This window comes from Capra hircus, chromosome 8 (genome assembly GCF_001704415.2).
Source record: "Capra hircus breed San Clemente chromosome 8, ASM170441v1, whole genome shotgun sequence".
In the NCBI taxonomy this organism is placed as follows: Eukaryota; Metazoa; Chordata; class Mammalia; order Artiodactyla; family Bovidae; genus Capra; species Capra hircus.
The window spans coordinates 45648183-45720271 of record NC_030815.1 but is presented as its reverse complement, the minus strand read 5'-3'; the positions used below and the strand labels follow the sequence as shown (position 1 = coordinate 45720271).

The following is a 72089-nucleotide window of genomic DNA, read 5'->3' as shown; positions in this document are numbered from 1 at the left end:
TTGTCTGAGTATTATACTTTGGCCTTTCTTTCCTTTCTAACTCGTGTCACCTGTTAATGTAGTAATGCACCAGAGGTTTCCTAAGAAAAGTTTACTTGTCTTACACACATTTCACTACAATGCATCCAAAGGATCAATGATACACAGAATCTGGAGGATGTAATTTAGCCTCTTCAGGATAGATCAAGGGCTTTGGGGGGAAAGCACAGTAACAGAAAAAGGCATGGAGGGTGGAACAATGAAGAAAATGAAAATCAGTCCTTAGATGTTTATCTAAGAAAGCCTCTAAATAGGATGAAAGGTGACTCAGTGGGAAAGGCAAATCAATATTTTGTACCACCTTCTGGATACAGTGTTCAGCCTAAATATTACCCCTGAATGCCAGATTTACATATGTGACAACCTATTTTGAGATTTAGGTATTTCTCTCATCACCACTACACCAACATATAACAACATACATCACACCAACATAAAGCCAATTAGAAAAAATGCTTCATTCTTCCTCCAAAATATATCTTTACCTGGTCTAATTTTCTCCAAATTATTGTTTCTTATGGCCACCTCTCATCTGACCATAGATTCTTAATTGTTCTCCCTGATTCTACAATCCATTCTGTACATAGCAGTCAGGGAATGATAGTCAAAATATGTCATCTCTCAGCTTAAAACAATTCAGTGGCATCCTCTGGCTCTTGAATGAAATTGCAACACCCTATGTGGCTTACAAGCCCTTACACACAAGTAGGATTCTGTCCAACTCTCTGATGCCGTTTGGTACTGCCTTCCCCCTCCATCATCTGTCACCAGCCACTCTGGCATCATTCTACTTCTATTGTTTGCTGTATTCTTTTCCACATTAGAACTGTTCGATTTGCTGTTCCATCTCCGTAGTCACTCTTCTCCTCGCTTTATGCATGGACAGATCTCACCCATCACGTCCCACCTCAGAAAAAGCCTCCCAGACTATCCTTCTGAGATTGTCTGCAATCACCAATACATTAATTCTCCATCATATAACCCTATTTTTCCTATTGTTAGAAAATCAAACAATCTTTATTTCCCTTCTAACTTGGTTGTTGTCTTATTCTCTAGAATGTAACCTCCATGAGTCCAGTGACTTACTTTTCATAAAACTACTGTTATCACCAGCAGCTACCTGAATGGCATACCATTGACACTCAAAAAGTTTGAGTGTATAAAATAAGAAAACAGAAGGTATATGCATGATCAACTAAAATCATATTTTCTTTGCAGTAATATATTTTCTTATATACATATAATCATTATAGCCATAACTAAGGAGTTACTTTATTTTTAAATAATTTTATTTTGATTGGTGAAAAGGAACATGGAACTGTTTGAACAGTCTAAACTCATTTAATCATTGTTCCTTATTTTTGCAAATTTAATTTTTATAATTTTTCACTATTATAAGCAATATTATATGTAAACTTGAAGCTAATATATACTTATTAAAATTTCCTACTAAAGTGGCTTTGCTGGATCAAAATCTTTTTATAGGTTTCATCAAATTTCCTTCTGAAAATATTAAAATATTAAACCAACTCTCTATTAGCAGTAAACTAAAGTTCTTATGGTCATTTGATATACTAGGTTGCATTCAGCTAAAAGGAAAAGAAAGCCCCAGTGAAAACTGGTTAATAAGGAAAAATATCTCAATTAAAAAGACCCAATGATAGAGCAGTTTTCAGTACTGCTTAATTAAATGGCTCAATAAAGTCAATCTTCTTCTCTCTACATCGCCCTCAAGCTGAGTCCCCTCAAGATTACAAGATAGCTGAAGCAGTTCTGGGCTGAACATCCCAGGAAAACCAGACCAGAGATAAAAATGGATCATATCTCCTTGTGTCTCCTTCCTAGGAAGAGGAAATACTTCCCAGGAACCAAACAGCAAACTTCCCTCAGGCTTCACTGGATGGAAGTGGGTGACATGCCCTCTTCTAAGCCCGTCACTGATAAGGAGAAGGGAACCACCAGAAAGACTTTACAGTTAACCCTTAAACATATCTGGAGTCTCTCCTAGAGTAAACATGAGGATTGTCAGGAAAAGAAAAAAAAAGTTGAGGTGGGGTGAATCTTGGGATAAAACCCTTAGTATATATATGACAATATGGAGTATTAATATTTTAAAAATCTTTGAAAATTTGTTTGATGAAGAGTTATTATTTGAAATTGCATTTGACCACTAGTTTGCATTAACATTTTCTCATGTTCTGCTCTCTATTCTCATTTTAAACTGCTTTAGGGGGGCACAGCCATTCTTGGTGGCATACAAAAAGAAGAGAAAAAGGAAAGGAATCCAATTTGCAAGCTGATATCAATACTAAACTCTCAAGTAGTTTACAAAAGCCACCATGTCAGAAGTCTCTTTATAGTTGCCAAATCCATGAATTTCACCCAAGCACTGATGGCTGCTCAGTAGAACAGGTGAGACAATACGAATCCAGAAAAGATTATGCGCACTAACCACATTTTCATTGGCAGGAGAGTCAACAGGGCTACAGCTCTCAAGAAGTTTCCTAAGTTTTGCTGACAGTTCACTATTACCCCTTGTAATTTCATATTATAATGTATATTATTTCTCTCCCAAACTTGTCCCCAGAGTTTTCCTTAAGATAGAACAAGTTAGATAACGCATAGCTTCAACTCCAGTTACCCTTTGGTTTATTTTCTTATGGGTTTTCTATTACAATATCATTAACTTAGGGAATACCTGGTGCCACTGATAGTGGAACCCATACAACATATTCTAATGAGACTATCAGCTCCATTAATTTGAACTCCCTTGCAACAATAAATGCTCTGCAATGTCTCCTCCTTATCTTAACCTATTTTCTGCAAACATTTCCATGTTAATTACTAATTAAATATTTTAATTATAACTAATTTATTTACATTAGTAAATTAATAATTTAGTAATTTAATAATTTACATTTCCCTCTTTTTAAAAGATTTCCCTTTGAACAATAATAACATGTCCATTGGATAGTTACTAGATTATCATCTCCAATTTTTATATAGGCTATTTATCTATTAAGGATGTCGATTATCTGTCATTTTAAATTTTGTCTTTGTCTTTCAAATTTGATTAATGTGATACATATGTATATCATCTGTCAATCTTGTTTTTTGTTTTCTGCCTTGCATAACATGTAAAAGAAGACTTTTTACTCTGAGATCATGTATATCCATTCGTTCTTTTTAAAGGTCTTAAGCCTTTAGATTTTGCAGTAAATGTCAGACTTCATGTATGTGTGTAATTATATATTTAGCTATGAAAATCTTTCAAATACCAACAAGAAAATTATTTGGTGTGATACATTTAAATTGACATAATAAATGAGATCTTCCATGCACAGCATTATCCTGTTGACACTATTTGCTCCTACAAGTACTATATCCACACCAAAATGACCACTGAAATTCAGATTTCCAGGTCAACATATAAAGGAATTCCCCTAGCTCATGAAAAGTAGGAGAACATTAGGGTCAGAAGGAAAGAATTGAGACTCATAGGCAAAAGGATTGAAAAAAAGGTGAATGTTGTCAACATTCAGAAGCAAAGGGTCAGCTCTATCTCATTAATCTTCTATTTGCTCTGGCCAAGGTCAAAGTGATTCCAGCTAATCTGCCATGGCAAGAAAAAAAAAAAGGATACTATTTAGAATCAAAAAATAAAGAATTGTGGAGAGGCTGAAGAAGGTAAGTATTATTCATGACTTTTTCTTATCATGTACATTGATGGGGAAACCATTAAGACTCTCATAATAAATACAGAATACACAATTCCTTGGGCTTCCCTGGTGGCTCAGATAGTAAAGAATCTGCCTATAATGCAGGAGACCCAGGTTTGATCCCTGGGTCAGGAATAACCCCTGGAGGAAAAGGAAATGGCTCCCCACTCCAGTATTGTTGCCTTGAGAATTCCATGGACAGAGGAGGCTGGAAGGCTACAGTCCATGGGGTCCCATAGAGTTGGACAAGACTGAATGACTAAAACTTTCACTTTTTCACACACCTGCTTAACTGTTATAATTACAATTCATGAACTGAAAGGAAGGAAAAAGGTGTTCATGAGCCTTTTCCCTCCAAGTATATGCCTTAAATATTGATTTTCAACATAAAGTGATTGGTACACTGCTACTATTTAAAAAAATATTTTCTATTCTAACTTAAAACTGCCATATCAAAAACAGATCAGTTAGGCTTAGCTTCCCAGAGTGAATCAATGAAATTCTGAAAACGTTCTTACATGGTACTCCAAGGGTTTTCTTAGAAATTAATTTAAAAGTGATAGAATTCAGGATACAAAAGTTTAAGGTTGATTTGTTTTTACTGAGTTATGGACTAAGCTGATTGGATTAATATTCCATGTGTTGTGAGGGAGGTGCAGGGGAAACAGTTCTTGACAATTTAAACTTAATAAAACAGACACCTCAAAAAATTTCAAAAGGCTGGACTAAAGATACCTAGCTAGAGAGGGGCAGAATCAGGACTGAAAATCAGGTTTTCAGATTCTAATTTTAGTGTTTTTTTCTATTCTATGCTACTTTTACTATACAATAAAATCCTTATTTTCTAGAAATTTACACAAAGGCAATAATAATTGTATTTTCAACAGTTCTAATGGGTTAGTAATATTGGAACACTAAGGCTAAGAGGAGCAACCCTACGTCCAAGGAGTGACGGCTACATGGGCACAGGAGGGCCGAGAGGAGCTACTCCACGTTCAAGGTCTGGAGGGGCGACCCTGAAGAGATACCCCTTGTCCAAGGTAAGGAGCAGTGGCTGCGCTTTGCTAGAGTAGCCATAAAGAGATATGCCATGACCAAGGTAAGAGAAACCCAAGTAAGATGGTAGGTGTTGCAAGAGGGCATCAGAGGGCAGACACACTGAAACCATAATAACAGAAAACTAGCTAATCTGATCACATGGACCAAAGCCTTATCTAACTCAATGAAACTAAGCCATGCTGTGTGGGGCCACCCAAGACGGACGGGCCATGGTGGAGAGAGTTCTGACAGAATGTGGCCCACTGGAGAAGGGAATGGCAAACCACTTCAGTTGTTTGAGAACCCCATGAACAGTATGAAAAGGCAAAACAATAGGATACTGAAAGTGGAACACCCCAGGTCGGTAAGTGCCCAATATGCTACTGGAGATCATTGGAGAAATAACTCCAGAAAGAATGAAGAAATGGAGCCAAAGCAAAAACAATACCCAGTTGTGGATGTGACTGGTGATAGAAGCAAGATTCAATGCTGTAAAGAGCAATATTGCATAGGAACCTGGAATGTTAGGTCCATGAATCAAGGCAAATTGGAAGTGGTCAAACAGGAGATGGCAAGAGTGAACATCAACATTCTAGGAATCAGAGAACTAAAATGGACTGGAATGGGTGAATTTAACTCAGATGATCATTATATCTACTACTGTGGGCAGGAATCCCCTAGAAGAAATGGAATAGCCATCATGGTCAACAAGAGGCCAAAATGCAGTACGTGGATGCAGTCTCAAAAATGACAGAATGATCTCTGTTCGTTTCCAAAGCAAACCATTCAATATCACAGTAATCCAAGCCTGTGTCCCAACCAGTAACGCTGAAGGAGCTGAAGTTGAACGGTTCTATGAAGACCTACAAGACCTTTTAGAACTAACACCCAAAAAAGAGGTCCTTTTTATTATAGGGAACTGGACTGCAAAAGTAGGAAGTCAAGAAACACTTGGAGTAACAGGCAAATTTGGCCTTGGAGTATGCAATGAAGCAGGGCAAAGTCTAATAGAGTTTTGCCATGAGAATGCACTGGTCATACAAACACCCTCTTCCAACAACACAAGAGAAGACTCTACACATGGACATCACCAGATGGTCAACACCAAAATCAGATTGATTGTACTCTTTGCAGCCAAGATGAAGAAGCTCTATGCAGTTAGCAAAAACAAGACTGGGAACTGACTCTGGCCCAGATCATGAACTCCTTATTGCCAAATTCAGACTTAAATTGAAGAAAGTAGAGAAAACTACTAGACCATTTAGTTATGACCTAAATCAAATCCCTTATGATTATACAGTACAAGTGAGAAATAGACTTAAGGGACCCGATCTGATAGAGTGCCTGATGAACTATGGATGGAGGTTTGTGACATTGTACAGGACACAGGGATCAAGACCATCCCCATGGAAAAGAAATGCAAAAAACCAAAATGGCTGTCCGAGGAGGCCTTACAAATAGCTGTGAAAAGAAGACAAGTGAAAAGCAAAGGAGAAAAGGAAAGATATAAGCATCTGAATGCAGAGCTCCAAAGAATAGCAAGGAGAGGTAAGAAAGCCTTCCTCGGTGATCAATGCAAAGAAATAGAGGAAAATAACAGAATGGGAAAGACTAGAGATCTCTTCAAGAAAATTAGAGATACCAAGAGAACATTTCATGCAAAGATGGGCTCGATAAAGGACAGAAATGGTATGGACCTAACAGAAGCAGAAGATATAAAGAAGTGGCAAGAATACACAGAAGAACGATACAAAAAAGATCTTCACGACCAAGATAATCATGATGGTGTGATCACTCACTTTGAGCATCCTGGAATGTGAAGTCAAGTGGGCCTTAGAAAGCATCACTATGAACAAAGCTAGTGGAGGTGATGGAATCACAGTTGAGCTATTTCAAATCCTGAAAGATGATGCTGTGAAAGTGCTGCACTCAATATGCCAGCAAATTTGGAAAATTCAGCAGTGGCCACAGGACTGAAAAAGGTCAGTTTTCATTCCAATCCCTAAGAAAGGCAATGCCAAAGAATGCTCAAACTACCGCACAATTGCACTCATCTCACACGCTAGTAAAGTAATGCTCAAAATTCAACAAGCCAGGCTTCAGCAATACGTGAACTGTGAACTTCTAGATGTTCAAGCTGGTTTTAGAAAAGGCAGAGGAACCAGAGATCAAATTGCCAACATTCACTGGCTCATGGAAAAAGCAAGAGAGTTCCAGAAAACATCTATTTCTGCTTTATTGACTATGCCAAGGCTTTTGACTGTGTGGACCACAATAAACTGTGGAAAATTCTGAAAGAGATGGGAATACCAGACCACCTGACCTGCCTCTTGAGAAACCTATATGCAGGTCAGGAAGCAACAGTTAGAACTGGACATGGAACAACAGACTGGTTTCAAATAGGAAAAGAAGTACATTAACGCTGTATACTGTCACCCTGCTTATTTAACATATATGCAGAGTACATCATGAGAAACGCTGGGCTGGAAGAAGCACAAGCTGGGATCAAGATTGCTGGGAGAAGTATCAATAACCTCAGATATGCAGATGACACCACCCTTATGGCAGAAAGTGAAGAGGAACTAAAAAGCCTCTTGATGAAAGTGAAAGAGGAGAGTGAAAAAGTTGGCTTAAAGCTCAACATTCAGAAAATGAAGATCGTGGCATCTGGTCCCATCACTTCATGGGAAATAGATGGGAAACAGTGGAAACAGTGTCAGACTTTATTTTGGGGGGCTCCAAAATCACTGCAGATGGTGATTGCAGCCATGAAATTAAAAGACGCTTACTCCTTGGAAGGAAAGTTATGACCAACCTAGATAGCATATTCAAAAGCAGAGATATTACTTTGCCAACAAAGGTCCGCCTAGTCAAGGCTATGGTTTTTCCAGTTGTCATGTATGGATGTGAGAGTTGGACTGTGAAGAAAGCTGAGTGCTGAAGAATTGATGCTTTTGAACTGTGGTATTAGAGAAGACTCTTGAGAGTCCCTTGGACTGCAAGGAGATCTAACCAGTCCATTCTGAAGGAGATCAACCCTGGGTGTTCATTGGAAGGACTGATGCTAAAGCTGAACTCCAATACTTTGGCCACCTCATGCAAAGGGTTGACTCATTGGAAAAGACCCTGATGCTGGGAGGGATTTGGGGCAGGAGGAGAAGGGGACGACAGAGGATGAGATGGCTGGATGGCATCACTGACTCGATGGACATGAGTTTGAGTAAACTCTGGGCATTGGTGATGGACAGGGAGGCCTGGCGTGCTGTGATTCATGGGGGCGCAAATAGTTGGACATGACTGAGCAACTGAACTGAACTGAAGGTAAGTTTGGGGATATGAGAAGAATGAAAGAAGAAACAAGTTGTCATCAAACCCTTTCATTTAATCAGTATGGCTTTGAGCCAAAGAGAAAAGAGAAGGGATCCTGTGTGTAATTCAGAATTCTAGAGTTTGCTATCATCAACTTTATAAAGAAATAAAAAAAACCCACCAAATTTCTAATCATTCTCTAGAGGAAGGCATGCACTGGGTTGTGAGGCTCAACAGAAGAACATGGGCTCTGTCACAAAGCTGATCTGGTTCCAGATCCAGCTCGGCCACTAACTCATTATGTGCCTTTGGGTCAAGCCACTTTTCTAAGCCCTACTTTCCTCGTCTAGACAACGGAGGAAAACAAAGCAGTTACATTATAGGGTTGCTGATGATTAAAGGCAATACATGTAAGGCTACTTTAACACAGTGCCAGGCACAAAGTAAACACAGCGATGATCTCTTGGTTTAGTTTTGTCACAATGAAGAGAACAGATAGTTACATGAGGCTACTTCATGATGACTCAGGGAAGGCTCAGGTCCAGAAACTGTAATACAATTCCTTTTTACTTCCTTGGTCTTGGATCAGAGAGTAAACCTTGGTGTTTTATACATGATGACCATACAATTTGGAGACAGAGGGAAGTCAACTTAATTTGCTGTTTAATCTTGAATAGAGTAATTTCATCTCATTCCTTACTTCTGAGTTGAGGATACTGATAAGATTGTATTTTTGAGGACTACATAAAATAGAGGATTAAGAGACGGTATTTTTGCATAAAACATGGGTTATAATTACTCTACCTGCAGACATATGAGTGGTAATACTATCAGCAGAGCCTCCTCCTATTAGTTACTATACTTTTTCTAATACTATAATTTTTCAAGGCTCATTTTCCTGACACCCATCTTCTTTTCCCAGGGCAATTCCAGGCTTCCTTATTATGACGAATATATAGGCCTGTTTACTGGACATAATCACATGAGGATTCCTGCTTTATGCATTAACCAGGCCATTAAAGCTACTGAGTAGCAGCACCAGTTTACAATCTGTGAACTCTTAGAGGTTAAAGATTCACTTCTCATCTGTCTTTTCAATCCTATCACAGAGTCTAACATTGAGAATTAAGTCCAGAAATGGTAGATTGGGTCAGACTGTGGAAGCTTTTTGTATCATTAGCAAAAAATCTGGGTTTTTCTTTGGTGGTTGGTAAAGAGTATTAGAAAAATCACTGTGGGAGTTCTGTAGGGGTTACCAAGAGGCTTGGCCTGGAGATATGACCTGCACAATCAATACCATCAAGAGAAGAAGAAATAAGCTTAGAATTCTGCCTAATACAGAAGGCAAGTCTTGAAAATAATTTTAAAATATTTCATCGATATCCTTAACATATCAATTTAATTATGTTCAAGTATATAGAGTGGTGGCCAGTGGCATGAAACAGACTATTCTAAATGAGTGATCTTAAAATGCACACATACAGACACTCACTCACACACACAGAGCCAACAATGATGCCTCAAAATACAACTTTTGGAGCTTTATAGTTCCAGTCTACTTCATGCAGCAGAGTCAATCTATATGTTGGTAGAAAAGGAAGGTGAGGGGGTGGGGGGTGGGGGGGGGGGATTGGGGGGGTGGGGCGGGAATCTAGGAAAAAGTAAACCAGTTTTCCCCATTCAGATAATTCATGGATTTCCACATCATATCTACTAGCAAATAGCTATCAAAAATAATGTAAATTCTCCTCTGCTGCTGCTAAGTTGCTTCAGTCGTGTCCGACTCTGTGTGACCCCACAGATGGCAGCCTACCAGGCTCCCCCGTCCCTGGGATTCTCCAGGCAAGAATACTGGAGTGGGTTGCCATTTCCTTCTCCAATGCATGAAAGTGAAAAGTGAAAGTGGAGTCGCTTAGTCGTGTCCGACTCTTCGCGACCCCATGGACAGCAGCCTACCAGGCTCCTCCGTCCATGGGATTTTCCAGGCAAGAGTACTGGAGTGGGGTGCCATTGCCTTCTCCAAATTCTCCTTTCAGTTCAGTTCAGTTCAGTTGCTCAGTCGTGTCCGACTCTTTGCGACCCCATGAATCGCAGTACACCAGGCCTCTCTGTCCATCACCAACTCCCGGAGTTCACTCAGACTCGCGTCCATCGAATCAGTGATGCCATCCAGCCATCTCATCCTCTGTCATCCCCTTCTCCTCCTGCCCCCAATCCCTCCCAGCATCAGAGTCTTTTCCAATGAGTCAACTCTTCACATGAGGTGGCCAAAGTACTGGAGTTTCAGCTTTAGCATCATTCCTTCCAAAGAAATCCCAGGGCCGATCTCCTTCAGAATGGATTGGCTAAATCTCCTTGCAGTCCAAGGGACTCTCAAGAGTCTTCTCCAACACCACAGTTCAAAAGCATCAATTCTTCGATGCTCAGCCTTCTTCACAGTTCAACTCTCACATCCATACATGACCACTGGAAAAACCATAGCCTTGACTAGACGGACCTTAGTCGGTAAAGTTATGTCTCTGCTTTTGAATATGAATTCTCAAAAGCTTCAAAAATCCTAGGCTAGAAAATTACTTATCCTAGAGATGTAAATTCTAGTTTTAAAGCCAACATATTTATAGTAATGAACTGAGAGCTTGCTTGTAAAATCCTGTCCTAGAGTTTAAAAAGATAAACCTAGGTTTGTTAAAAGTCATCTTGGCTTTAAAATCTACACTTGATTGCTAATAATATATAATTAACTCCCTCTTAAAAACAAAGAAATTAAATTGTATGACATCGAGTTTCAATTCTGGTTTATAATTTAAAGTGAAAAAGTCTTATTTACATATTCAAAAAGGTATTAGGCAGCAGTTTAGATTTTTCCAAATATAAGTTTTGAAATAAAAGCCTGAATATATTTTGCTTAAATAAATTATATCTCCTTTATTAGAACCATAGCTTTTTTTTTTTTTAACTTTACAATACTGTATTGGTTTTGCCATACATCAACATGAATCCGCCATGGGTGTACCTAAGTTCCCACTTCTGAACCCCTCTCCCACCTCCCTCCCTATACCATCCCTCTGGGTCATCCCAGTGCACCAGCCCCAAGCATCCTGTATCCTGCATCGAACCTAGACTGGCGATTTGTTTCTTATATGATATTATACATGTTTCAATGCCATTCTCCCAAATCATCCCACCCTCTCCCTCTCCACAGAGTCAAAAAGTCTGTTCTGTACATCTGCATCTCTTTTGCTGTCTCGCATACAGGGTTATTTTTACCATCTTTCTAAATTCCATATATATGTGTTAGTATACTGTATTGGTGTTTTTCTTTCTGGCTTACTTCACTCTGTATAATTGGCTCCAGATTCATCCACCTCATTAGAACTGATTCAAATGTATTCTTTCTGATGACTGAGTAATACTCCATTATGTATATATACCACAGCTTTCTTATCCATTCATCTGCTGATGAACATCTAGGTTGCTTCCATGTCCTGGCCATTATAAACAGTGCTGCGATGAACATTGGGGTACACGTGTCTCTTTCAATTCTAGTTTCCTTGGTGTGTATGCCCAGCAGTGGGATTGCTGGGTCATAAAGCAGTTCTATTTCCAGTTTTTTAAGGAATCTCCACACTGTTCTCCATACTGTTTTGAGAGTTACTGATCTTTGAATCAGAAAGATCAGAACATCTAAAATTTGAATATTCAGAAGTTTTCATTTGCACTATTTCAAAAGGAAGTCTTGGTATGCAAAGTAGATTTGCATCTAAATAAGACTATAGGTCCCATCACTTCATGGGAAATAGATGGGGAAACAGTGGAAACAGTGTCAGACTTTATTTTTGGGGGCTCCAAAATCACTGCAGATGGTGATTGCAGCCATGAAATTAAAAGACGCTTACTCCTTGGAAGGAAAGTTATAACCAACCTAGACAGCATATTAAAAAGCAGAGATATTACTTTGCCAACAAAGGTCCACCTAGTCAAGGTTATGGTTTTTCCAGTAATCATGTTTGATGTGAAATTTGGACTACAAAGAAAGCTGAGCACCAAAGAATTGATGCTTTTGAACTGTGGTGTTGGAGAAGACTCTTGAGAGTCCCTTGGACTGCAAGGAGATCCAACTAGCCCATCCTAAAGGAGATCAGTCCTGGGTGTTCATTGTAAGGACTGATGCTGAAGCTGAAACTCCAAAACTTTGGCCACCTCATGCAAAGAGTTGACTCATTGGAAAAGACCCTGATGCTGGGAGGGATTGGGGCAGGAGGAGAAGGGGACAACAGAGGATGAGATGGCTGGATGGCATTACCAACTCGATGGACATGAGTTTGAGTGAACTCCAGGAGTTGGTAATGGACAGGGAGCCCTGGTGTGCTGTGATTCCTGGGGTCACAAAGAGTCGGACATGACTGAGCAACTGAACTGAAGACTATAGGTGAATAAAATCATCTGTTTTAGAGAAGCAAGGTCTAGTTTTGGTCATCAATGTCACCTTTGTGGACATGCCATACATATAGCAGACACCCAGCAAATGCTTGCTCAATTGGAATACTTCATTAAATAGAATATTTTCTGTGAAGATGGATGCTGCCAACCATTAACAAATCACCTCTTTTTATTGCATCAAGTTAGAAGTAATTACTTAATAGTTCTGCTGCTGCTAAGTCACTTCAGTCGTGTCCAACTCTGTGTGACCCCATAGATGGCAGCCCACCAGGCTCCCCCGTCCCTGGGATTCTCAAGGCAAGAACACTAGAGTGGGTTGCCATTTCCTTCTCCAATGCATGAAAGTGAAAAGTGAAAGTGAAGTTGCTCAGCTGTGTCCGACTCTTAGCGACCCCATGGACTGTAGCTCACCAGGCTCCTCCATCCATGGGGTTTTCCAGGCAAGGGTACTGGAGTGGGGTGCCATTGCCTTCTCTACTTAATAGTTCTAGCTATGAAAATTGCACTAAAGTTCTACAATTTATGTTTATCACTAGACCCTACTTAGATAATCATTTCTTTCAGTTTTAAAGAAGAGTATAAAATTAATTTCTAAAATGGCTTCACCCGTCTTCTTGAAAAAAATTAATGAAATAACACTTTTCTTATTGAAATTAAAGAGAACTGTCAGCTCTGTTAGAGCCAGTAATAAAGAGCCAACTGTTTCTTGATGCTGGTATTGAGTTGGCACTATTTCAGGGACTTACCTAAGGATTTTCAAAATGAAAACAAATGATTAAAAGAAAGCTTCTATTAAAGACGGTTCTATTATTATAGTATGGTCTGTTGGCTCAAATGTATGTCATCAATGACAATGAAAAACCTTACTCACTGAGACATAGAGATAAGCAGAGTGGACTTTTGGGGGCCCTGAGGAACAATATGGTTAGAACTGTTTTTGTTGTTGTTCACTCTCTAACTCATGTCTGATTCTTTGCAACCTCAAGGACTACAATGCACCAGAATCCTCTGTCTTGCACTCTCTCTCAGAGTTTGCTCAAATCAATGTCCATTTAGTATGGTGATGCTATCTATCTTATCCTCTGCCACCCCTGTCTCCTTTTGCCTTCAATCTTTACCAGCATCAGGGTCTTTTCCAATGAGTCAGCTCTTTGCCTCAGGTTGCCAAAGTATTCAAGCTTCAGCTTCAGCAACAGTCCTTCCAGTGAAAATTCAGGGTTGATTTCCTTTTGGATTGACCGGGTTGATTTCTTTGCAGTCCAAGGGACTCTCCAACACCTCAATTTCAAAGCATCAATTCTTTGGCATTCAGCCTTCCCTAAGGTCCAGCTTACACATCTGTACATGACTACTGTAAAAATCATAGCTTTGACGATATGGACCTTTGTCAGCAAAGTGATGTCTCTGCTTTTAAATACACTATCTAGATTTGTCAAAGCTTTCTTTCCAGGGAACAAGCATCTTTTTATTTCACGGTTGCAGATACCATCCACAGTGATTTTGGAGCCCAAGAAAAGAAAATATGTCACTGCTTCTAGTTTTCCCCTTCTATTTGCCATAAAGTCTTGGGGTCACATGGCATGATTTTAGATTTTGAATGTGAGTTTCAAGCCAGGTTTTTTCACTCTCCTCTTTCACCTTCATCAAGAGGGTCTTTAGATCCTCTTCACTTTCTGGCATTAGAGTGGTATCATCTACATATCTGAGGTTGCTGCTATTTCTCCCACCAATCTTGATTCTAGCCTGTGATTCATCTAGCCCAGCATTTTTTATGATGTACTCTCCATGTAAGTTAAACAAGCAGGGTGACAATATACTGCCTTGTTGTATTCCTTTCCCAATTTTGAACCAGTCAGTTGTTCCATGTCCAGTTCTAACTGTTGCTTCTTGACCTGCATAGAGGTTTCTCAGAAGACAAGCAAGGTGGTCTGGTATTCACATCTCTTGAAGAAGTTTCCACATTTTGTTGTGATTCACACAGTCAAAGGCTTTAGCATAGCCGATGATGCAGAAGTAGATGTTTTTCTGGAATTCCATTGCTTTCTCCATGAGCCAACGAATGTTGGCAATTTGATCTCTGGTTTCTCTGCCCTTTCTAAATCCAGCTTGTACATCTGGAAGTTCTCAGTTCATGTACTGCTGAAGCCTAGCTTGAAGGATTTTGAAACATGTTGAATGAGTGCAATTGTACAGTAGTTTAAACATTCTTTGGCATTGCCCTTTGGAATTTGGAATGAAAACTGACTTCTTCCAGTCCTTTGGAACTGTTGAGTTTCCCAAATTTGCTGACATACTGAGGGCAGCACTTTAATAGCATCACCTTTTAGGATTTGAAATAACTCAGCTGGAATTCCATCAATTTCACTAGCTTTGTTTGTAGTAATGCTTCCTAAGGCCCACTTAACTCACACTCCAGGATGTCTGGATCTAGGTGAGTGACAACACCATCATGGTTATCTAGGTCATTAAGATCTTTTTTGTATAGTTCTTCTGTGTATTCTTGCTACCTCTTCTTAATCTCTTTTGCTTCTGTTAGGTCCTTACCATTTCTGTTCTTTGTTATGCCCATCCTTGCATGAAATGTTCGCTTTACATCTCCAATTTTCTTGAGGACTCTCCATAGAAATTCAAGTGCCTAAAGCCAGAAGATGTTAATTGGGGAATAACTGTTTGGCATTCTTTCCTTACACTCAGACTGTCAGTTTCTATAAATACTATACTATTAATACAAGTTAAAGCATAATTCATCATTTAATAAAGAAATTTCATCATTTCCTATGGGTGATTTTGGCCTGTTGTTAATTTTGTTAAGTCTCACAAGTGGCTTAAAACATGGAAACAGGAAGAAACTGAGAAATAAAGTATATTTTTGATTATAAAATCTGAGTTGAAAAATTAGCTTAAGAAGTGAGATGGGGACTTCCCTGGTGGTCCAGTGGTTAAGAATCTGCCTGCCAATGCATGACACACAGCCAGAAAAAGGAAAAAAGATATCAAAAAAGAAGTGAGATGAAAGAAGAGGAAATAAAGCCCTGTTTTACTCTTAGGCAGTTACTGAAGAAGTCTCAGAGTAAACCTCTTCTGTAGTAAAAATAAAGCTTTTACTACTTTCCTAAATTTTCATTCATGATTTTTTAAACCTAAGTCTATGGTTTACATTATTGTCATATTTACACTGAAGAATAAGAAAAACATAAAGCAAAAAATAACTCCTTAAGAATGTACTCATATTTGGATACTTCTTTTCTTTAGTCATCCATTACATGGCATAAGAAATCCCTACAAAAATTTTGATATCTTCTGTACATGAGAAACACTGAATCCATCATGGAGACATACCATCTCCCTAGCTATTTCCATACGCAAGGCCTAGATTGGCTCTTTTTCTCTCCAGATATTTTCTCTTGTTCTTTTCTGAAGATTACATCATGGGCTTCCTGGGTCTCTAGGTAGGAAGAAGATAAAGAATAACATTTTGGAACTATTAAATATCAAGAAATATAAAACAGCACTTTACTCAGCAACAAAAACCACATTATGCACCTAGTATCTTCATTCCTCTATCATCATGGATTCTAATATGAGCATTAACTGATCGTTCAAAGTCATCAACATGATTAGTATCTTTATAACATTTACCTACTTTCTGATATGGTAAAAAAAAGTTCATATTTTAACTAGGAAACTAATTGTAATAGTGGTATAATTCTCTTTAGAGTATTAAACAATAGAGTTCTGTTTTGAAAATTAGTATTAGCTTTACTACTGTGTTTTAATACTGATGTGTCTACTCATAGAAATAAGCAATAATTTGTGTAGTGCTTCACATTAGATTTTTACTGTAGAAAGTTGCAACATCCAGAGTAATATGAAGAATCTATATTTATAGGTCCTAATCATCTATAGTAGTTCTATCATATGGAGGTAACCATTGCTAACATTTTAGTTTATAACATCCCAGTCTAATACATATAAATATGATATACAATTTGTTTCATATATGATGAAATAAAATTCATTTTTAAGGCAAGATGAGAAATACTTAAACATAAAATTTTTCTTTGCCTATTTGGGCTTCCTCCCTCTCCTTTAGCATGTGCTGTGAATTTGTGTTAGCCAGACCTCCTTAGGAGATGTTACTTATTAATAAATTTCACAGAGTCACAACTTCTTAAGAAATAATCTTCCTTCTTAATCTTGTGAGGGGCCATGATGACCCATGACTCATTACTCATTTTGTATGTGCAGAACTGGATTATGTAAACTGTCAATGATAAATCATTTAACATGTAATGTGTCTGTGTGTGTCTGTGTGTGTGTATGCTCAGTCATTCTAAAAAGCAGAACAATTCTCAGAGTTTTCTGAAGGTCCATTTCCTGGGTTATAATCCTCAGGTTGGCTTGAATAAAATTTTCCATTTCTTTCTTAGATCGACTATTGCATAATTTTTGTCTATAATTGTCTTGTATGCTGTATTGGTACTTGTAATTTATTTTATATATATATGTGTGTATGTGTGTATATATATACATACACATACACACCTTTCCCCATCATCAAATATTCTTCTAAAATACAAAAAGAATGATTTTGGTAGGGTATGGAAGGATTGTCAAGTACATTCATAGGATTGTCAAATAGTCTTCTAAACTATGAAAGGCATAATTAGGGGCAGTATGAGGGAGTTAAAAGAGTCATGGTCACTTAAAAATCAATCTCTAAGAAAATTAATAAGCAAAATAAGAGATTGTTGACTAACAAATAAATATATCCATGTTTTTATTAACATATACTTTGAAAAAATTTTTCTTTAATTACAAAAATTTTGTTTTGTTCTTTGTGTTACTTAGAAAGTAAAATTCTCCTTTAAATTTACCTTGCCTAAGAGTTTGGTACATATTGTCCTAGTTACAATGAGCTTTTAAATGACTAAACTATTTTATCACACAGATTTACTGTAATTTAATCAATCTCCAATATTGAGCATTTAAGCTATTTATAATATTTAATATTAATAAGTATATTTTACAGATTCTTAAACATAAATCTTTGACTCCTTCAGCAAAATCATGCTAAATTTATCATATCCTCATGTTCCCAGGTAGCACTAGTGGTAAAGAACCCATCTACCAATGCAGTTTCTTGTCCCTGGATTAGGAAGATCCCCTGGAGGAAGGCAAGGCAACCCACCCCAGTATTCATGCCTGGAGAATCCCACGAACTGAGAAGCCTGGTGGGCTATGGTCTACAGGATTGCAGAATCAGACACGACTGAAGTGACTTAACATGCACACACACACAGTCTTATAAACATATCATTATTGAAATCACATGAATTTCAATTCTTATTTGAACCTCAGCCTCCTTATCTGCAAAAAAAGGGGGGCTTGGACAGAGCTCTAGTATGTTCTAACTATAAAAAATTCAAGTTCTAAACATAGCATATCTTTAATAATTGGTTGAAACAACTCATGAACTCTTAGAAGAAACATGAGAGATACAATTCATACCTTTCAAATGAGTACAAATAGTGTGCGTATGTGCATGTGTTGTGCATGTGGGAAGGGGACACACAGAATAATTCAGAGGAATTGTCTTTTTGGAATATCAATTTCCCTTCAGAATTTAGGGACAAAGTTTGTTGGTTTTTCCTCTTAGATTAGAATGAAATACAAAAATCACACTAATTTTTAAGATAAAAATGAATTATTTTTTTAAAAGTCATATTTATGAGTGTGTTCCATTAAGCTCTGCCCCAGAAGTCAGGATTTATTTCCACTTTTATTAGGAAAGGATGCAGGGCTCTGATTAATTGAATATGAAGAAAACTTCCCAGTGAACTCAAACCATTTCAACATCTGTATTTCATTTTAAGGGTAATTAGGACATTTGAAGTTGTCTTTGGCCTTGGAATCTAAACACAAATTCACTTCACTGCCTCATTTGAGAACCTGTCAATAGGTTAAAGTTTGTTTGACTGTCCTAAATCAAACCTGTCCATCTTGCTTATCTACAATTTTATGAAATTTCTCTATCATTTCTTTTAAAACAAGAAGGCCAATGTCTATGGAGAAGGCAACGGCACCCCACTCCAGTACTCTTGCCTGGAAAATCCCATGGACGGAGGAGCCTGGTGGGCTGCAGTCCAAGGGGTCGCTGGGAGTCGAACAAGACTGAGCGACTTCACTTTCACTTTTCACGTTCATGCACTGGAGAAGGAAATGGCAACCCACTCCAGTGTTCTTGCCTAGAGAATCCCAGGGATGGGGGAGCCTGGTGGGCTGCCACCTATGGGGTCGGACACGACTGAAGCGACTTAGCAACAGCAGGGATACAAATCAATATGATTAATACCTATTTCTCATTCATTACTTTATTATTTTGCATCCAATGAACAGTTTTACTTTCCAAATAGTCAAACCTACTTCAAATGCTCTACATAACAGATTGTGAATTTGCTTTAAAAACAAAAGTTTCTAATAGGCAAGATTTCAAAGTTCAAGTAAAAATAACAACCAAAAGCAGCTGGATTTTTCCAACAAAAAGACTGAAAGAAAATCTGATATATGAAAATTTGAATTATATCATTTCAAAATCCAAATGGACTAAAAAGCCAGCCTTGTTAGTGGCAACACTGACTGAAAAATGCCCATCCTGGCCAGGGACCACAGTAACTATTTGCATGAGTTACAAGAAACATGGAACAAGGAACCACCAACTAGAAGAATTCGGGAAAGGTCAAAAGGAGACAAGAGTCCATATGTCCTACCAACATCTCAGAATCCTCCATGCTGGAATCCTTCTTGCCTGAGTGATGCCGGCGTCACCAGGAAGGATTTCGAGTGACAATGGTTGGCACAGACAACCCTGAAATTAATCCTATCACCATAAAATCCCAGACTGTGGCAGAGCAACCCTCCTGGATTCCCTTACACTGCTCTTCTCTACCTAGGGCGCCCCTTCCCAAGGAAGTCTCTTGCTTCCTCATCACGTGTGTGTCCTCTGACAATTCACTTCTGCATGTTAGACAGGAGCCCACTCTCAGGCCCTAGAAGAGGGTCCCCCTACCTGTAACAGTTTTTCTTATACAAACTATTTTTAGGAAGGCAATAGCTATTAACAGCAAACTTTGCCAGGGACTTTGTTTTTAAACTCCAAAATTAAAATGCAGTGTTCAAAGGACGCCAAAGGATGTGCAACACGAAGTACAAAGCAAAAAATCTAAAACAATAGCTCTGTACTTCAACTCCCTGTATGGAGAGAGCAAATAACTTTCCTTTACTTTTCTCCTTCTTCCTTTAATCCATTTATTTTTAAAATTAACTTTTTGAAAACGGCTGCTCAGTGGCCGCAATTGGCACGGAGTTACAAAAGGTCACCAATATAGTCCCACTAGGCGATGGCACCCCACTCCAGTACTTTTGCCTGGAAAATTCCATGGACAGAGGAGCCTGGTAGGCTGCGGTCCATGGGGTCGCGAAGAGTCGGACACGACTGAGAGACCTCCCTTTCACTTTTCACTTTCATGCACCGGAGAAGGAAATGGCAACCCACTCCAGTGTTCTTGCCTGGAGAATCCCAGGGACGGGGGAGCCTGGTGGGCTCCCGTCTACGGGGTCACACAGAGTCGGACACGACCGAAGTGACTTAGCAGCAGCAGGACTTATTTCACCAAGAGCGTCTCTGAACGGCCGCATCCCTCCAACTTATTCCGATAAAGGGAACGAACTCTCAGAACGTCAAGGGACTGTTTAAGAGAACCTTCACTCTCGGTTGAACTTTTCTCCATGAACATTTGAGCACCGGCTCCTTTCCTCAACGCCTGAGGAGGCTGAAGACTGGTGGTCTGGGCAGGGTGCTCAGGCCAGACTCCGGCTCTGGAAGTGACCTTAGGACCCCTCACTCCACAGCCCCGAGTCGACCAGAAATTATAATAAAATGTGTAAAACAGCGACCTGAGGTAACTTTGCAAATGAATCTGCAGCATAACCTCGGACGCTTTGAAACTCGCTGACTAGAGGAAGTCGGCGACCAAACACGCTACTCTAGCCCGGTTAACGACCACACCCTTAACGCCGGCGGCCTGACCCGGAAGTGCTCTGCGGCGGCCTCGGCAGTGGGGGCGGGGCGCGGCCAAACCGGCGTACACGCGCGTGCTCCCCGCGGAACTCCCGCGGGCTGCTCGGCGCTTTCCCGGAGGCGCGCCCGAGCCGCCGCGGCCGCCGCCAACATGGCCGAGACGAGTGAAGAGGTGGCGGTGCTGGTGCAGCGGGTGGTGAAGGACATCACCAATGCCTTCAGGAGAAACCCGCACATGTGAGTCGCGCGCCGACTGTGCCCCCGCCTCCGCCGCTTGCGGGGGTCGTCGGGGACGGGCGGGGGCGGGGTCAAGCCTGGAGCTGACCTCCGATGGCGGGTCCTGGCCCGCGCCCTCCTCACTAGAGCGGATGGAACCTGGTCGGTCCTGGACCGCTGTCGGCCGCCGCGGGGCCAGCTTTCCGCTACCGGAACGCGCTCGCGGGCTGATCCTTAGAAGTGACCCCGGAAAATCAAATCGTAGTGACTTTGTTTGGTTCTCCTCCCTCTCACCCCTTTCCCAGGAGTTCACGAAACTCGAAAGACTTCACCCGTGTGTCCACGTCCTACATCCGTTTCAGGCACTCGGTGTGGTCTGTTTTGTGCTTTGTTAACACAGCTCTTGAGGTTCATCCCGGACCTTGGTAAGAAGGGATTACCGATCATCTTCTTCTCTGTGGGGCAAAAACCCCTCAGTTTGCTAGCTCAGGGTAGTTTGAGGCTGCTTTTGACTTTGGCCTCACCTGTCCTAAGATTATAGAGGGATTTCGATGAAGCATTTTGTTTCGAAGGTGAACAGGGCATTCTCAAGAGTGTGGCTTCAGTAGGCGCAGGTGGTGTAAAGTAAATGAAAGAAACCTTGACACTTTTTAGCATTAGATTCATAGTTGCAGGGAGCATATTAATTCTTTTTTTTTTTTTAATTCAAAAGCTGCTACCCTCTTTAAGTAGGACACCACAGAAACTGGCACATGTATCTTTTCCGTTCTTCCTTTCCATTTTACTTAGAGTTCTCCGGGAAGATCCCAGAAGAGACTCTATTCGCTCTGATACTTCTGCTTTTATGTAACCAGTAAAAAGGAAAGTATTAAAGGAGAGATATATCTACACGTTATACAAAAGAATAAGGAAAAACCAAGAGTGTAGCTCTTTTCTTGTCCTTCCTGTCCTCTCCTCAAAAGAAATAAACAGGGAGTCCAGTTTTATTAATACATGATTTTCACTTTATCTAATTGCTTGTGGAGTGTTTTATATATATATATATATTTTGTTCTTTAAACTGGAACACATGAATTATTCTTTTTAAGCATTCTGACTCCTTTTTTCTGCTTAAAAGAGATGCCAAACCTTCATCTAAATGAAATGTTCTTTTCCTTCAAGGTGATGCTCTCAGATGTCTTGCTCCCTTGGGGCACACAATTGGAGACGTGCAGCTGTGCCTCATTAAAAACAGGACACTGCTGGCCTCAAAACACACCTGCCACCTCTGACAGCATCCACTTCCTTTCCCCTTGTGACTGGTGCCTTTTTCAGAATGAGAGTGTTTGGAATGATTTCCTGGCAGTAACCATAGTGGGTACTGGGCCTTCTAAAGAATGCTTTGATGCCTTGTTGTATATCAGTCTTTCAGTTCCTTTTTGAGAATGAGAGCTTTATTGCAAATAAGAGACATCCTCAAGAAAAAAAGTTGGACAAATGAAGGGCCTGTTTTCTTATCATTTGGGGTTATTTTTCTTAAATAATTAATTTCTTAAATAAATTAAGGAGGAGGTTAGAAGTCTGATGTACAGTATTCATCTTAGTTTGAAAAACCTGAGATTGAGTGTTCATTGGCCTGGCAGGTTGACACAGTGCAGTTTGGAACACATCCCAATTCTTCTGGATCATATTTATTGAAGCTTGTTCTAGTCACTAAGTTGTGTTCGACTCTTTGCGACCCCATGGACTGTAGCCTTGTTGTTGTTCTAGTAGCTAAGTTGTGTCCGACTCTTTGCAACCCCATGGACTGTAGCCTGCCAGGCTCCTCTGTTCATGGGATTTCCCAGGCAAGAATACTGGAGTGGGTTGCCATTTCCTTCTCCTGGGAATCTTCGCAACCCTGGAATTGAACCCAAGTCTCTTGTATTGGGAGGCAGGCATTCTTTAGCATTGAGCCACCTGGGAAGTGCTTTTATTAAAACTCATAGATGATTTTAATTGCCCCCTCCCCGTTGCATTTTTATGATGAGATCTCATCGATGTGCTGTCAGTGCATAACTTGAAATTGTTACTAAGCATTTGGGTCATACAATATTTTAAAGCTTGAAATAAGTTGGGCATTAGAAATAATATGAAGTAATTATGTAGAACTGAAAAATGTAAATAGCTTAATTTGTTATTTAATATTCAGCTATATTTTAGTGCATATTCCCCATAGTAACAATGTCTTCAGTAGTATTACAGTGTAACTTTAAAAATGTGTTTGGACATTTGGACTTTTCAGAATTGTTTGTACTTCTTCCCCTCATCTAACTAACCCTTTTACTTCCAAAACGTAAAGGGTCTATTTCTAGTTACAAGGAAAAGCACTAGTTAACATCAAAATTAGTACCTAATTATATTGTTCAGTATTATAAAAGAAAGTTTTTCATTTTTTTTGTTTTCCTTTTTCCTACAAATACAAGATAGATTGTAATTTTATTGGACATCATTTACTGTAGTAAACATATTGACTTTGTCTCTGAAAATTTCTAACCAGTAGGAGTTGAAGATGCAGTGGGTGAAATGTGGATTTTATTACTGGTGGGTATGGATAGGTTCGGAGAAGGCAATGGCACCCCACTCTAGTACTCTTGCCTGGAAAATCCCATGGATGGAGGAGTCTCGTAGGCTGCAGTCCATGGGGTCACTGAGGGTCGGACACGACTGAGTGACTTCACTTTCACTTTTCACTTTCATGCATTGGAGAAGGAGCTGGCAACCCACTCCAGTGTTCTTGCCTGGAGAATCCCAGGGATGGGGGAGCCTGCTAGGCTGCTGTCTATGGAGTCGCACAGAGTCAGACATGACTGAAGTGACTTAGCAGCAGCAGCGTGGATAGGTTACCCCTTCTCAGCCTGAAAACATAGGAAAATTACCTTACACAGTGTCTTGCCCTTAGTTGCCACTACAGACTTAACTACTATAAATATTAGACTTAACCTGAATCCCTGTGTTTCTTAGAAAATATATTGGCCAACTGAATGATGAATGTGAAACACTTTATAAACTGAAAAATACCATGCAAATGTTTGTATGGTTGACTCCTAGAGAATACTTTGGAAAAACAACAGACAGCTTGACCCAGAGAACAGGTATTAGCTTATTGTGCAGACGTTGGCTACCTGATGCAGAGAACCAACTCATTGGAAAAGACCCTGATGCTGGGAAAGATTGAAGGTGGGAGAAGGGAACGACAGAGGATGAGATGGTTGGATGGCATCACCGACGCGACGGATATGAATTTAAGTAGGCTCCGGGAGTTGGTGATGGACAGGGAAGCCTGATGTGCTGAAGTCCATTGGGTTGCAAAGAGTTGGACGTGATTGAGCGACAGAACTGACAGACACTGTGCTAATGTGAAGGACAGCTTTTTACAGTGCAGTTAGAGTCATGTCAAAGTTCTCTTGTCCAGAAAGTTACTAATTTTTATTACTGTAATATTGATTGAACTCTTATTATTTATGAGCTACCATCTTTTCTGCCGATGCATGAGACAGGGTGCTCAGGACTGGTGCACTGGGATGACCCTGAGGGATGGGATGGGGAGGCAGGTGGGGGGTGGTTCAGGATGGGGAACACATGTAAACCCATGGCTGATTCATATCAATGTATGGCAAAAACCACTACAATATTGTAAAGTAATTAGCCTCCAACTAAAATAAATAAATTTTAAAAAAAGAAATAGGAAGTATAAAATACAGTTCTTATACTTAAGGCACTTACAGAAATATCTCTAATGGTGGAAATGTTCTTAATCTGACCTGTCCAATTTGTAGCCACTAGCCGTATACAGCTGTTGAGTGCTTGAAATGTGGCTAGTGTGAAAGAAGAACTAAAATTTACATTTTATTTCATTTTGATTGATTCATACATAATGGGCACATATGCCTGGTGACTACTGTATTGCACAGCGCAGGTCTAGATGGAGACCTAAGACTTACCTTGTTCCTCATGTTTAGACAGCTTCTCTTATCTCTACTTTTCAGAAACATGACTTAAGCTGGAATAGGTCCAATTATTTATAAAAGTAGTATTTACCAGCTTCCTATTGGGGAGGGAAGGATAGTCCCCAAATAGTAAAACTGAACCATATAATGTAGGGTGACTAAGATTTTGAATTAAGCCACAAGCACGGTGACCTTGGTTAATCACCTAACCTTAGTGGATCTGTTTCCTCATCTGACAAAATGAGAGATGGAGGAATGAAGGAATGAAGTCCCTTCCAATTTCAGAATGATTCTGGAATTCTAAAGTGTCTGAAAAAAAGTGGGACCAGGCATAGGCGAAGTCTGAAGTCAAACACACTGTTATTTGAAATCTTACTGACCTACCTGCCTTTATAAAGCATATGTTATATTTTTAGGAAGCAGCATAGCACTGTATCTTAGGGTCAAATAACTTGACAAAGGCTTATTAGCTTTCTTTGCTTTAGCTTCCTATTATCTGCTAACCAATGAACTTTTCTGGTTGACTTCAGGCTCTTAGCTGAATTAATGATAATATGCTTCATCTTTGCCTGATACTTTGTAGCTTACCACATCCTTTACGTTGTATTACTTGCTTTCCTAAGTGGCAGGGAAAGGGTTGTCATTCCTGTGTTTCAGATGACAATACTGATGGCAAGTGCCTAGTCAGGTCCACATTGATCAGTGGTAGAATGGAGACTAACTAGAATCCTGGACCTTAGAAGATTGAGTGCTTTTGTCTATGCATCCTGCTACCTCTCTTTTAATGTTTTTATCCCTGTCCCTCAACCCCTGGCCTAGTGCTTTGTATTCCCTGATATGACCATTTTCGTTCTCTTTACATGGGAATAGTTTTTGGGTTTCTAGGTTATAAAATTTGAAAGCTGGATGAAACCTAGCAGCCCGTTTTCCTTATTTAGAAATATAATGTAATACTTCCATTTTACAAGTGAAACAAAATGGAGGTCTGCTGGGGCCAAATGATAGGAGATAGAGATAATGATATATAGAGAGATGTATTTATATCATATTGACAGAACTAGGATTTGGACCTGCATTAGAAGGAAGTCAGAGGTACTGTTCTTTTGGAGAGTCAAGAAGCAATAGTCTTTGAAAACCGTTTATTTGAATGTAACACTGAAGTGCACTGATAATCAGCATTTCAGTGACAGTTATTGGCCATCTGCTATATCCAAGGCATATACTTGTTTTGTAAAATTATTTCTTGGAAGAATAGTAGACAAACTAAAGAAGTGTGATTTTTATTTGTGCAAATGGTTCTGTCCTTTCATTTAGGTACCAGATTATTAGTTGGGCATTTTATATTCGGTGTCGTGAACAAGGCAGTTTTTTACATTGTGCATTTAAGTAAAAAATATTCCCCCAAAATGGACTGTACCCAGGAGCTAGAGTTCTTTTATTCTTGTTACTCTAACATTCATATTGACTTTTGCAGCTTTTTAAGTGTTTTAAGTGGTTGTTAGATCTCAGAAAACAGACTTTCCTGAAATAATTACACTGAGTTTATTATTTTCTTTACTATAATTCTATTTATTTTTTAAAAAGGATTTCACATAGTAACACCTGAACCCCAGAAAATATCGGCAATTCATACATGTATTTAGTCAGTTATAGATCATGTGGCTAGTTGTCCCAATAGTGAGTTAGATTAGATTTCATATCAGCAAATACAAAAATATATTTAGAAATACTGGACGTTGGCCTTAGATGCCTTCAGCATTATTGGCCGATTCTTCCTAAGAACCTTATGTATATTATTGGAATGGCAAAGTGTGTTAACGTTTTATTACAGATATTGACACAACTCCCCAGCAAAACCATCAGCTTTGTATAGTCTGGGACCACCTTATTTTATTCATTTTTTGCATTTTCAGAACCTAATGCAGTATCTAATTCATTGTAGTATTCAGAAGATCTTTAGGTAATATTGGCATGATGTACCCAAACACCCTGAATTAGCTGAGTCAGTTGTCAGGACAAAAAGCCTTAGGTCCCAAAGTCTTCTTGGGAGTTAGATCAGCTTGAAAGAATAGTAACTTGCAACCCCTAGCACACCCTCTTTTATTGATACATCCCTGTGTCACTAAAGAAGTGATCAGTAGAAAGTAGGTTACTTCTGAGCTATGCAGTTAAGAGTTTCCAGGACGGATTTTATTTTAGTTCCACAGCCTCCCACCAGCTTGTGATGGTGACCTAACCAAAAAAAAAAGGAGTCTTTTCTTATAATCTGTAATCGAACAAGTTTCCTCTTTGCATCTATCACCCAACACACTTCTGGCAGAGGAAGCCAAGAGCATGATAGATAATGTCACACACAAGCTCTGAAAACCAGTTCTTTATTCCGTTTCTGCTTAAACACTCTAAAAGTGTTTATGTCAACTGCTCTTGTTAAAAGGCATCTTGTTAGTTATTCATTAATTAAGGGAAGAAATACTGTTTGAGAAAGGATGTTTATAGATGAGAACTGTAAATTCTATGTAGTTGAAAGGCATGTGTACAAGTTTTACAAAAACATTTTGGTGTTTGTTGGTTCATTTACTGTGTAAGTCAACTGCCCTATGTATTGGTTTTTTTTCCCCCACTTTTATCAAATTTTTAAAAATTTATTCATTTTTTAGCTGAAGGATAATTGCTTTATTGTTGTTTTCTGCCAAACATCAACATGAATCAGCCAGAGGTATACATATATCCCCTCCCTCTTGTTTGTTAAATCTCTGCTTATAATGTAAATTTTCAGTGTAAGTTGAGGTTAATCAAGGGATTTAGAGGCCACCATAGATGAAAATGATCAAATCTTGAAATATTTGTGGTTTAACAACATTTATTAGCATATTTTTTATTTTAGAAATGTGTAAAGGATTATGCAGAAGATAAATGGCTCACAGTCTCACTGATAATATAATTTTATTAGTAATTTGGTCTACATATATTTGTTAGCAGGCAAGCATACATACATTTTGACATTTTTAAAAAAACAAGCCTAATATGTACAAATAATTAGAAATTTTAAACTATATAAAAATAAAACCCTCTCCCCCAAAGATTCTTGGTATCCTTCCAAGAAAAATTTTAATGCAACTCTGTATCTTTTTAAAAGATTATACAAAGGAAATTTTTAATGCAACTCAGTATCTTTTTAAAAGGGCTTTGTGCTATACACTGAGTTTGGCATTTTGCTTTTTTTGTTTCATATATCTTTGCACCCTTTCCATACCAGCATATGCAGATTTACCTCATTTTTTTTTTTTAACAGCTGTATCCCATGGATGGCCCATGTTTATTTTACCAGTCTTATATTGTTTGATACACATTTAGAGTATTAACAAGTTTTATTGCAATGTTGGTATGAATATCCAATGAATTCCTATATCTTGGCATAGGATAATTTCTGACCAGTAGAATTGCTTGTCAAAGTGTATATGTACTTAAAAAATTGACAGATGTTTTCAAATCTCTATTCAAAGATTAGACCAGCTTTCATTCCTGTCACCACAAGTCCAAATAGTATTTTTTCCATGTTCTTGTCAGTATTAGGAAACTTTTAAATTCTACCAATCCAGTGGGTGTGCTGAATATTTGTAAGAAAAGGAAATATGTGCAGTTTTTTAATGCTCTGTAGGATTTGAAAATTTTTTTAAAGCTAGTATTCTTACCTTTAATTCTTTTTATGTTTTACATATTAAGAGATGAAATTGGCCTGATCCCATGTCCTGAAGCTAGGTATAACCGGAGTCCCATAGTCCTGGTTGAAAACAAACTTGGTGTGGAGAGCTGGTGTGTCAAGTTCCTTTTACCGTATGTCCACAACAAGCTCCTTTTGTACAGAACAAGAAAGCAGTGGCTGAACAAAGATGGTAAGTATGGAGACTGTCCTTTTTTTTTATTTTTCAGAAGCAGCATGAAATATAGTAGGAAGAACCCTCTGTGATGTTCACGTTCCTGGATTCTAGTTCTGGCTTTTTCATTCATTGACTGGGCAGGCTCTTAACTTCTCTGTCAAATGAGTTTGGATTCATCACTCATTTTCTAATTTTGCATCCATTGTGATTCTCTGGAAGGTGCTTCAACCATGGTGCCAGGTTCCCTACTTCTGATTTTTTTTTTTAAATGTACTAGAGTCATTTGTAAGGTATTTGAGGAAAATATCTTATGGCTAAAAAAGGTTTGAAAATTTGTGAAGTGGACTCTAGTCCCTACAAGCTCTGTTTCTTTGGTTTCTAATCCTTAAGTAAGTTATAGGCAATAGAACTCATTTAGTAAGAGTTCATGTGAGGTAACCAAGGTTTGATGGTGCTGGTAATACTGTGAAGCGGCTTAGTGGTTTATGGTGGTGCTGTGGTACTGTGATCCCAGTTGAGCTCTGGCCCTCTGTGTCCTGTTCTGTGCTGAAATGAGCAAAAGAAAGCCATCCCAGGCTTCCTTTCTTCTGCTTCTCTGCAGAGAAACTTCTTTGCTGCATCAGACAATCGCTGTTCATCCCACCTGGTGTCTCTTCCTTGTTTTCCCCCTGTGTCTGATAAGTCGCTTCAGTCGTGTCTAACTCTGAGACGCTATGAACTGTAGCCCACCAGGCTCCTCTGTCCATGGGATTCTCCAGGCAAGAATACTGGAATGGGGTGCCATTTCCTTCTCCAGAGGCTGCTGAGCCTCCATGTACACAAATTCTGTTTATATTTTAGGTAAAAGACCTGAGTTCTCACTTTTTTGGAGAATACTCATCCAAGATCATATTCTTAACGATTTCTGTAAAGCTTCTTTCCCTTCCCACATACACCAGTACCTTAAATGTCTTGGTATGCTTGCTGGCTAATTTTGAATAAGAACTGTAAAGTTCAGTAGCCATTACTACGGGCCTACTCATACCAGGAGCTGCTCTAAGTACTGTGGAGGATAAAAAGATGCATAATACATGTTTCCTTTACTCAGAAAGCTTCCAGTTGAGTGAAAAATGTCTCTTTTGCCAAAAGTGACGTATTGATTTTTTGTATTCCTCTTGGTGTTGTCCTTAATGTATTATCATTGCAGGTTAATAGCACTTTTTCCTGTTTAGACCAGTAGAAAAAAGAATCTGATTTGAAGATTTAATGTGAAATATTTTCTACTTCCTGTGTTTCAATTAGTCCACTGATGTTAAATCATAAGGCTATGTCTAAGTTTATTAAGTTTATGGCAAAAATTTAAAGGCATAGGTTAGGCATAAATTTAAAGGTAAGACATTGATCTGTTGTTAGATCCCCTTTCATTCTCCATTACCCTATTGTAGTTTTCAGTGACATTAAGTTACAAAGTAGCACCATGTGAATACATGAAGTTATTGTTTTGCCTAACAGAGCTATATTGTGTATATTCTGGCACACAGAAATGTATGATTGAGCCAACACATACCTAATTCTGTGTGGAGAAGACAAATGATGATCTTGTGTAGAAGAAACAGTATGAATTTTTAGTGTCAAAGGTTATTGTTTCAGATCATTAGCTTTTGCTCGTCGACGTGTGTTAGCCGAACCTGCCTTCTTCCTGTAGTCTTCCAAGTTCTTGTCTCTGTTTCCTTGTTTCTTGTCTTTCTGGGCAAGGCACTGTAGGCTTTGCTAAATCATCTCATCATGTAATTTTATCTTGATGTGACCCAGGAGAACCCAGGTAGAAGATCAAATGGTTAAGCTCACTCACATGAATAGCTGACGTCTAAGCTTTGAATTCTGATGCAACTGGGTGTATACAGGAGCAACTTGATTTTATCCTAACCTGTACCCTCATGGAAGTAGCTTTCAATTTCACTTTTTGGGAGGAGGGACAGCATGGTTCAGTGAGGTGTCATACACTATTTAGGTTGTATATTGTATTGGTAAAAATATGGAAGTGAGTTTCCGATTGACCAGAAAAGATACCTGAAAATGCAACCTGACTAACGTAGAAATACTCTGCTAAACTTGGTAACTGAAGAGCACAGTAGTGAAATTTACCAAGGAAAAAAGTTAGAAATATTAGCAAAAAGCAGTTGTTTCATGAAAATGCTATACTTTTAAAACTGTTTTTGTAGAAATACATGTTTAAGAGCCACGTGAAGAAAGCTGACAATTTAAAACCAGTTTCAGAAATGTCAGTGTCTGTGTGATTGATCATGCCAAAATCCTAGGCATTCCCCTAAGAATGTAATCTTTAAATGCAGGTGACCTTTATTCTGGAAACATAAGTTTTTCCTTTTATCCACACTGAATTCATGTTCTCATTAATGTGCTGAATTCCTTAGATGTTTAGAAATCATCTGTATTAGTCAGGATTCTCCATAGCAACAACCAATAGAAAAGTTTTTACATATATGTAAAGTTTTATATGTACGAAAAACAAGATTTGTTATGACAAATTGGCTCACATGATTATGGAGGCTGAGAAGTCCCACACTCAGCTTTCTGCAAACTAGAGACCCAGAAAAGCTGGTGATTTAATTCCTTGAGTCCGAAGGACTGAGAAGCAGGGAATCCAATGGTTTAAATCTCAGTCTGAAAGCTGGAGAAGATAAGATGAGGTTTCCTATCTCAAGCAGACAGAGAAAAAGCAAAACAGGGACGAATTCTTCTGTTTTCCTCCTTTTGTTCTATTCAGAAACCCCAACAGATTGATGTTCACCCACAGTGGGAGGGCTGTCTACTGAGTCTGCAGATTCAAATGTTTATCTCATCTAGAAACACCCTCACACTGATGTATTCAAAAATCATGTTTAATCTGTGCACCCCAGTCACATTTAACCATAGTTTAACCAAAACTAACCATCACAGCCTCCCTGATTAGTAACTTAGAAACTAATATTTTTTAAAAGTCTGCTGCAGTAATAGCCATGTTTGGTTTGAGAGAGGTGAGATACTGTAATTCGAACACATGTATACCCATGGCAGATTCATGTTGATGTATGGCAAAACCAATATAATATTGTAAAGTAATTAGCCTCCAATTTAAATAAATTTATATTAAAAAAATAATAATTTATGAAAAATCCATGACAGAAACAGAAAGCAAGGGAGCAGTCCATAGCATTGGAGTTCTGACTTGGTAGTCCCATGCTCTATCCCCAAGTCACCCCTTCTGTCATCTTTTGCTCTTTCCTCTTTCTCACAACACCCACTGTCAGTTCATCACTGAGCTCTCTCTTAACCCGTCACTCCTTTTTTTTTTTCAATTTATTTATTTTTAATTGAAGGATAATTGCTTTACAATATACTGTTGGTGTCTGCTATATATCAATGTAAATCAGCCATAGGTATACATATGTCCCCCCTCTCTTGAACCTGCCTCCCACCCCATCCCATCTATAGGTTGTCACAGACCATGGGTTTCACCTGTTCACTTATTTCTCATCTGGACAAATATTATCACCTCATAGCTAGTCTACCCCATTTTCAGTCTCTCTTTAATTTGTGTTCATCATACCACTAATGGATCATTTTAAACAACACTTCTTAGAAACACAGTTTGAAAGATTCTTTACTGAAATATCTATCTTCTTATTTCTTGATGTCTACAAGGTTAAGGTTGAGTCATTCTCTGTGGCCTAGTATTCAAGGGCCTTCACAAACTGTCTGTAGGCTACATCCGCAGGTTTTTCCTCTACTTTATAGTCAGCATCAGAGGTTGTAGACTCTCAACCCCACAGGCTGAAGCCAGCCCACATGTTTATTTAGTTTCAGCTTATATAATGTTGTTAAATGTTTAAAAATTAATTGAATTAACATTCTAAATTGGGATGAACTTTTAAAATTAGGATGGAAATCTGGATTTCTCTCTTCACTTGAAATGCCAGAAGTGTTGGGTATGTCCATTTTTGCATAGCCGCGGTTAGCTGGGAATCATTTGTTGTCGTTCGGTCACTCAGTCGTGTCCGACTCTCTGCAAGCCCGTGTGGACTGCAGCACGCCAGGCCTCCCTGTCCCTCACCATCTCCCAAAGTTTGCCCAAGTTCATGTCCGTTGCATTGGTGATGCCATCCAGCCATCTCCTCTCACGCCCTCTTCTCCTTCAGCCCTCAATCTTTCACAGCATCAGGAACTTTTCCAATGAGTCAGCTGTTTCAACCAGATGACCAAAATACTGCAGTTTCAGCTTCAGCATCAGTTCTTCCAGCGAGTATTCAGGGTATATTTTCCTGAAGTTTGATCTTCTTGCTGTCCAAGGGACTCTCGGGAGTCTTCTCCAGCACCACAGTTCAAAGGCATTGACTCTTCAGCACTCTGCTTTCTTTACGGTCCAGCTCTCACAACTGTATGTGACCGCTGGGAAGACCATAGCCTTGACTGTACAGATCTTTGTTGGCATCATAGCTTCTGCTTTTCTTGACTAGACAAGCCTATTCCAGTTGACCACAACATCCCATGTCCTTCAGACACTGAGGCAGTATCATTACTATTTACTAGGTTTGCTTTGCCTCTTTTTTGCCATTTATTTGAACCCTAAAACGTTTGAGTTTGCAGCTATTTGATATACATTCCAGCCGTACCAAACACTGTTCCATACTTGGACTTTGCTGTGTACCACTGCCTTAACTCCATGCCTTTTCAGAGGCAAGGTTCAGGTCTAATGGTGTGTTGTGTTTGCTAACATGTTTCACACACATATGAAGCATCTTGACTACTCCAGGAAGCAATAATTACTCCTCTGCACTCCTGTGGGAATCCTTATTCATAAGGAATTCATGGTAGAACGTATGACACTTTATTGTAGTTGGTTATTTAAACAGTGTTTTTCTCAGCTAGGTTGTGAGTTTGTTAGAAGGGTTGTGGCTTGTCTTTATTTATTTAGCACCATTAATATAGCTGGAATCAAAATTGCTGGGAGAAATATCAATAACCTCAGATATGCAGATGATACCACCCTATGGCAGAAAGTGAGGAAGAACTAAAGAGCCTCTTGATGAAAGTGAAAGAGGAGAGTGAAAAGGTTGGCTTAAAGCTCAACATTCAGAAAACTAAGATCATGGCATCCAGTCCCATCACTTGATGGCAAATAGATAGGGAAACAGTGGAAACAATGGCTGACTTTATTTTTCTGGGCTCCAAAATCACTGCAGATGGTGATTGCAGCCATGAAATTAAAAGACACTTGCTCCTTGGAAGGAAAGTTATGACCAACCTAGACAGCATCTTGAAAAACAGAGACATTACTTTGCCAACAAAGGTCCGTCTAGTCAAGGCTATGGTTTTTCCAGTAGTCATGTATGGATGTGAGAGTTGGACTATAAAGAAAGCTGAGCACAGAAGAATTGGTGCTTTTGAACTGTGGAGTTGGAGAAGACTCTTGACAGTCCCTTGGACTGCAAGGAGATCCAACCAGTCCATCCTAAAGGAAATCAATCCTGAATATTCATTGGAAGGACTGATCCTGAAGCTGAAACTCCAATATTTTGGCCACCTGATGCAGAGAGCTGACTCATTTGAAAAGACCCTGATGCTGGGAAAGATTGAGGGCAGGAGGAGAAGGGGACAACAGAGGATGAGATGGTTGGATGGCATCACTGACTCGATGGACATGGGTTTGGGTGGACTCTGGGAGCTGGTGACAAACAGGGAGGCCTGGCGTGCTGCAGTTCATGGGGTCGCAAAGAGTTGAACAGGACTGAGCAACTGAACTGAACGTGTTCAGTAGACATTTGTCAAATAAATAACAAGAATTTGGTAAGCAAGAGGTTTTAGCTTAGTCTGGCTATTGATTCAGTGACGTATTCTATAATAATAAAAGGGTCTTTCTGGTATTTACCACATAACCTTACCTCAAGCCTCTCTTGTTATGGTAACTTGCATGTATTTGAGAGGAAAGATTAATCAGTCCAAGTTGACCTTGGATTTATTTTTTGATGCATGGAAACATCTCTCTCTCAGAAACAGTTGTCAAACCCAGTGACCATACCAGGCGACTGCTCACCTTGGGCCATTTCTAGAATGCAGTGGAGCCAAGAAAGCATATTGATTTTTCACTGATTGTTCTATAGCATCCTTGAATCTTCTTGTTACAGGTGAAATTTAGCTACTTCTTTTCCTGTGTATACTGTATCCTGATTCATTTTTCCCTTGTGATGTGATGATGAGCCAGTCATATATTGGAGTTAGTGTAACACGAAATAGTTATTTGCTGGTATATGTTCTGGTTAGAGAGAGATCTGTTTAATTTCAAGGGACTATAGGGATATCAGTAGCTCACATCTTGGTATATAATTGATGAAATATAGAGTCAACTGTTGATTTTTGCATGTTTATCTTTAGATCTTTGGTTCAGCCCTTACTGGAAGACAGCAAAGTAATGGTAGACAGTGTGCTAGGTTAGAAGGAGCATCTTCTTTACATGAAAACATATCTGGATTTAGACTCAATTTATTAGCACACTGAAGCCGTTTAGCATTGACTTTAGGCAAATTACTTAACCTCCTATTTCCACACCAAAAGAAGAGAATTCTAACAGATCTCAGAGGGTTGTTGTAAGAATCACATGTGAATTAAAGCACCCAGCACAGAGACCGGCATGCCATAGACTCAAGAAACGCAGATTTTCTTTCTCTCATTTATCCAGAGCCAGTAGAAGAGAAGAGTAGAAAAATACATGTAATACAGGAAGGATTCTTAATTATGTCCAGTATTTATAACTTAATTATTTCTCCTTCCTTGGCCCTTTCTCATTTAAGATATTCTATCAATATTTTACCCACACCTCTTGGATCTGACTGGAATGCTTTCTAAAAGCAGTCCCATCTGAACTTGAATCCTAAATCAGGAAGAGTTAGCAGTTTGTATTGTATTTAGAGAATAAGTATGTTTAGAAAATTGGGGTAGTGGGGTGGTGGTTAGAGAAAGTGCTCAGCATTCACTTCTCAGCCAGCTCAAGAGGTTCTTTTTGACCTTCTGGTGGCATCCCATCCCAATTTCATTTATAACTGGGCTAGATACAGGCTTTCTAACAGGAGTTACCATTGAGTGCTTTCCCTGTGTCAGGTACTGCTCTAGCACTTCATGGGCATGAATCATCTAATATTCCTATGAGCACTATTACTAGCTCAATTTTATTTATGAGGAGAGCACTAAGGCACAGAAAGATTAAGTGATGTGCCTAGGAACTTCCCAGCTACTAGTACACCTGGGCTCTGAACCCAGCAGCTGCTGTTGCCCTCCAATAAAAGAAATGTTACTTTGATTAGCCTTCCTCTCTCTCCACACAGCCACAAATTGAAAAGTGGGGACGTGGGTATTTTCTGTGTTAGCTTTTGCCTGTGCTGCTATGGGAAGAAGTATCTTGTGGAGGATGAACTCATCTTCATTTATGGGTGAGGGAGAGGGTTGCATTAGAAGTATGAACAAATAGCAACTATGGTTGATCACGTACACATATTTTTTAATGCAGAAAAGGAGAGTCCCAGAAACTAAATAAACTAAATACCAGTTTATCATATTATCTGGGGTAGTGTAGTAGATTTTGAAAAACTGTGGACTTGAAGAAAAATTCCAGAGGCTTCACATCATATACAAACATTTTCATATAGTCAATTAATAACCAACTGGTTTTTGGTTATTGCTTATCATACAAGTTTAGAAATTTAAACTGTTTCATCATGAGAACAACTGCCTCATTTTTTTTTCTTTTTACTTCTGATTAATTGATGTTGAAAAAACTTATTTCTTGGTAAGTAGCAATGGTGGTTAGTTGAACAGATATTTATTGAGTCAAACTGTGTGTCAAACCGCTCTGGAGAAATGGGATGAATCTCATTGCTTACAACACTAAGGTTAATGTTATGATCCCCATTTCACAGGTAAGAAAACTGAAATTCAAAGACATTAAGTTACATGGGCAGTAAGTAAAGAAGTTGAGATTGGAACCCAGACAGCATGGCTTTAAGGCCTTTGCTGTGGGCAGACATGGAATTTCTTTTGGGCAGAGACCATATTTTTTTTTCATCTTTGATGATTGAATGGCTAATTTGAAGATGTATGAAAGAGGACCTGTATCCAAAAGATGTACAGCCTCATTAAGAGAACAATATTTATATGAGGTTAGCTAGGTAAAATATGGAGAAGGAAATGGCAACCCACTCCAGTATTCTTGCCTGAAGAATCCCGTGGACAAAGGAGCCTGGCAGGCTACATAGTCCATGGGTTCTCAAGAGTCAGAGACGACTTAGTGACTAACCCACCAGGTAAGATATACACAAAACATAGAGATGAAAGATTGCTTTCAGCCGAGTAGGTTAGGAAGCCTTCCTGTTTTAAAAAATAATTGTTATTTATTTTTGGCTGTGCTGGGTCTTTGTTGCTTTGTGTAGGCTTTCTCTAGTTGCAGTGAACAGGGGCTGCACTTCATTGAGGTGCGTCGCCTTCTCATTGCAGTGCCTTTTCTTGTTGCAGAGCACAGGGTCTAGGCATGCAGGCTTCAGTAGTAGTGGCTTGAGGGCTCAGTGGTGGACACGGGGGCTTTGTTGCTCCATGGCATGTGGAATCTTTCTAGACCAGGAATTGAACCTATGTCTTTTGCATTAGCAGACAGATTCTTACCCACTGTGCCACCAGAGAAGTCTGAGGAAGACCTTTATAAAGAAAGGTGCTTTTTTTTTTTTTTTTTTTTAAGTTCGGGGATAGGAGGACACTTTTGGCAGAGAGAATAGCAAGCAGATAAATCTGAGTTAATAGCCAAAGAAGAAGAGGTAGGCCAGTGGGCAGTACATTTAGGGAATGAAGGCATTTGGAGCATAGCACACGAAAGGAAAGTAATGGAACACCAGGCTGATAAGGAAATCCTGACCAGATTCTAGTTTCCAGGTATATTACCCCAGCATCCTGAGCTTTAGTCACCATGTGGAACCCATAACCTCTTAAGAGCAGCCTGTGTGGGAAGGTCCCTCTTTACCTTTGCTCATACTTTTTCAAAGCACAGTCTGCAGTGCCCTTTACTGTCTTGATTCATTTATAGTCTTTCCTGGGTACTCCAGTGAGAATTAATGGCAGCTGCTTTGGTGGTCCTCACAAGGTGGTATATGTTTTTATTTCACAGTTATTTTAGTTTGCCTTCTAACTGTTTACACGTTCTCTCTAGCTAAAGGTTAGCCTTCTATAAAGCAAGATCAGGTCTTCCATTTCTCATAATATCCATTCTCTCAGTCCTGTGGCCCAGTTGAATCTCTGCACATAGTTAATACTTGGAATATTTTGAAATTAAAGAGATAATGGTATAGAAAATTGTATTTAATTTCCCTGGTAAATACTAAATTAGTGCCTAAAAGTGAAAGGAGGAAGAATTTTGTTAGATTATTCTTTACAGACATATTGACATTGTATAGTATATACATTGATGTTACATAGTAAGGATTAGTATAGACGTTCCATGATACTTATGATGAGGAAGGTAAAGGTCAAAAGTAAAATGTGTGCTAATCCTACCTTTTGTTGCTCAGTTAGTAAATGTTCTAGTACATTGTGAACATGAAAGTGAACATTGCTCAGTTGTGTCCAACTCTTTGTGACCCCATGGACTGTAGTCCATGGAATTCTCCAAGCCAGAATACTGAAGGGGGTAGCCTTTCCCTTCTCCAGGGGATCTTCCCAACCCAGGGATCGAACCTGGGTCTCCCACATTGCTAACAATAAATGTTAATCTTTTACTAAGATGATTGAGAATAGAATAACTGATTTTAGCGTCCACTAAAATATTTTTAAATGACAATAGGAATGTGTTTATGTGTATTTACTCTTAGATTTTTAAATTTTCTCTTTTATTCAAACACTGAGAATGTCCCAATTATTTATTGTAGACAAACATTTCAGTTGCACTTGTTAAAAGCAGTCAGATACAGACATTGCCACATACTAACTGACTGGGGAAATTGTTTAAACTCTCTAAATGTCAATTTCCCTATCTGTAAGGTGAAATAAAGGTATCTTGGGTTATGATTGTGAGAATTAAATGAAATAATGTGAATAAATAATAATTTACTTGGTACACAATAATTCTAAATAATTATAACAGTTTTATTATTTTATTTACTTAGCATATAATATGAGCTTGCTAGAGGTTATTGTATTTAGTATTATGCCTAGCTTGATCATCTTATCCTAAAATTCTCATTTTCAGTTTTTACTAAAATGAAGATATGTCTAAATATTATTGACTTTGTGTTATTAAATATAGGCTTGTGAAGGTTATTTAAGATCATGATAGATACATAATGAATATGAATAGACTATTTATACAATGAAAATAGAAAATAGTAAACAAAATGAAAATATGTTCATATTAATAATTAAAGATTAGATTAAAACAAAAAGTATAGTTTTTTTTTTTACCTGCCACATTCATTTTTAAAAATATAATTGTATAAATCAGAGTCATAGGGACACAGCTATATTAATGTTACTCTTGGCGATATAAACAGATATAGTTCATTTGGAGAACAATTTGGAAATGCTTATTAGGAGCCATATTGATATTTATATTGTTCGACATAGCAGTTCTACTCCTGGAAATATATCCAAAGAAACGAATCTGTGAGACAAAAAGTGTGCTTAAAATGTTTGTGGTAATACTATCCATAAAAGTAAAAAGAAAACAGGAAACAGCCTAAAGAATAAGATAAATGATAGAAGAATTGTTATGCAGTTAAAAATGTATTGGGCTTCCCTGGTGGCTCAGAGGGTAAAGCATCTGCCCACGATGCGGGAGACCCGGGTTCGATCCCTGAGTCGGGAAGATCCCCTGGAGAAGAACATGACAGCTCCACTCCAGTATTCCTGCCTGGAGAATCCCGTGGACAGAGGAGCCTGGTGGGCTATAAATATAGTCCATGGGGTCATAGAGAGTCAGACGCGACTGAGCAGCTTCACTAAAAATGTATACTGTAGCAGTGTAGGAGAACGCATAAGTAATGATGTTGAGTGAAAAATGTAGAACAAACTGTGAGTTTACCAGTGCTATAACTGTGTAAAAATGTGTGTAAAAAAGAATTTTGCAGGGGAATGTAAACGAACTGTTAACTAAGTTGAACTATATATGATTCTTTTTCCCTTTTAAAAATTTGCACAGAGTTAATTCTTGAAATATTTGTGAAATTAAATGAATAGTGGTATAGAAATTCTGTTTCTTTTTTTGTACCAAAACTACTAACAGAATGAATAGGTTAGTTTGATTATTCTTTGCATACATATTGTAAAGTTGTTTCAGTGTCAACTTTTAAAAAGTTACACTTACTGTAAGTAGAAGAAAATCTTCATATCTTTGTACCTGAGGATAATCTTCATATCTCTGACAGCTTAGAAAAAGGTTATCATTAAAATTACTGTGACATGAAATATAAGTATAATGTGAGACATATATATATATATATATAATAAAGAGGACTTTAAAAGAAAGAGAAGTCACATCCTCAAGGATTGGACTATTTGTTTTTAATATGACTTTCCTTTATTTTAGAATTGATAGATGTCACATGCACCCTGCTACTTCTAAATCCAGACTTTACCACTGCGTGGAATGTAAGGTACGTCATTCTCATCAGTGATAAAATGAAATTGTTGAAATTTCTGAAGACATATAAGACCAGGAATTATTAGCATTTTGAAAAGTGAAATATAAATCACGTACTCATGGCATCTTACACTTATTTCTTCTTTATAATATCTCCATAACAATTCTAATACACACTTTGCTCCTTTTTGCATGTTTATGTCTATTTTCCCTCAAATTCATGAAAATATAAATTTTCATGTTGAATTACAGTATACCATTTGATACATGCTTTTAACTTCCTTTTTTTTTAGTGGGGGTAGAGGGAATCAGTATAATTGTTTGGATTATAAACTGTTGGTTAGCGTATTTGAGAAGCATGGCAGAGCAATGGAATGTGTAAAGGTAAGCTTTAAAGGTCACAAACTGGTAGGTTACTCACATTGTGCCCCCTGTGGGCAGATCATTTGACGTCTCTCCACTATTTTGGAGAGGCACATTTTATGAGTGTCTTAAGTTCTTTAATTCTGATTGTTGTAGCTTTAAACACAGAATACATTATAGAAATATTAAAATTCAGACCAGGTTTATTTTTTAAAATTTTCAGTTAAACAATATGTATGATTTTTAAAAATTGGTGGTTCTTTACACTAACACAAGTTTTCTTACAAGAAAGCAGGATACAAATTATAGATAAATAAAAGTAAAGTCCTACTGAACATTGTGAATTCATTTAAAATTTTCTTGTAGGAAAGAGCCGTAGACTTAGATTTTTATCTTTAAAGATGACTTAAAGAATGCTTTTTCTGTGAATTTTAATTCCAAGTTAGTGTTTTATAATACCTATTGAATTTTATATTTGGAGCTGGTTTTATTAAATTCCTGGTGGCTGAGAGGTTAAAACGTCTGCCTGCAATGCGGGAGACCTGGGTTCGATCCCTAGGTTGGGAAGATCCCCTGGAGAAGGAAATGGCAACCCACTCCAGTATTCTTGCCTGGAGAATCCCATGGACGAAGGAGCCTGGTAGGCTACAGTCCATGGGGTCGCAAAGAGTCAGACACAACTGAGCGACTTCATTTTATTAAATTTAGGTAACCTTTTGACTTTTTTTCTTTTGACTAATAATCAGATACTTAAAGAGTAAGCAAGGATGGAATGTATTAGAAGTTTTAAAAAATTTACAGATTTTAGAATTCTCATTTTCTTTAATGGGAAACTCCAAGTAAGGGAGTAGACTAAATGTTTATGAGCGGCTTCTCTATTCCAGGGACCATACTACAACTTTATACATTATCTCATTTAATCCACACAATACTTGACAACATTTGTTCATCAAATGTTTATTGATTAACTACTATGCTATGTCCTAGACACAGATGATACATTTAAGAGAAAATGAAGAGGGTCAATCTTGACTCTGGTTTTTGTCCTGAGCAACTGAAAGGTTGAAGTAGCTATTTACTGGAATGGAGATATTTGGGAGAAGAGCAGAGGGGTGTGTGCTGGTTGGAAGTCAAGAGTTCAGTTTGGGACGTGTTAGGTTTGTGTTCAAGTAGCTGTGTGTGACTGTAAATTTCAGGTGAGAGTTCTAGGCCAGATATAATTTGGGAATCACTGGAAAATGTATCATAGTTAAAGCCTTGAGATTGTTTGAGATACCAGTAGTGGATATAGATATTAGAAAAGAACCAGACAAAGACTAAACATTGGGACACTACAGGTTTCTAGAGCAGCACAGTTCAGCATAGTAGCCTCTGACCACGTGTGGCCATCGAGCCTTTGAGACATGACTAGTCTCCATTGAGAAGTGCTATAAGTGTAAACTACACATCAGATTTTGAGGACTAAGTAACCCCCCAAAATAAAATATCTTTTTTAGTAATAATTTTATATTGATTATATGTTGAAATTATAATATTTTAAATGTATTGATAAAATAAAATTTTACTTTATACTTGTTTTTAATGTAGCTGTTAAAAATTTTTAAATCACATATATGGCTCACATGTATGACTCACATTATATTTCTGTTGGACAGCCCTGTTCTAAAGTTTGAGAGATGAGGAAGAATCAACGAAGAACACTTTTAGGAAAGTACTATAAACTTAAAACTGAGAGTTTTCTTGAGGGTAGAGACAATGTCTTCTTTTTTTTTTTATTTCCCTAGCCTCTAACACTCCAGTGCCTGGTATATAACAGATACTTAGTTTGCAGACTTGGCACTGAAAATAATTAAATTCATTGAAAAAGAATGAGTGTAATAGAGAAGTGGAAGTACCATTTTTATGTTCACATATTCCTCATCATTACAGAGGAATCGAAAATCCTCCCACAAGAAAGGATTTTTATTAGCATAATATATATACACAAACACATAAAAATTCATTGTATATTCATAGGGCAGTTTGGTGGTAAAGAACCTAGTTCTTAGATACATGGATCTTAGTCCTAGTTCATCAGTTAACTAGCAAGCAGTTGATTTTGACAAGACTTTAACTTCTCAGGAGTTTTAGCTTTCATATCTTTGAAATAAAAGATCTGAATAAGGTGTTTTTTCTTTTTGTGTGATTCTTTTGGTCTGTGTTTTGATTGTGTGTGGTTTAGTGTTATGAAGGGAAGTTGCTCCATAAATCTATCTTTAATGATGTTAATATCTGTTAATCTTGAAGCTTTTCTAGTAAGGTGATATAGTAAGTTTTATGCTAGATGAGTAGGAAGGAAATCATGCTTTTTTTAAAAATCCATTGTAGATATGTGTTCTGCTACTGCTGCTAAGTTGCTTCAGTCATGTCCGACTCTGTGCGACCCCATAGACGGCACCCCACCAGGCTCCCCTGTCCCCAATATTCTCCAGGCAAGAATACTGGAGTGGGTTGCCATTTCCTTCTCCAATGCATGAAAGAGAAAAGTGAAAGTGAAGTTGCTCAGTCGTGTCTGACTCTTAGCGACCCCATGGACTGCAGCCTACCAGGCTCCCCTGTCCATGCGATTTTCCAGGCAAGAGTACTGGAGCGGGGTGCCATTGCCTTCTAGTAAATTTTAATTTATATTAGTAAGATTGACGTACAGAGTCAGAGTCATGAGTATATTTTGAGCAAAAAACGAACAACTTTGAAAATAAACTGATCTAACCCTATGAGGTCTCACAAATGAAATACTCAGCATTTTATGTCTGATTGTTGGTACATTTCTCCTGACATAACTTTGGGAAACATTGAATGATTTTTGGCTGTATTTTATAAACAGCTAAAAGATTGTATAACACATCAGTAGTTGTTGCAGTCTTAGGGAAAAAATACAGGCAAGAATAAGTTTTTGAGCTGATCTGTAATTACAGTATATGATGCATATAGTTTAAAAATCTGGCTGGTGCTAGAAAAAAATGACTAGTATTTTTTTTTTCTTTTTTTGCTTTGAATTTGCTTTGAAAATTGGTGAATTAATTGACGAAAGAGGTTGACTTCATAATAATGTCCTATTTTTCCTTCAGTCTATGAACATAGAGTAAGCAAAACATCCTTGAGCAACTAGAAAAGCTGGTGTCCAGGCTCAATGATGCATAGTCTTTCCTCAGCCTATTTTAATTGGTAGCTTTGTGCAAATTTGATGTTTTATTCAGATACTTGTAGCTTGGAGACCTTGAGCAAGTTACTGAATCTCCCCCAGCTTCAGTTTCCTTATCTGTAAAACTGAGGTAACTTTGGGCTGCACCATATGAAATCATCCTTTTTGTAGGTCAGAAATGGTTAAGTCCAAATGTCCAGATCCTGGTTACTAACACCATTCTCTAATAAAAGGAACTGGGCTTCTTAGAGGACTGACTAATTCTAGGACCAGGTCAGGAAATGTACCAGATCAGGCTGGAACATCTTAAGAGAGCCAGAAGGTAAGGCAGTGCTTTTGCTGGCCAAAGCTGAAACAATTTGAGCAATAAAATAATGTAATAATGGATTATTACAAAGTATAAAATCAATATTCATAAATCCATGCTGATATAAATAAATGCTTGAATAAACAGATAATAGACAACTCTTCAGTACTGAAGGATTCCAAATAATTTATCTAGATAACTTCCCTCAAGGAAATGGAGCATATCTCCCTACTCCTTAAAGTATAACCTTTTCCCAAAAAGTAGAGTGGAAAAATCTATCATATGCTACCTAAGCCAGATATTCAAGGTCAACATCAACAATGACAAGTCATGCTGATATTACATACCCCTGATAAAAAATAATGAAGATAGCACTTTACCTCTGTGGTCCCCTCAAAACCTGCAACCATAATCTAACCCTGAAAAAAATATATAAAATACCTGATCAGTATTCTTCAAAATTGTCAAGGCCATCAAAAACAAGATGGAGCTCAGGGACCAAGAGGAGCCTGCAGAGATATAACAACCAAATATAATGTGATATCCTAATGGGACCCTGGAATTTAAAAAAAGGACATTTGGTAAAAAGCAATTCTAATTAAAGTATGGACTTCCAATACTAATTTATAAGTAATGGTTCATCAGTCGTGACAGTTGTATCATAATAATATAAAATGTTAATAATAGAAACTGGGTACAGGACATACAGAAATTCTCTTTATCATTCTTAAAAACTTCTCTATAAATTTAAAGCAATTCTAAATAAAAGGTTTATTTTTTAGAAAAACTGAAGTTGGCAATTTCATATTATTCAACATAATATGGGATTTTTGTGAGAATTAAAGTAGAAAATATATGTAAATCACTTAACACTGTGCCTGATTCAGGAGAAGTGTTCAATAAGTGGTAGTTTTTATGAGGATGACTTTTATTATTATCATCATTATTATTTCACACAATAACTTAAGATTAAAGAGTGAAAAAAAGGTGGCATATGTTTAGTCAGTATTTACTGTATACCAACTACTGGGCTAACCAGTGGAGATTTAGCCATGGACATAATACACATGGCCCCTGGTTTCCTACAAATTTTGATTAGAGTGACAGCAGAGAGAACCCCTGATAGTTTGAGAAGGGAGAAAAAATATTAAAACTTTATAAAATAAGATAAACTTAGAAGAAATATGCTAATAACAATTTGTAAACTTTAAGGTAAACTTAATAACTAACTTCTTAGGATATTTAATTTTTCAATTTAATTACACACCTTTATCATGTTAACATGAAATATTTTAATTTATAAATTCTTCATTTTCCTATTTACATATCTCATTAGACAGTTTAATTCAATCTTTTCACATGGCTTATTAACATGAGCGACTTTGTCATCATGAGAACTATTTTTTTGGGTTATCTAGCACAGTTTTCTGGGCTTCCCTGGTGGCTCAGATGGTAAAGAATCCACTTGCAGTGCAGGAGACCTGGGTTTGATCCCTGGGTTGGGAAGATCCCCTGGAGGAGGGCATGACAACCCACCCACTCCAGTATTATTGCCTGGTGAATCCCCACAGACAGAAGAGCCTGGGGGGCTGCAGTCCATGGGGTCGCAAAGAGTTGGACACGACTGAGCAACTAAGCACAACACAGCACAATTTTCCAGAGCATATTGTGTTTACTTACATTTAAGTTGTTCCAGATGCAATACTTTCCAAATTCACATGTGACTGGAAATTTTATCTCAAGCTATATTCCTACTTGAATACATTAAAGTAGGTGTTTTTTGTTGGATCTCTAGGTTATGTGATTGCTGATAGCTATAACTTAAACCAATTACAATATTTCTTTTTAATGTGGTCTTTTAAAAAACTTGTTTATAACAATCCAGCACCTACAATGTTCATTCCTTCTCCTAGGAATGTTTCTTAAATTGATGGTAAAAATTTCCTTCCTTTTTTAACGATTCTACCAGGCAGTCTTTTTAAGCATCTATCTATACCATTGATTGAGGTTGTTTCAGACTAAGATATCTTTACAAGTATAACTTTGTTGTTCAAAATAAAGAGATTAAGAGATGGCCCTTATTTAAGAAACTTTATGAAGATTCAGTTGTAGGGTAATTTCCTCTTTTCTGAAGAAAATTTTATTTCCTCTTATGTATAAATATATATGGGCTTCCCTGGTAGCTCAGATGGTAAAGAATCTGCCTGCCCAGGTTCAATCCCTTGGTTGGGAAGATCCCCTGGAGAAGGGAATGGCTACCCACTCCAGTATTCTTGCCTGGAGAATTCCATGGTGTCGCAGAGTCGGACATGATTGAGTGACTAACACAAACACACATAGACATGTATGGGAATATAGGTAGGCAGTTGTAAGTAAGGAGAGGTTTAAATTTAGTAAATGGAAATTTGGCTTAATATAGTAAATTGTCTACAGAAGCAACTTAGCAGCTACAGCAGCAGTGCTTTTTAAACTCAGGTGTGCCCTGGAGGACTGGTTAAAACACATTGCTTTGCCCCACTGGACTTTTTGATTCAGTGTGCCTGGGGCGAGGCTTAAGTTCCAAATGATGATGATATTGCAGTTAGGGACACTATTTTCAGAAACAGTGCACCTACAAAATATTAAACAATTTTACTTACATAGAGTAGTATTTTGCCTTTGAATAAAACATTACATATTTCAAAAGAAAAAGATCTAGAACTATAAAAGTAACTAGCTGTTGCAATAAATATTCCTTTGATGACATAGATTTCCTGTACCTTGAAAGAAAAATAGTCAATGAATCATAAATCATTTTTTAAAGTAGCCATAAACCTTGGTATCACTTCAAACTATTTTACAGAGTTAAGTTACTGACCTGAAATAAAATTGAGTGTAAAATGCAGGTATTTATTATCATTATTTAGTATTTTCATTTAAAAGGAAGTTCTTTTCCTTATCAAATAAGAATCTGTTGGGAAGGAAATGTATTGTGGTATTTAGGAACTAAGTCCATTAAGTAGGTGAGATATATGGTCTGGGCTCTGGTTTTGTTGAGATTAACATCTCTAAAATAAATTATGAGCCCTTACCACAGGAAAGACATTGTAAGATTAATAAAAACTAGCAAATGACCTAATTTTATTATAAAACAATAGGTAAATTGAAAAATCGGAGTGTAATCAGTAATATCAGAGCTTATTATCAAAAACTTACCTGAGAAATTCAATCTAAACTTATATTAATGTGAGAAATAGGTGAAGCTCTCTTTCATGACATACTTTATAATTGCACTGAAGCTTTGAACAGTTTTAAAATAACAAAAAGTTCATATTCCTTTTACTTTTGTTTATATTTCAAAAAGAAATGGTCTAGTGTATCAGGAGCCATTCAAGTATTTCTCCTGGTAATGTCTTTTGAAAACTTATCCTAAGTAGTAGTACAAATGAAGTTATAAGCACAGAGGTTTTTGTTTCAGAATGCCTTTAGAACAGCAAAAACTTGAAAACAACCCGAAATGTCTAATTATAGGGGGAAGGGTTGTTAAATTATCGGATAGCTACTGGACAAAAACTATGTGACTATTTAAAATGTTTAAAGATTGTAAAGAACTGTGGAAATAATTCTCAAGATATAAGAGCAGAATATAAAATCACATGTTAAAATATAGATGCATATGAGGAAAGGTAGAAGGGAAAAATTCAAAAATAAACACAGTTTGTTAGGATGGCTATTGAATGAATGATTTTTTTTTTCCTTACATCTCAATCCAGTGTGTTTGTTGTTGTATGTGTGGTTTTTGGTAATGAACAAGACCATATCGAGTCCTACTTAGGCAGCTAGAATAATTCTTGATTAGTATTGGATCTGCCCTACGTATACTGATGTCAGGCCTTATAAGTTTTGTAAATGATACAAGCCAGAAAACTCCTTTGCCCTCTACCAAATAGACAACTAAAGTTCCACTGCTGATTTAGGAGCTTCCATTTCTGTTTTTTAATTTATTTCAAGATTATGGGAATACATTCTTGATTACTGTGTGTAACATTTAAGAGAGTTTTATTTTTTTAATTCTTGGAAATTTGCTTTACAATGAAGTTATATTAATAGTCATGCAGTTTGTTTGTGTAGAAAGGTAAAATAATAGTTCTTTTTATTTTTCTTTTACAGAAAAGAGCTGATCCTCTCAGGTACTTTAAATCCAATTAAGGACTTACATCTGGGAAAACTGGCCTTAACTAAGTTTCCGAAGAGTCCAGAAACATGGATTCACAGGTGTGGTTAATTTACACCACAGAATTCTTAGGGCTTAGAATGGCTGGAGGAAAAAAAACACAGAATATGAAGCAGGTCACATACTGATTACTGAATTATGAAGTCAAATTATATCTACATTCAAGCCTACTTTCTGCTTAGGTGATACCTAGAGATTAATCTCTTCAAGCTTTGGTTTTATCATTTGTAAAATGAGAATAATAATTAACATCTATCTCAGAGTTAAGTGGTTGAGTTTTACTTGAGGTAATGCATGTGAACACAAGCACAGTGCTTGGCATATGTTAAATACTTAGTAAATTTTATGTTATTACTAACTATCTGAAGCAGTTATGGAAATTGCCTTAGATATTCAACTATAATGAGCAACTTGAGTTTTAATTAAACTTGGATTTAATTCAGTCAGGTGTGTTCCTGGTAAAAATGGTGGTGGTGGTTGTTATGGTTTTTAAAATTAACCAAATAAAGGCAACTGAGGTGAATGGGGTGTAGACTGAATTAAAGTTGCTAAGACCATAAATGCAAAGAATATTTTTAGGTTAACAGCTGAGGCAGATAATCAAAGTGCATGTAAGAACTCTTTTCAAAATCCTGGCTATCTGGAAGCATTTTACTCTTGGATCCCATATAACATCTTTGACTAAAATGAGATGGTCTGGGCTTACTGGTTGGGGTCAGTGGGGAGATTCTCTGAATAAATCTGTTCTTGGTTTATTAAGCCACTTTTAACTTTTCTTAAATCCTGAGCATTTTTAGGATCTTAAAGTCAGTTTAAGGTATCTTAACTATAACCTTGCCTTTGGCTAGCATTGCAGAGCTGCTGCTGCTAAGTCACTTCAGTCGTGTCCTACTCTGTGTGACCCCATAGACGGCAGCCCACCAGGCTTCCCCATCCCTAGAATTCTCTAGGCAAGAACACTGGAGTGGATTGCCATTTCCTTCTCCAATGCATGAAAGTAAAAAGTGAAAGTGAAGTCGCTCAGTCGTGTCCTACTCTTAGCGACCCCGTGGACTGCAACCCACCAGGCTCCTCCGTCCATGGATTTTCCAGGCAAGAGTACCAGAGTGGGGTGCCATTGCCTTCTCTGAGCATTGCAGAGCAGCTGCTTCCAAATGATACCATTGGTTGTACTTTCTGCCTATTAGAAATTGGGATAGCAGACTACAGAGAGGTGTATGATTATGTGTATGGAGACTAGGAAAGGGGTGATGGTAGAGGAAGGGAGTTATTATTAACATAGATGCATCCATCGATTTATTGACTTGTCTGATATTTTATAAAGCAAGTTTTAGTTGTTAAAAATAACATTATTTGAAAATGACAAAAATGAATTTTGTTACTCAATTTCCTATATCCTGGCTTGAAAATTTTTAATCTATAAAGAATGCTTTCTTATGAGAAAATATTTGTAAAAACTAAAGACAGTAAGTGGCTAGAGGCACTTTTGAGTTCTTTTCATTTAAATGTGTGCAAATAAAAATCTTAAGTAGATAAGGGGAAAATTATAGATGAAGACATTTAAAAACCTCCCGGATGGTTTCACTAATTATATTGATTTTTTTCCTTCAAGATTCTATGCTATAATATAGAAATTTTGCTTTATAAAAACTTAATGCAGCTGCTGCTTTGCAAACACACAAAGGGTGAGGCATGCACATGTAATTAAAAGTGAACTGTGCTGCTTTTGAGTATTTACCAGCCATTAATTAATATTACCCCTTCCCATACACACAGTACCACCAATCAGACACATACACACACACACACAAACATTCCTGTTGCCTTTACATTTCCTGGCCAAATGAAGTTTTGGAGTTGTCATTTCCAAATTGATGACATTTTCTTTTTGACAGATGTTAACATTTTAGAATGCTTTTTCTATAATCTTTGTCCTTTATCCTCACCCCCGCCACACCCCCCCCACCCCGCCTACATCCATGGTGCTAAAATTATTATCATTAAAAACAAAAACAACTCTCCCCCACACGAAAAAAAAGCCCTTGAATACTGGCCATTACTTTGCATTGTCTATGAATAGAAATTAAATTGAGAACAAAGAGAACTCTGGTTGTTTTCCTCTCTGGTTTATTTTCTTTACTCATTTCTTCCCCACATGTTACCTTAACAGGCGATGGGTGCTACAACAGCTAATTCAGGAAACCTCCTTGCCTTCCTTTATGACCAAAGGAAACTTGGGAATGATTCCTGCAGAAAGGACACAGCAACTAATACGAGAAGAGATGGAGGTCTGTGGTGAAGCAGCAGGGAGATACCCAAGCAACTATAATGCCTGGTCTCATCGCATCTGGGTTTTACAGCACCTGGCTAAGCTAGACACCAAGGTAGGGTGTTAATTTGTGTCCCTAGGCACACTTCTGTCTGCCATGTAAATCATCTGGTAGTATGCAGTAGTTCCTTCTCAGAGGAGCTTTTAAAGAGAGAAGTAGAGGAACTAATGGCCCAGTAGCCCAGAGAGGATTGCAACAACTGATACCTCGAGGGAAACTGGCAATTTAAAAAAAGTTTGCATTCATCACCCACACAGCTTTGGCACTCTGTAAAGCTAGTGCACTGGTAGAACAAAGAAGGTTTAAGCAGTAAGGAAGACTGAGTATAACTCGTTTTGCCCTGAAACAGGAAGAGATTATTAAACTTGATACAATTGAAATTGTTCTTTCTTGGTAGCCTTTTGTTATGTGACTTAACAGTCTCTTCTCCTGGAGAGGGAGATCTCACCCAGGTGTTCTCACACTTGGCTGAGTCTGTAAATTACCTGACGTTTCTTACATCCTACCCCACCTCTACTGAATCGAAATGAGGGTAGGATTTAAAGATCAGCATTTTTCACAGGCTCAGGGGGTTGGTTGTTTGGATGCAGAACCAGGTTGGGAACTGTCACTGCCTGATCCTTTTAGTTCAGAAATGAGGAGATGAAAGTTCCCAGAGAATTTTAATGGCTTGGACTCAGCCACAGTTGTATCATTTATTATTCATCAGAATGAGAGCCAGGTATCCCTGTACTCCTTCTTACATCCTACAGCTTCTCTGTTTTTTCTTCACTTCTTATGGTATCAGTGCTTTAGAATCTAGAGTACTCTTCCAAAAGCTTCCCAGGCTTAAGACAATTTAAAGGGGTCAGAATGTATCACGTGGTGCTTTCAGATTAATGGGGACGCATTCTCCATTTTTGCTTACCACCCCTTCCTGTATCTCCTTTCAGGTCCCCTCTCCTCTCTCTGTGTGCTAGCCAGAGACTCCTCCAGAATAAATAGGAGAGCTTTCACTTCTGAGGGATTTTAAGCCAACAATTCTGAAAGAGAAGGCATTCTTTGCAGCTTACATGGCTTTGTATTTCAGGAGGAATGGCCACCTAATGGAATGGAAAGAGAAACAACAGAATCACATTAACCCCAGGTTTAGATTCTGGCCCTGTTAGCTCTTTGTGTAAAGTAAGGCTTTAATGTTTTCATCTATAAGATAAGGGCTCTGCTGCCTGCCTCAGTGGATTACTGTGAAAATTACTTGTGTTAATGTGAATAAAGTACTGGGCACCTAGTAGAGGCTCACAGAATTTTAGTCCCTTTCTCTGCCCCACATAGATAGAAAGCTTAGGTGAAACTTGACTGCCAGCTAGGTCAACTCAGTGCAGTTCGTTCATGAAAAAAGTAGTGAAACTTTCTCGTTACCAGACACGGTCCTGTACACTGGATATGGCATAAAGACAAAAAGCTTACTATCAACAAATTGAAAAATCTAGTTGAAACAGATACTGACAGTTACAAAGCAGGGTAACACTTGCAGAAACTGAGGGAATTTTCCAGGCACAGCGGGAGCACAGAAATGAGCCCCTGACTGGGCTCATTGACAACAGCTGCCAGAGGGAGTGATGCTATATTCTCAGGGGCCTGGAGCAGTGAATACAAGTTATCTGGTGGGTATAGGGGATGCGGAGTGCTTTAAAGTCAGTCATCTCAGCTATACAACTTGGTGTCCTGTGGGAGGTAGGGAGAGGGAAGGGGAAGGTTGTGGATAAAGGAAGGCAGAGTCCAGATGAGTTGAGAGCTCTTTGGAAACTTTCTTGCCTTGATGTGGACCTTTTAAAGTAGCAGTCCATAAATCAGAAACACTGGCCAAGGTGAAATTCTTGGTTCCTTGAGACCATCTGTTGTTAAAGATGATAGCTCAGAAGTCATGTATCAACTCATCTGCCCTGGTCTGCTGCTAGGCTTACATGTTGTCAGCCTGCCCTCTTCTGCCCTTGGGGGTCTTAGCACTTTTCCTATCACCACTGCCACTGTCTCTCACTCTCAGTGAAGGGTGCTGAATTTACAAAATCCACTTTCTGTTCTTATAAGCTATTGGGCCCAGCTAGGAGATCATGATGATGGGAAAAGACCCTGATGCTGGGAAAGATTGAAGGCAGGAGGAGAAGGGGACAACAGAGGATGAGATGGTTGGATGGCATCACTGTCTCAATGAACATGAGTTTGAGTAAGCTCCAGGAGATGGTGAAGGACAAGGAAGCCTGGTGTGCTGCAGTCCGTGGGGTCACAGAGAGTCGGACATGACTGAGCAACTGAACAACAGGGAGATCGTGTCCTACCGTGCTTTGTCTATTAGAGGAAGTAAGCACAAAAGTGTTAGTAGGCTAAAGCAGCTTAAAAATACATATAAAATGAGTAGCATTTTTTCACTTAGAAAATTGAAAATGATTTTTTAAAGTGCTCATATTTAGCTTGGTAAGGGTATAAAGTGAAAGTGAAACTCACTCAGTTGTATCTGACTCTTTGCAACCCCATGGACTCTACAGTCCATGGAATTCTCTAGGCCAGAATACTGGAGTGGGTAGCCTTTTCCTTCTCCAGTGGATCTTCCCAAGCCCAGGATCGAACCCAGGTCTCCTACAGTGCAGGCAGATTCTTTACCAGATGAACCACAAAGGAAGGGTATAAAGACAAGCATTATAGAAATTGATAAAAATCTTACCAAAGGGCAACATGGCAGCATTTACCAGACTTTAAAATGTGTGTTATCTCTAATGTAGCAATTCTGCTTCTAGGCATTCATCCTAAAGAAAAAATGGGAGATGCAGTATGATATAGTGATTAAAGGCTCCGGTCATACAAGCATGATATGAATGCTAACTCTACTAGCAATTTGCTATATGGCCTTAAAAAGGGTTCTTAGCGTCTTTAACCTCAGTTTCCTCATCCGTAAATTGGAGATGATGACAATTCTCCCTCCTCGAGTGATGTAAATTAAGTGGGAGAATCCACATAAAGTGGCTGTCCCTAGTGCTCATACTAAGTGATCAGTAAACACTGGATATTATATTAAATATTGAAGTTTGATACATAAAAATACTGTATATAATAGTGAAAAACTGGGACCAGTCTAATAATAAGGAATGCATTTCACTGCAGTTCATCACAAAGTAGAATATTTTGTTGCTACTAGAAATTATATTTTTAAGATTATTTAAAGAAAAATATTAATTATAAGTTAAGGATATAAAACTAAATATGAGATGGGCCTAATAACTTTTTATTAGCATTGAATAATATTTAATGTATTTTGAATAGTACCTGGCATATTATAAGTGTGCAACAGATATTTATACACACCAACACAGTGCCATTATGGATATATTTTGTTATATTTTCTATAAGCATGTGTTTTCTAGTCAGGAAAAAAATAGATTACAGAATAAAGAATACTTACTAGTGCTATGGGATAGAATTATGAGAGGTTTTAATTTTCTCTTTTTTGTTCCCTATGATGTTTGTGTTTTTCAGTGGACATATATTGAAATAAATTTTAAAATAATCTATTTTTTCAGGGTGGGGTGGAGGGAAACAGTCACAGTTGAAAACACTGTTAGAAGTAGTATTCTGTTTATGAGACATATTCAGAACAAGCAAAGCAGATTAGTAGGTGCCAGAGACTGGGGGGAATGGGGAATTAGAGGACTCCTAATAGAAATAGAGGTTGTTTTGAAGGTGATGAAAATGTTTTGAAATTATAATAATGACATAGGCAAATCAAAACTACAATGAGATATCACCTCACTCCTTTCAGAATGGCTGTCATCAAAATATTTATCATCAAAAATAGTAAGTGTTGACAAAGATGTAGTGAAAAGGGAAACCCTTGTACCCTGTGGATAAGGATATAAATTGGTACAGACAGTAATGAAAACAGTATGAGATTTCCTCAGAAAATTAAAACTAGAACTACCATATGATCTAGCAATTCCACCCTTGGTTATGTATATGAAGAAAACAAAAATACTAATTTGAAAAGATACATGCACTCCAGTGTTCATAGCAGCATTATTTACAGAAGCCAAGCTACAAAACCTTCCAAAGTCTCCATCAACAAGTGAATGGATAAAATGTGTTTGATATGTAAGTGTATATAAATATATATAATGAAATATTACTCAGCGATAAAAAAGAATGAAATTCTGGCATTTGCAGCAACATGGATGGTCTTAGAGGGTATTATGCGTAGTGAAATAAGCCAGACAGAAAAAGAAATACTGTATGTTATCACTTATATGTGGACTCTATAAAGTAAATGAATGAATTTAACAGAAACATTCACAGATACAGAGAACAAACTAGTGGTTGCCAGTAGGGAGAGGGAAGGGAGAGGAGCAAGACAGGAGTAGGAGATTTAGGCAGTAAAAGTTACTATGTGTAAAATGAATAAGCTGCAAGGACAGATTGTGTGGCACAGGGAAATACAGCCATTTTATAGTAACTTTAAATGGAGTATAGTCTATAAAAATATTGAGTCACTATCTTGTACCCCTGAAACTAATATAATATTATAAATCAATTATACGTCAATAAAAGAAAAAAGAAACTATCAGAATTAGATGACAGCAGTGGGATGGAGGAGTCTGGTTGGCTGCCGTCTATGGGGTCGCGCAGTTGGACACAACTGAAGTGACTTAGCGGCAGCAGTGGCTGTACAACTCTGTGACTATACTAAAAATCAGAATATTTTCTCAACTTCAAAAATTAATTCTAATAAAGCTTCAAGAATAGTTAAGAAGTTGTTGGAAAAATAAGGAACTCTCTATATTGCTATGCTGCTGCTGCTGCTAAGTTGCTTCAGTCGTGTCTGACTCTGTGCGACCCCATAGACGGCAGCCCACCCGGCTCCCCCGTCCCTGGGATTCTCCAGGCAAGAACACTGGAGTGGATTGCCATTTCCTTCTCCATTGCAGAAAAGTGAAAAGTGAAAAGTTGCTCAGTCCTGCCTGACTCGTAGCAACCCCATGGACCGCAGCCCACCAGGCTCCTCCATCCATGGAATTTTCCAGGCAAGAGTACTAGAATGATATTGCTATATGTTTCTATATTTTGAGCCAGTACTACAGTTTTAATGTCTATTTCTATAAACATTTAAATATATAAGCATATTGCTGTATGGCTCAAAAAATAGACACAGTAAAGAGAGTATAAAAGCCTAAAAACTAATTTCAGTACACAGTATGTACAAATTTCATTGATGATAAATATGGTGTTTCACGTGATTGGAGAAGGGATTCTTTGTTCAATTTGTGATGCTAATAAATTTTTAGAAAATAATGGTTAGATTTTAATCTCACATACCAACCTGAACTCTTAAGTGAAATAAAAATGTGAAGAAAAAAGGAATTTAAAAAATCAATTGTAGTAATATATTAAGAAAAATATTTACAACACAGAGACTTAATACCTTTAATATATAAAGATCTCTTATAAACCCATAAGAACAGTAATGACTTTCACAAAGAATAAGTTGAGCAAATTATAAAAGAGAATTAGACATACAGGCAGTTTGTAAAAGAAAGATAAGTGAATAGGAAAAATATTTAGCTTTAATCATAATTAAGGAAATGTAAATTAAACATGATTTTTCACTTACTGGGTTTCCCTGGTTGGCTCAGCCAGTAAAGAATCCGCCTGCAGTGCAGGAGACCTGAGTTCAATCCCTGGGTTGAGAAGATCCCCTGGAGAAGGGAATGGCTACCCACTCCAGTATTCTGGCCTGGAGGATTCCATGGACTGTATAGTCCATGGGGTCACAAAGAGTCGGACATGACTGAGCGACTTTAACTTTGACTTCCACTTACTAAATTAACTAAAACTAAAGTACTGGTGAGGAATTTAGGAAACAAACATTAAAATCTTCTTCCAATAGGGGCATAAATTATACAGCCTTTCAGGAGGGCAGTTTGAAGTACACAGCAAGAACTTTACAGAGTTTTTCTCACTGTTCCAATTATTGTACTTCTAGAAATTTCTTCTAAATAAAAATAAGACATGTACATAGATTTATATGTGTGTATACATAGGCGTGTTACTTACGCAAAGTGGAAACAAAATGAGGGAATGGTTTAAATTGTGATAATCTTTAGGATGAAGTATTATGCAAAAGTTTAAAATTATGTTGTTGAATAATACTTAATGAAATTGGAATAAATTTATAATTTAAGTGAAATAAAATTTTGATATAAAAGATATCTGAAATTTGTGTTAAGTAAATTATACAGTTGCATTATTGCAAAAAGCTGAGAGAGTGGTTGTATGGTAGAATATTAAAAGTAGTCATTGTTGATCAGTAGGATAATGAATGATGTGGGGATTTTTTTGCCTCTTTGTATTCTGTATTTTTACATTTTTCTGTAACGATCATCTTGTATAATCAGAAGAAAAACCAAATGTTTTTTAAAAAATGTATGAACTCATGGTGTATGTGTCTATAAGAACTAGCATTTCTAGTAGTCTTTCATTTTAAACCTGTTACCTTCTGTTTCATAGCCCTTTTCCATAGTTTTCTTATAATTTATTTATTCACTTACTCATTTTTATGTGGAATGTTGGAAAAGAATAATTATACAAAGATCATTTGTTCTGTCAGTGCTTGCCAGTTAAGCCATATCTTTGTGCAGTATCTTTAAGACCACTTAAAAATAATTGCTGTGTTTTTTTAAAAATCACTGCCTTTTATTCTACTAAGAAAACACCATGAAATTCCTGTTAAACGATTTCTTCTTTAGTTAGTAGGCATTTTATATCTTAGGGAAAAGAATATAGTGAATTTTTCTCTTAAATAGTCTCAGAAAAGAGTTTTTAGGAATTGAATTAGTTTTGTTGAAAACCTTTTAAATATATGCTATTTTTCCTTCAAAATTACAATGAATTTTTAATTTTTACATGTAGAAAATATATAGTAGAAATAATCTAAATGTTTTTTACATTATATAAATTCATTTTAAACAAGTTTTCTGTTCTTTTCAATGCATAGTAAGAAGCTGTACCATAATTAGAATGCTGCTGTATTATAGCCTGAATTTCCTACAGGTTAATTCTTCAAAAATATAATTCTTAAAAAAAAAACTCAAGATTAGTTTTTGTTTTGCAGGTAGAAGTTTATCTGGTGGGTTTATTTTGCCCACCTTTTAAATCAAATAATCTTGTTTTCCATTTCTCAGAGACTCACTAGCAGTAGCCTCTGAAATAAATTTATGTGGCTGTGAATTAACTCAGTATAATTTAAAGATAAAACTTGACCATCCTAGCTGGGAGTAATCATATCCCTCTTTACCAGTCACTTTGTTTATTAAATTGTTCATTCATTCATTAAACATTTATATATAGGGTATAGGGTGATGGGAACATTAATTAGAAATTAATAAGTATCTTAAAAAACTTGTATAATTTAGTGGGGATGAAAAGGTATACAGGAATTTCTATAATATTATGATGGAACACATAAGAACTATGGAGGCTGAGAAGAGGGAAGACTTCTAGTTTTCTCTATGAAAAGTAGAGAGGGATCTTGCTTAAGGAGAAGGCATTTGCCTGAGCTCTCTGAAGAGCAGGCAAAAGAGCTTTTTTGGCATTGTGTGGTCTATACGGTTCACTGTTGATAAGTACATGTCATTTTTCCTTAGCTTGTCTGAAAATCCTCTCTCTGACAGATGTAGTAGGCCCTCAATACACCTTTTTCTGATCAAAACTCATTTGTTTGCTAACCTGTCTGAGACACTGCCAAATAATTTATTTTTTCATGAATGCTTTTCTTTTTAATCTCCATTTGAAATTCTTTAGTTTGCAGATTTAAACAATTCACTGCTGAATTTTGTCTTACCTATTTAAAAAAGTCACTTATCATTGGTGATAAGTTTGAGACAAATAGTGAAAGTCATGAGCACTTGAAAATTCCTGTTATTCATGCATCATGTTTTTGTACTGAGCCCTTAGAATTAAGTAGTGAACGAAATAGACATGGTTTCTGCCCTGATGACACTTAATAGTGCCAAAGAAATAATTACACTGAGTCTATTGTTGAACAAATAGTTAGATACAGTACAGATTCATTAAATGCAAAAAAAAGTTTCCATCAAAGTGACCTCTGAATTTATATTTTCCCTTCAGTATAAGCATTAAATTAAAAGTGAATACCCAGTGTCTTTCCTTATTTTAGAATCTGGCTGTTCTATGTGTATGCCAATTAGAAAGTTCCTTAAATTCTGTAGTATTAAAAAAATTATTATTTTCTAAAAGAAATGGAACATGAGTATTTATTAAGCAACAACACTGTGTTGGATGTTATGTACAAAATATTGGTAGGAATGGCATTATCAAAACAAGGAATGAATGAAAGAAATTCAAAGCATTAACAGAGAAAGGAAAACCTTTAGCAATTCCTCATTTCACTTCCCTTTTTCCTTCCTACAAGATTCTTCTTGATGAACTGTCTTCTACTAAACACTGGGCATCCATGCATGTTTCAGACCACAGTGGATTTCACTACCGCCAATTTTTATTAAAGTCTTTGATTAGCCAAACTGTGACTGACGGTTCTGTATTGGAGCAAAGTCCTTTGAGAAGTGAATCAACTGTAGTTCTCCCGAAAGATGAGGAAGCAGTGGCTTCAGCAGAGGAATCAAGGATAAATCTTCCCCATCTTCTAGAAGAAGAAGTTGAATTCAGCACTGATCTTATTGATGCCTACCCAGGACATGAAACCCTTTGGTGTCATAGGTAAGAGAAGGAAGATGTATTTCCTGCATGAAACTCTGTGTGTCCTTATGAGAGCTACAGAAGGTCTTACATCTGACTTGAGCCTCCTTGGGTAAATAACGGTAATTTGACTGTGGAACTTTGCCTGAGTGATTCAGAGGAGTTTGTGTTACCATAGCCTCCTCCTCACAGTCTTCATGAGCATGAACTTCTTCACACAGATCTTTGCCAGTGGCTCAAGATGGTGGTGTTCATCCTTGATTGTGCAACAGAAAACATGTTACTTCCAAACTAAAAAACGTTTCTGGACTCCCTCTTTGGAGATCCTAATACTTAACATTTCTGCGATAGAGTGCTGCCATCTGTCTTTTAAAAAAATTAAAAGCCCTAACAGGTAAATTTGATGTATAGTCAGCGTTGAAACCAATGATTAGACCCTGCGAATAGTTAAGCTTTGGCTTCCCAAATGGCTCAGTGGTAATGGATCTGCCTGCCACTGCAGGAGACGTGGGTTTGATCTCTGGGTCTGGAAGATCCCCCTGGAGAAGGAAATGGCAAACCCACTCCAGTATTCTTGCCTGGAAAATTCCATAACAGAAGAGTCTGGCGGGCTACAGTCCATGGGGTCACAGAGAGTCATACACCTCTGAGCACACACAGATAGTTAAGCTTTACTGTTCTTCCCAACCATGATGGCCTGCAGAGTAATGTACTTTGAGTATAATCTCTTGACATTTAATTTTTTAAGGTAAAATAAAATATATTTTATTAATATTTGTTTAATTTTACTATTCAGGATTATTATGAAGGTGTGAATGAGGGTTAGCAACCTCATAACTTGAGCTTTAAGTACCTCTGACAGTACTTCTCATGTTGAAATGAAATCCAAGTATGGAAATCCCCTGATTGGTTTATTTTGGATTATCATTTAGTTGGAGACATCTCTGGCATTAAATATACAGATTTTACTTCAAGTTACAAGATTATGCTTATAGACAAATGACTTGCCTGTGTTAGGCAAGAGGTAGGCATTTTAAATAATTGTGTATTTTTTTTAAGTTAATTGAAATTTGTTCCCTTTTTTCAGACTAAATATATTTGGAAGATATATTAGAAGATGAAAGACAACCTCCCCTCTTTGGCACCTTCATAAATACAAAATTTTCTTCTTCTCTTCAAAACAAGACAGTCTTATTCCACATTTTTAGAAGAGGAGCTAGATCTTAACTTGCATGTTTTAGTGTTAGCTTTTTGTTGCTGTTTCATATTTAGACACATTAATAGCTAGGCTCAGAGAATATTAAAAATTATATTTGTTTTTGGAAGATAGCTAGGTTGTTAGAGCAGAAACTTTCTTTGTTCATAAGATTAATGGGAGTTTGGAATGGGGAGAAGAGACAGTTGGGAAGACCTATATATTATACAGACCAGTTTTCTACTGATTCAGTGCCCTTAAGCTGCTTCTCTGTCCTTTAAGATTTATCTATAAAATGAGTATGTTATATGCTCTTTTGTATGCTCTTTTGTCTGTTCCAGAATAAGCTAGGAAAATGAATAGAATTCTCTTTTAAAGGCTTAGAATTGTTAATATAAATGATGAGATATAACAACCTAAAATCTATGTAGTTTACCTTATTTTGTACAAAGATGTGGACCCCATTTTGTCACTTCTTAGAAATTAGGCATATGGATCTTTGTTTTTAACAAGTAACTAAGATGATTCTAAAAGCAGGAAAACTCTCCTTAGAGGAAGAACAGGAACTGTGTGTTTTAACATACTTTTCACAGAGCCCAGCACATTCTAGCACATGTGGATGTTTGGTGAGACTGTAATGCTGGATTAGGGGGAAATTCAGAGGGTTTCTAAGATAGTCTAGTTGTAGCAGTTCTGTTCTTATTAAAGTATTGGGTAGAGGCCATAAACTAATCCTTTAGAGGAGCTATTTAATCCTCTTGTTGCTGAAAATCACTTGTCTTTTAGGCTGTCAATGAGGTTAATTTTTGGTTTTGTTTTATATTTAATTTATAGCAGAGATTGGGCAAAAACCCATTTCTGGTTTCATATTATAGTTACAGAGAGTAATAGCACCAAGTGATGGTCATCATCTCAGTCAGTGTTTTTTTAAAAATCTTTGGGGTAGTATTTCAACAAACCAGTAGTCTGGACTTGTGAAGCTCTGTCCAAATACCAGAGACTACATCTTAACTATTCTCCTTCCCCCTGATAGCTCTGGGTTACCGAAGGCAGTGAGACGGAATACTGTGTGTTTTGAAATTGTCAACTTACTTTTCTGTTTTTTTCTGAAAAGCTTGACTTTGTGATGTGGTTTTTCTTTTTCTGTTCTATTCCTCCTCCTCCTCTTTCACAGGCGGCATGTTTTCTACCTTCAGCATCACTTAAATGGTAGGTTTCCTCACAGCGTGATCCAGTTGTCACCTGCCGACAGTCCTGGGGGAGCTTTGAATGACTTGCACGGTATCCCAGCAGGCCCCCACACATCTCAGGCGATGGAGGTGGATGGACTCAGTGACTTTAGCAAGCAAGGCTATTCCCAGGAAATCAAACGCCTGAAGCGGACCCCAGCTCCAGACTCCCTGGGCCTGGAAATGGAGCACAGGTTCATCGATCAAGTACTGTCCACCTGTCGGAACGTGGAGCAGGCCAGGTTTGCCAATGCATACAGAAAATGGCTGGTTACATTGAGTCAATGAAAGAGGTGAATTAGTCCTGCAAATTTCCCCTCTTTAGTGCAATATCGCTTTTCTTTCTTATTTACATAGTTGCATGAACTGTTTGCTACTATTGGCTAACTATGTGTTCTTCATCTTTAGGCTAAAAGTCCCTAGTAAATCTTTCGTCTTATTTATTTTGTTAAGAACCGGCATTCCTTTGGCGATAAAATAATTGTGTAGTTCCTTCTTGCTAAACAGTGAGTCTTAACTTTTTTCTTTTTACCTTCTCATCCTGTGTGTTCCTATCTTTGAGACTTTGCTCATTTGATTCTCCAGATTGGTTCACACACACCTCAGCCCACCTCAGTGCAGTTGCTGTATAGGCTTTTTTTTTTTTTTTTTTTTTGGTAATCAAAAAGTTATGCTGTAGTTTAGCTTAAGAACAATACAAATTCAGAATTACTCGATCTAATTGCAGTTTTGAGAATCAGGATGGTCAGATGGATGAATTTGTTAAAATACACACCATTTCTCTTTCACTTGCATGTTATACTCAAGTCATAGGCCAACGTAACCAAAGTCAGAAGTATTGGAATTTATATGAACAACGTAGTTCTAATATAGTCCATTTTTAAACTAATTATTTTAAAAAAACTAATTTTATGAGTTTATGCAATTGTAGTGGAAACTTATTTTTACTACTAGCTTTGATAAGTTTTTTTACCTCAATCAATTAAAATCAATTTTAAAAACCCTAGAATGCCATTTTTAGTTATTACTAATTTTCCTCCAAATTCACCATGCAATATGGCAGGCTTATGCATAGAAATGTATCCATTAAAAACCTTACTTTGTAAAGTTTTTAAGTTACTAAGAATACACTGGATAAACTACAAAATTTTTATGAAGGGATTATTAAGTTTACTGGCAAAAGCCAGGGGGAAAGAATAGTTTTGAAGGTTAGTTCTTCAGTCTTTATTTTAAAAAATAAAACAATTTAGAAACTTTGATACTGAATTTATCAGGGATGAGGTACCAAAGTATCCATCTTACCTTTTCAATAATAAGGGCTGCATTTTTCAGATAGGTGAGACAGATGCGGTGAAAGCACCAGGTTTTATCTGATTTCTTGATATGAAGCAGTGCTTTGCATTTCTTCTTTCCACACACCTTTCTCTTTATTTTCCCCATCCATGGTTTTTTTTTGGTCATCTTCATTTTTGTATATTTTTCCTTGTCTATTATATTTCATGGATGTAAACTAAAGATATTCTCCTATGTGTTTCCAGTTAATTCCATACCCCATTAAACACACACGAAACATGAATATAAATTGCCCCCCTAAAAATTACCCTAATGATGCTGTTATCCTGTGTGTATAAAATGTAGTAGTGGCTGAAACAGTGTGACCACTATGCTTTGCCTGTTTTCCTCTTTTTGTGCTAGGCTACCTGTAGGGTAAGAAGACATGTAGGGAAAAGCAGACCTCTCCTATCTCACTGTTATGGAGACTCCAGACTTGAGTGAGGAACATTGCCTTAAGGGAAAAGAATAGGTCCTTTACTTGTGTGTCATGATTTTGTTGAGTGGCAAACTATCAAGTGAGACTTAAGTATACCAAAAAGCTTGTCTAGGCTGGTACTTGTAGACAGAAGCTGCTCTTCTCTCCTAGGGCAAAAATTACCCTTTTATAACTTTTTGTAGTATTTAGGTGAGAAAATGATTGGCATTATGAGCATAATTTTATAACCTTTTATGTACAAAGCATATTTTGAATCAAATACCTCAAGGTCTACCTAGACCTCTGGATAAAACTATTACTTTATGATTTTTAGCAGCTGCAGGGCTTGAGGGGTGAACTACACACAGATGACATGGAGATCCAGTCAGTTTCACTAATGTATGTTGCCAGATTTTGGCCTCACTGTTATTTTTCTTCCAAGGATCATTTTAAGTATCCCGACTAATAGGGCTTCTTATGCTTTGATGTGTGAGTGTGAGAGTGTCAAGACATGAGTTTAGACAATCTCCTGTGAAACATCAGCTAAATTTTATAATATTCCACACTTTTTTATATCTTTCACAAAGATTCTTGCCCTTCTTTGATGTTAACTGTCTTCTTGTGTTTTAAGTCTCTTAACTCACCCCTGCACAAAGCCATGCAGTCCTTTAATATACCTTGGTCTCCTATCTTCCTAATAGAAGGAATTTTAAGTACCAAGTAAAAATACAAATATCCAAAGGATACAGTTTGTATCTGACTCTTGTGTGCTACTTTATTTCTAAAATTTGTAGTTTTCAAGTGTTCATTCACAGAAAAACATAACATTGCCCTGTATAGTTGTGTGCTTTACTCTGAGTGGTTGACATCCACCTCACTAGCTGTAGTGTGATAATATCTCTTGGACTGAATGAGCCCATGCTGTGGAAAGGATGTGTCTATTTTTAGAGACTCATTAGTCTTCACTTACTTTTCGATAAATATGTCACTGTTAAAAGATGATTTAGATTACTACACATTTCATCCAACTTTCACTGGAAGAATTGTAGACCATCCTGGGTCAAGAATACTACTGACAAGTTAAAAAAAAAGCAATAAGATCTGTAAATATCTTACAGATACAATATCTGTACAATCACTCCTCCCCAATCTTTTACTTTTTTAAGTGTACCTATTTTGGTAATGTGTTCCCAGATTCTGTCTGCCTTGCATATTGTAAGGACTTATTAAATATTTATTAAATTTATGAATGATTAACTGAAGATGGGAAAATTAATCATGAAGGATGCATAGAGTGAGTTATGATTGAGAAATTGATGGAGTAGAGCACTGAATTGTCAATGAATGATGTATTCTGCCTTCATGATACTTAGGAGCAGCTATTGCATATAGAATAAGTTAATTTAGATTTTTTTCTTCATTAAACTACTTTGTTTATGCTTGTTAAATCCCAGCCAAGAAATGCAGCTGTATAATATCATTTAACTGTACTTTAATATATATTAAAAATTCGTAGAAGAATGAAGACCATTTTCATTAAGAACACTACTTTCTATTCATTTATAATGTTGGAGGACAGATCTTGCCCATAGAGCCAGAGCCACTTTTGGAGTATCTGAGGAAACTGATTTCAAAGATTTGTTGATCTGTATCTCTGCATAAGTAGTCATTTTATGCTTCTCCTTTTCCCCTCCACAACTTGAACTTTTTTGATATTTCTTAAACCTGTGAGTCATTTTTTTTAAACTTCAGGATTTGATACCTTTTAGTGTCCCCTTTTTCTTTTCTATGTTTTAGCATTTTATCTCTGGGCCCAGACTTTGAGTCATATTTCTTATTCCAGTGGTACAATTCTAATTTAAATTCAAGGCTTCATTATTTATCAGATTAAATATACAAGATGTCACACAAAGCCACTTAAGTCTTCAGATAAGGACTTAGTAACACAAGACATGTCAACAGAAGTTCTTGGATTTTTATGTGGCTTTTTTGTAGGAATGCATATATATGGTGATATGCTATCATTTAGATATATTCAGGTCATGTGAATTTATGATTGTCTAGATATATACATGTATGTGTGTGTAAAACTTAATATTTTTGAGAACAAATTGTCAGTCTAGTATTTTTCTCTTAATAGCACAAGATGATATCGGATATGAGGGCTAAATATAAATTAAGAATGCTACCACTTGCTATGCAACAATCTAATTTCTACCTTAGTTCCCCTTTATTACAGAAGATGCTAAAGATTTAGTTTATCAAAGGATGTTAGAAAACACTTTTTTTTTTTTTGCAAAAAGCTTTTGTAAGCTTAATTATTTTCTTACTAGAAAGTTACATTTTAAAACTTTAAAATATTTAAAGTATGCTAGAAAATTTGAACAGCATTATAACAGCTGAACTTTTTGTCTTCTAAATAAATTTCTCAAATAGCGCTATATAGACCTAGCACTTTACATGCTGCCGCCCTCCTGTGCTTGGGTATACTCTGTGATGTGCTCCTGTTCATTAGAGAAGTACGTGAAAGCAGAGGAAAGCTTAGGCAAGTTCAGTGTTTTGAAGGCAGTGAGCAGGAAAAATCAACCCTGAGAATTCCGTTTACCGTCACATAGTATCTTTTAAAAAATAACTGTGCATACTGTGTTTATTTGAGTGCCTTTCTTACTTTTTGCTGAAGCAAGATTATGTTTAAGTTTAATTAACCTTTAGGTAAAAATCAAAGGGTGAAAATTTTATTAAACAGTTGATTGATTAGTTATTTTATTTATTCCAACTGCTAGGCATGGTCTAGTGGAATATATTATCCTTAAGTGAGTTACTGATATAAGCAAGAAGGATGCTTTGGTTTGCATTTTCAAGCACCCTACCAAGAAGAATTAGTTCTTTCTCAGTAATAGCTAACTGTTTTGGGGTTGGAGGCATCATGTTTGGAGGATGGCATATTCATAACTAAAGGTCAGCCTGAAAACTGTGCAGCCCATGTTTAAAGGGAAACAATGGCTCTCTGCCCTAACAGAAATGCCATATGGTTGTCCTAAGTGAAACCTTTGCCTCATTTTAAGGTCTTTTAAGAACTCCTTCCCAAATTCAGGCTTATGGATGATAGTTGAGAGGGGGAAAAAATGGAAGTTTAATCTTTTCAAATATTGGAGGAACAGAAGTAAATAATGAGATGAAATTTAAAATGTGGCTTTTTATGTATTTGGGTATGAAGAGAGGAAGGATCAGAATTCCATATTTCCAGATAGCAAATAACTGTTAATTATATTTAAGATTCCAAAGTGCTTTTCAGAGAACTGTTGAATATATATTCCTAAAGGACAGCAAAAGGTCATGTTTATGGTGGAAACAGAAAATTATTGTGTCAGTTGTGAATCTGGGGATTAGGGACCTTAGGCTCCCAACTTTGACTTCTGTATTCTCACCAGGCCATGTTAACACTATAAAACCAAACTGTTTACTTAAAAAAAAAAAGAAGAAAAAAATAGCAGTAGCTTACTCCGTTGATGAAATCTTGTGCTTCCAAGCATATTAGCTATATATAGTTTGTGCTTTCTGCACAATAATATGGCCCACAAAGCTTAACCCTGGCACTTCTTTTATTAATCTGTTATTATTCCTCAGGGTGTAGAAAATTTAGTAAATTTAGGACAAAACTTTATATTCAGTGGCAAAAAAAAGTGAAAATATGCTAATATATTACTAGCTCTTAAAAGTTGTAGTGTAGATAGTATTTTTTATAAACTCCTACCAGTGCAGTAGCTCCTAGACACTCGGTGACTGCCTCCTTGTTCATCTCACTGCTTCAGTCCCTATGGCGCTATTATGAATGTTCTCTTACACGTCTTCTACAGAAATAACTTTTGTATTGTATTATTTTCCATGTTTAGCAGAGGTAGGGGTGTTTTAGTTGACATAAGTCTCAGTTTTTGGAAATCCTTTTGAAAAAATGATTACTTTTGGTTTTCAAACTGATAACTCTTTTGCTTCTTAAAACTTCAGTTTCCCTGAGAGAATGTTTTGTGTGGAGGCCTCGTATACATGTTCAATACGTTGCATAATGCCTTGCACCTTGTAGGAACTCAACAGGTCAGAATTGTTAAAGGCTAGAAAGTTAAAACTAGCTTGTTTATCTTATTATTGTCCATATTCTTAGCTTCAGGAGAAATACAGTATTGTGTTCAAGATACATAATCAGGTTCAAACATACACAGCAATGATATACAGCTGTATAACATTGTAAGTGAAATTTAGATACTTTTAAGGCATACATATGTGTGTGTATTCACATATATATATGTATATATGTTTAAATGAGATTTGGAATTTCATCTTATATAGTAGTTTTACAAAGAATTTTATCCAAAGGACTTTTATTTTCATACTTGCTTGAAGTGCTCCTGTTTAAAAGCAGTTTTCTTTATTACACCAGCCCCTGTCGAGCAAAATTGGAAACCTAACACAAGTGCCCATTTGCTTGAATTAACCAGATATTGGTGTAAACTGTTCATAGTAAGTCTTTGGTTGCTTATGAACCGTGACATTTTGACTCTTCTTCCATACCTATAGGGAATCAGCCTTAATTTTATGTATGGCAGTCACTTTCCTCAAAGTACTATGCAGCATACTTCAAATGTTTATCTTTATAAAGCAATCAATAATAAATTTGAGACTTTTCAATGTCGTAGGGATGAACAGTTTCACACGTTCAGATATTGATTCATATAGCAGTCTGTTAGAAATGCTAATATTTTATCCTCTCTTCACAAATGTCATCTTGCATTTGGAGCAGATTTTTTTCTTATTAGTTAAAGAACGAGTATAGGCTGAATGCACTCATAGTAGGTGCTCAATAAATACTTGGTGGATTGTTGATCTAACATCAGTGTAACAGCTTTCAGAAAGGAGACTGTTGTCATCTTTTCATTGAAGAGTATATTTTTATAGTAATATATGTTTGAAACTGGAAATTTTTCTCATTTGACATGAATTAGGCTTATTTAGGTTGGAATTAGTTAACATGTAATAAAAATTTTTCAGTTGTTTATGTAGAAATGGTCTGAAGATAGATATGAAAAGTTTAAGTAGTAACTGTGCAAGACACATTCATGAATGTGATTAAATGTCTTAATAGGCTGCTGAACTCTAGAGAGAATTGCTATAGTCTTCTGTCAGATTCTCTGTTGGTCTATCTAGTATTTTCTAGTATCTCTCTGTGCATGCATGCTCAGTTGTGTCTGACTCTGCAACCCCATGGGACTGTAGCCCACCAGGCTTCTCTGTTCATGGGATTTCCCAGGCAAGAATACTGGAGTGGGTGGCCATTTCCTACTCCAGGGGATCTTCCTGACCCAGGGATCAAACCCACGTTTCTTTGTCTCCTGTATTGGCACACACCACCTGGGAATCTCTGTTTTCTGGTATAAGTTCTGTTTATTTCTCCCTAAGTCTTGGTTACTTTCCAGTAACCAAGTAGTTAACTTAAAAGTAGTCATAGCAAAATGAGGAAGAAATTTGTATGAATAATCTAGTCGTTTGAGCCTGTTAATTTGTGACTTTCAGAGCATTTTTGACAGAGTTTACCTAATTCAAACAGATGTAAACAATTTAAAAACAAGCATTCCAACCTGAGATGTGACAAGCGGAGTATGCAGCACAGGCATAGTTAGGCAGTGCCTCCTGATAAGATTGCTGATGCATGCCTAACACTGGCTTCTGACTGAGGTGACCGCTGTTGGCATTATATATTGGCATTTGTTGTTCCTAGAATAATGGTGTATATATGGAGTATGTGCCAGGTTAACTTGTTTTTGAATTGGACAAAATAAAAGACGAGGTATTACAAATACACCAAATATTTATACACCCTGCTACAAAGAAACTAAAAAAAGGAAAATGCTAAAAGAGCAGTGATCTTATTTTTTCTTCATAGCTTCTAAAAAAATTTTTTTTTCACCTCAAGTCTCTTGGACACTAGGCAGTTGCTTACTCTAACACTGAGGGACTTTAAAGTATAGTTCTCAGACACTATATTCTATTAGAATTCACGAGGTCTGTTAATTTTACATGGTTAAAGACTTTCCAGAAAATGGAGTAGTTAAGTTGCATCAGTGTTAAGATTAAATGAACAATGTAGGTTATAATTAAATGGGACAGTTACATGTATGATCTGTGGTGCAAGGTCAGATCCTGGGTATTAAAGATAAGTTTGACTAACTTATTTTACTGAAGATAACAGTTGTCTTCACTCTGATTGCACTGCTGTTTTTCTTAAACTATTTTCCCCCAGTATTACAGTCAGCATTGAATTTCATTTGGCATTTACCATATTCTAGTTAATGTTTTTTAAGGATTAAATATTTTGTGAATTCTTTTTACACTTAAAACGTGTACCTTGCAGAGGGATAAAAATAAATTTTGAAATAATGTATTTACAGTGTGTGCTTATGGTGTTCTGTGAGCTAGTAGTCCAGAGTGCTTTAAGAGTGATGCTAAATTCTAAGGCTGATATAATGACTATAGTTTTTCTGTATCAGCGCTGTCCAGTAAAAACAAATGTAAGCTACATAACGTAATTTAAAATTTTAAAGCTAGTAGCCACATTAAAAAAAGAAATACATAAATTAGCTTTAATAATATATTTTAATTAACCCAATATATTAAAAATATTATCTTTTACATGTGTAACCTATATACAGAATTGAGGTGTTTTACCTTTTTTTCCCATAGAAAGTCCTTAAAATTCAGCGTGTATTTTGCACTCAAGAGCATCTCAGTTCTGACTAGCTACATTTCAAATGCTCAAAAAGCCGCTTATTGCTGGGGGCTGCTCTATTGGACAAAGCAGATTCATAGAGTACAAAGTATGGCTTTATTTTAAATTAGAGATGCTGAGGTAGGCATGAAATTATGGTACTTTAAAAATTATCTATTATACTTAGAATCGAACAGAATTATCCACTTGTGTTTTTTTGCCTTCATTTTAAATTTTCTTTAGAAGTTGGCTCAACCTGTTTCATTTTGCCAAGCATTATTTGAGGAAGTTATTCCATGCCTTGTAAAATACCATGATATACTGATTATAACCACACATTATTAATAATACATTTTTCAAAATGTTCACTAAATTCTGTCCTGTTTCTTCAAAATAATAGCTTAAATTGCATGTTAATTGTATATCTGTACCTATTTTATTCTTATCATTATAATACAATAATGTGTATTTAGCAAATAGCCCTAGGATTCTAATCTTCCCATGCAGCTGTCCTCCAGTACTTATTGGTACACTTATTAAATTGTAATAAGCTGAAGAAAAGTAGAATGAAACCATTCTTTTTTTTCCCATTAGATTTGTTTTTATCATGTGACCATGTACCAAGCCAGCTATAAATTATATTTCTGTAGAATATGGAAAATAGCATTTATGTCTTATCTTTGCTAAATGTTTGCAATTTTAAAGTAAACTTTTCATCTCCTAAAATGAGTGTTAGTATGACTTTATTTTTACTTGTAGTGTTTTAAAATTCAACTTCAGTCCCCCAGCCCGTCTTATTTAATTGCTGTGATGGTGATAGTTGGGTGGAGGTGTGAGCTGTTGACTGTGTGAAACCAATGATCTGATTACATTTGTAAACAGTTTTAAAATATCATTTGTGTCTAGAACATTAAAACAAAAAGCCAAAAACAAATGAGAGAAATTGTCACAGTTGTCTCTAGACTGCATTGATAATGAATAGTCGACTTAACAAAATCATCAGTATGACTAGATATACTTCTTCCTATATATTTCAAATAAAGGTATAGAACAGGGAATTACTTGATTATTTCAGTGGTGCATCCCATGTTTTCTTAATCTGGAGTCTCACTTCTATATAAGACAGAGCATTTAGAGTTAGAGTTACTTAAAATGTATAATACATACGTAAGCTCCAAAAAGTATTTGATTAAATGGACACTTTTTTTTTTAACTCAAATTTTAAATATTTTATGGACTTCCTCCATGGTTCAGTGGTTAAGATTCTGTATTCCCACTGCATGAGGCACAGGTTTGATCCCTGATTAAGGAACTAAGATCCCACATGCCACGTGTGTGTGACCAAAATGTATATATATATGTTTCAAAAGGATGTTTTGTGGGAAAAGGCCTTTGTTACTTTGTCCCATGACTACTAAGGATTATATTTTAAATAATGGACTACTATTATCTACATCTGTTTTTGGTTGTAAATAGGATATAGATAGATATAGATATAGGCTTACCTGGTGGCTCAGGCGGTAAAGTATCTGCCTGCAATGCAGGGGAAGTGAGTTCAATCCCTAGTTGGTAAGATCTCCTAGAGAAGGGAATGGCAACCCACTCCAGTATTCTTGCCTAGAGAATTCCATAGACAGAGGAGCCTGGTGGGCTACAGGCCACGGAGTCACAGAGTCAGACATGACTTAGCAACT

The 72089-nt window shown here is 37.1% G+C and overlaps 1 protein-coding gene across 1 annotated transcript; it reads left to right on the top strand.

Annotated features, from left to right (window-relative positions):
- On the top strand, positions 20669-71511 carry PTAR1 (protein prenyltransferase alpha subunit repeat containing 1). Its single transcript, XM_018052057.1, has 7 exons — positions 20669-20862; positions 28533-28702; positions 40281-40347; positions 48335-48439; positions 50569-50782; positions 59181-59485; positions 61834-71511. The coding sequence occupies exons 1-7, from the start codon at positions 20777-20779 to the stop codon at positions 62174-62176; spliced, it is 1290 nt and encodes a 429-aa protein (XP_017907546.1). The 5' UTR covers positions 20669-20776; the 3' UTR covers positions 62177-71511.

Coding starts and splice junctions, on each gene's coding strand:
- PTAR1 (XM_018052057.1), top strand. CDS start 20,777: ATGGCCGAGACGAGTGAAGAGGTGGCGGTGCTGGTGCAGCGGGTGGTG. Junction 20,863..28,532: donor TTCAGGAGAAACCCGCACAT/GTGAGTCGCGCG, acceptor TTACATATTAAG/AGATGAAATTGGCCTGATCC. Junction 48,440..50,568: donor CCAGAAACATGGATTCACAG/GTGTGGTTAATT, acceptor TTACCTTAACAG/GCGATGGGTGCTACAACAGC.